General features: G+C 41.5%; 2 protein-coding genes across 3 annotated transcripts; one reads left to right on the top strand and one right to left on the bottom strand.

Moving 5' to 3' along the window:
- The first annotated feature begins 10,507 nt into the window (after nt 1-10,507).
- Nucleotides 10,508-51,245, top strand: LOC133126421 (acetylcholine receptor subunit delta-like). 2 transcript variants are annotated; one of them, XM_061238628.1, is made up of 12 exons: nt 10,508-10,706; nt 23,453-23,598; nt 24,407-24,451; nt 28,362-28,471; nt 28,939-29,094; nt 29,593-29,708; nt 29,876-30,076; nt 30,333-30,444; nt 31,057-31,171; nt 36,307-36,520; nt 38,305-38,423; nt 51,110-51,245. In XM_061238628.1, exons 1-12 carry the CDS (start codon nt 10,649-10,651, stop codon nt 51,149-51,151), a joined length of 1,434 nt encoding a protein of 477 aa, XP_061094612.1. In that variant the 5' UTR covers nt 10,508-10,648; the 3' UTR covers nt 51,152-51,245. The 2 variants fall into 2 exon arrangements, with proteins under 2 accessions (XP_061094612.1, XP_061094610.1); XM_061238626.1 differs by lacking the exon at nt 51,110-51,245 and adding an exon at nt 39,119-41,127 and having other exon boundaries at nt 10,509-10,706.
- lipib (lipase, member Ib) lies at nt 47,493-60,438 on the bottom strand. Its single transcript, XM_061240886.1, has 10 exons — nt 60,395-60,438; nt 56,732-57,108; nt 56,117-56,225; nt 55,242-55,343; nt 54,183-54,272; nt 51,368-51,535; nt 51,105-51,194; nt 48,814-48,922; nt 47,948-48,121; nt 47,493-47,620 (listed from the first exon to the last, which is right to left on the bottom strand). Exons 2-10 carry the CDS (start codon nt 57,059-57,061, stop codon nt 47,533-47,535), a joined length of 1,260 nt encoding a protein of 419 aa, XP_061096870.1. The 5' UTR covers nt 57,062-57,108; nt 60,395-60,438; the 3' UTR covers nt 47,493-47,532.
- Between the last annotated feature and the right edge of the window lie 510 nt (nt 60,439-60,948).

Genomic DNA, 60,948 nt, shown 5'->3' on the forward strand with positions numbered 1-60,948 from the left:
TGGTGCAGAATGCTGCAGCCCGCCTGATCACCAGTCAGCCCAGGTCGGCTCATGTCACCCCGCTTCTCATTGGCCTCCACTGGCTTCCTATTGCCGCACGCATCCATTTCAAGGCCCTAGTGTTGATATTTCAGGCTGCTAAGGGGACTGCCCCACCTTACATACAATCCCTGATCACTCCCTACTCCCCAGCTAGACCACTCCGGTCTGCCAGCTCTGGTCGCCTTATGGAATGACTTGCCTACCACTGTCAGAACAGCAGAATCCCTCCCCCTATTTCGACGCAGACTCAAAACCCACCTTTTCAAACTCTACCTTAGTCCTCCCTCCTGATTTCCCCTGCCCCTCCTTTCTGATATCCCTATCCTTTTCTAACCCCCCCCCCCCCCAAAAAAAAAAAAAAAAAAAAAAAAAAAAAAGCACTTATGATCACAACTATGTTTAGAACAGCATTTCATGTGTATTTTGCTAGTTCTGGATGTGATGCTTTGACTTATGGTACAACCTATGCACTTGTAAGTCGTTTGGATTGAAAGCGTCTGCCAAATGGCAAAAATGTAAATGTAAAATGTAACGTAAAGTTACAAAAAACACTAGAGTCAAATGTAATGTAATTTAAAAAATCTAACAACATTGAACGGTCTAAAACTGGTGATGAAAAAACCGGTTCAGGGATCTCATAGGCCTCTCGACTGGAGGTACTTTCTTTAGTTTTTATCTGTGTTCGGCTTCCAGTTAGAAATATTAAATTAATGACAAAAACCTAGTGTTGCCACTACTATTTTTCAGCATCAGTTGACAATGGGAAGGCTAATGGCCTTTCTTCAATGAATATTTATGTGGTATGCGGTCCTGCCAGGTAAGTAGGCTTTTCACACCTGGCCTGACCCCTCCCTACCTCTAAAGCCCAATTTATACCTCCTTGGCTCACGGCTCACAGGCATGAGCCGTGGCTCACAGACGTCGTTTGGAACGTCTCAAATGACGTCTGTGAGCCAAAAAGTCTTGTGACCCCATTCGGTAGCTGATTCGCGGACATGCGAAAATACTTAAAATGATGCTCTGGATCCATTTCTCGCATGTCGCGGACCAGGTTAAACTCTCCCTGCTCATCTCTTCTGCTGTTTACGGGGCGGACATTCCACCTTCTCTCACGCCTTCCTTCTTCCAATAAAAGGAGATTGAGGATGACCTCCTCTTCCTCCAACAGCAGAACATCTATTTCATCACCGGGCATTGCCATCTTGCTTGGGTAAAAAGGTAAACAAACCAGTATGACGCGTCTACTGTTGCTATAGAGACTATTTGCGCGTCAGTGAGCCGGTGTATTGAGTATAAATGCCTGGAGCTCATGGCTGTGAGCCGTGAGCCAACGGCTCATGCCTGTGAGCCGTGAGCCAAGGAGGTATAAATTGGGCTTAAGACAAAGCAATACTCCGTGAGCCATTTAGAAGACAGAACAAATAAAAATTTTTGATTTTGTAATTTATTGAAATCACCACACAAACTAAATACACAATCAAGATGTCATTTCATCTGTGCCATTTTTCGTAATGAAACATGTTCCAAAACATTTACCTCAAAAGATGCAAATAGCCTTTGCTTTTGTGTGTAATTTTATGGTGGTTTACAGTTGGCGTTCTCACACATGGCATCGCCCCTCCCCTGCCAGAGACTAATTATCACCTCGTTACAATTTGAATGAAATGGGCTGGAATTCTCATGGAGTGAAACTCACATATTAATGACACCGCCAACCCCAGAGGGTTAAAATCTCTCAAACATTTGAATGTCAGTAAAATCAACCTTGTGCTGAACATCCAGACCTACCAACCTTTGTAAATGTTCAGCCTCTCTCTCAGCCTCACACACAGTAAATGCAGAATTGAAAATATGGTCTAAGCATATAGCAAAACAGAGATTGTTACCCTGACTGTAGCTAACAATTAAATGCCATAATTTTTGGCGAATAATTTCACTCAAGACACGTTGACAATTCGGCAGGCTCCCACGCCACCATTCGGGTTTTTAATAATGTGCACCACCAGAACCAATGCGTCAGCCAAGATATCAAAATTGCTCTGAACCACGTTTTCGTCCATGCTCAAAAAAACGTCCAAATCAAGGTCCTCATTACATTACATTATTGGCATTTGGCAGACGCTCTTATCCAGAGTGACGTACAACAAAGTGCATACCCATAACCAGGGATAAGTTCGCTGACAGACCCTAGAGGGAAGAACAATTTCAATTTTTTTTTTTTTTTTTTTGAACAAAAAAACAAACAAACAGAGCAAAAGTGACCAAAGTTAATTATCCAAACACTGCTTACCTAGCCAACTAAAAATACCGATACACAAAGCAAGTCACAGAGACAACAATTAAGGTTCACAGGGAGGTAGGGAGGGATGGGGAGAGGTGCTGCTTGAAGAAGCCACAAACCAGTTAATTGTACAACTACATCCTCAGACAGGGAATCCCCCCGCAACTCTCACTGTACAACGTCACTGCTGTTTCGCAGTTCATGAACTCTATTCATCAGCCGTTCTAGGGTGTTTAAAATGTGAACATAAAACTCTTAATAAAAATGTTTACATCACTAAGCACCCCACCATTTTGGGCAACACCATCATCACCATCCGTAAGAACATGTCATTGTTGACAACATTAGTTGTTATCTCAGGTTCTACATAACTAACATTTGCATGGTTTACAGCATTCAAAGCTCATAGAAGACCTCCAAACACATCGTCATCATCCTCTGCCGCATGCTCCACAGATTCTGCCTCAGCATGCGTGTTGGTGGGTCCTTGATTAATGACGTTAATAAGATATAGCAGATGAGGATTAACTGGGGGTTGTTGCATGTTTGAACCGCTAGTTTTGGGGATTGTATCATGGTTAGTATCTGGGGTTGTCGCCAACAAACTATTTTCAACATTTTTGGGCGTAGGCCTTTTGCTTCTCAGACTCCGAGCGTGTACCCCTCGGCCTTTTCAGAGCCATTTAAAATTAAATAAATAAAAACCCCTTCAGAAATAAGATAGACCCGATAAAATTAGTCTTACCGCACTTTCTCTTCTGTGTTAAAACAGCCCCAGAACCAAAAAAGTGTTTGTGGCTTCTGTGAGCACTTCTTATTGACTTTTCAAATAAAATTCTGAAAAAGTTCCATACTCAGCAGTGTAATTTGTCATCCTCTGAAGTGTGAACCTGAGCAGCTAAAAAAAGAAGAAAAAATGTCATGAAAAGTTTCATATTCAGTAATATGTAATATGGTTTTTGTTGTCCTCTGAAGCGTGAACCTGTGCAGCTATTAATATTGTAGGACGTTCCAAAACAGCAGCAACGATATGCATAGATGCTGTTTGGCTATCTACGTCTCTTTGGCTATCTAATAAATAAATGGATAATAAAAAAATACATATATAAATAACTAATAAAAAAGCTTTTAAAATACACACGCATACACACAAATGCACACACACAGACCAAAGAGAGATAATCCTATTGCCCAAACTTACCCGGTTGTAAAGCCTGGTTTTCAATGTCTGTTTCGTCAAAAATATATGGAGGGCTTCTCGACGACCTCTAGCTGTGGCAAAAACTCTTCCAAAACAATCTGATTTAAAGATTGTTAACCTATGAACACTATATTCAATATATGCTAGCCATACATACCAGATACGTGAGCAGTTGGTTTTCTGTGTCAGTCCGAGTTCCTATGCCAGTAGAATCAACTAAAATACTATAAAGATGATCTTTGCAGGGCTCATTTTATACCCTAAAAAAGGGGTGTGTTGAGTGACCTTTGACTTCAGGGGTGAAAAAGTCCCGTTTCCCTTTAACTGTATAGACCACCCTAAATTTACCACCTTAAATTAAACTGCAATTGCAATTTATTTGGATGCATTTTAAACTCTGACTATGTTTGATATTAATATGAGAATACGATTTATTAATTTTATTATTTAAACAAGTTTAAACATAGCCCATTAATTTAAAAGTTCCATTTGCATGCATTTATAAGGATTAATAGGAAGTGTTGCCCCTTAATTATACATCGAACATTTAAACAATGTCCATGTCCATACTGGTTGTTTTCAGTTGTTTTAAAGATCCAGCACACTTATTTTCTTTTTAAGACATTAAACAGTTTCTGCTACCAAGAGACCTTATGCAAACTGGTGCAGAGGGGTAAATGTCTGTGGTTCAGAATGGGGAGTGGAGTTTCATGCTTCGGATACAATTGTGTGAGAGGTATTGCTGACCTGAAAAAGTTATGAGTTATAGAAATGGTGAATAACACGTGTATTTTCCACAACTACTTCCACAATATCCCTACTATACTGCAGTTAGATAGCTGCTTATTATTATTTAAGTTTCAAACATAAGCCATTACTTTAAAAGGGAAGTTTGCCTGCAAGTATAAGGATTAATATGTAGTGTTGCCCCATAATTATAAACAGAACATTTAAACAATGTCCATGTCCAAACTGATTGTTTACGGTAGTTTTGTCTTGAATGCCTGATAACCAGATTGCCTTAGTATCTTTAAAGACAGGATATGCAGCTTACACTAATGCTCCTGATGACACTGATTGCACATATCTTGGCCTTAGGGATGCTAACGTATGCCTTTGTATCTTTAAAGACAGGATACGCAGCTTTCCCTAGACTTTAACATTTTTTTTGTTGTTTTTTTTAACCTGAATTATCTAGATGTTATATGTAAATAATATTATGGTTATTTAGATAATGTTACAGATACATAGGCCAAACGTAGTGCAATTATATAGGTGCTCTAACATTGTAGTCTTAGAAGTGTCTACTAAATGTCTCCTACAATGTTCATAGAAACGTATGGCCTAGAATAATAACACATAGCTACATAGTACACTGTAATGTATTTAATTTATAAACATTTGTTACCCTGTATGAAATTTTTATTATTTATACAACTTTAATTATAATCTTCACCAGTGATGCTTTGTTAAACTTCAAATCCATTGGAATGCATGTGCGGAATAATACATTTTAAATTAATTACTAATTTTCTTCAGTAGCTGTAACACAAAACAACAGGAATTATCTAGATGTTATATGTAGATAATAATATGGTTATTTTAGATAATGCTACAAATACATAGGCCTAACGTCCTGCATTTAGACAGACGCTTTAGCGTAAACTTATTACAACACACTGCACCCTGCCTATTTCACACATTACCGATGTGAGTCCGGACAAGAACAAGCTTTTGCACTGCGACAGAGAAAGAGGAAAAAAAGTATTTCTGTCTATAAACTATATCTGTAAAAAAAATCATAGAATTGAATAACTTGCACTTTTCAAGCTTTATATTTATATTATACAAACGTTAATAGTGCTCTAGATGTTTCAGCTAATTTAAACTGTTTTTACATTTTAAGTTTGTCACTTTGTTACTTTTAATACCCATGCTTGTAATGATGTCTACGACACTAAAATAATTTGCAATAGTTTTAAACAAGTAACACACATATGCTTTGCTTAAAAACTAACAAAAACATAATATATATATATATATATATATATATATATATATATATATATATATATATCTTATTTTCTTGTTCATTTATGTACTAGGGGTCTGGTTGACGATGCTGCTAAACAATTATCCTTATAATAAATAAAACTCTAAATTCTAAACGCTAAAAGCACAAGCACTTTTACACAAAAATCACCTTTTTTTCAAACACGTTTAAAAAAACACAAAGATCTTCACTGGCCCCTCACAGAGACCATTACTCTGAAAAAAAAAAAATATATATATTTAAAATGACTTTCCAAATTAAAAAAATCATAAAGGGGCGGGACTATGACATCATTAAGCAATCAATCATCCATCAAACTGCTTTTGACGTTTTCCATATCCACTCTCTCTCTGGGGTATGACAGCCTTTTCTGGTTGTAGTATGTTTTTGTTGGATTCCATCTTAAAAAATGCACTTTTATTGTCAAAATATCTTATTTTATTATAAGAACTTTCAAAATAAATCATATAGACACTTTTTTGGAACATTGGCATTTTTGGCACAGTTGGTTTGAGATATTGCTACAAAATTGGGAGTGGTAGTCTGCATATTCAGGAATAGAAAAATAATATATATATATTTTTTACATTTTCTGTGCATAATTTGCTGTAAATACGCTGTCAGAAGCATGTAGGTCTTAGCTTCAATAAAAGTCCCGAAACATATTTGTAGCCTGTGTAGTTTTTGAGATATAGAGCATAATTGTTTTATTTTAGTTATTTTATTTATTCCCTTTTTCTCCCAATTTGGTAGCCAATTGTACCCTGTCTAATCCAATTAGTGTTAGCTAATGATCCCTCTGGAGCAGCGAGCTAATTATGCCACTCCACGCGAGCCGGCCAAACTTGCCTTGTGGCAAATAGAGCATTATTTGACACGAGTGAAAAAGTGTCAAAATTGGCATATTTTTCCCCCTCTAGGAAGAGGTTAAATGATAAAGTAAAAAGCCATGTGTAAAAGGAAAGAGCAGGAAGAAATAAAATAGCAAAGCAGTTTGTAAAGTACTATCAAACACTAGTTGTGAAAGGAGGGTGGCAGATGCAGAGTCAGTGGGGAGTTTGGAGAAGGATTCGAGAGGGGGGAGTGAGGCGGTGACAGTGGTGGCAAAGGAAGAGGGTGAGAGGGAGTGGAGGTCACGGCGGGCTGATTAAGTGTGGGTGGGAGGAGGGGGAGGAGGAACAGAACAATGTAATATGAAACAACATAAATCGTGACATAACAGGTTTGCAAAATGTGACATGAATAAACTACACAACGTGACATGACAAGACTAACAATTAAATCGTAACAAGAACTAAACATGAAACATAACATGACATAAAACATAAAAACATGGCGAGACTAGATTAACATAATACGTGACATGACAATAATATAACTAAGACAATAACTAAACATGAAACATGACATGACAAGCATAAAAAGTGACACTGCTTCTTCAACCTCCCTGTGCCAGCATCGCAAAGTCCTGGACAAGGTCTGCCATTATTTCCTATCTATTTTTTATTCTTTTTTTGGACAAGGTTATGATTCAAATTATGAAAAATGTTAATCGAAATGATGTTCAAGTGGCACGGATGGTGCAGTGGGTAGCACTGCCGCCTCACAGCAAGGAGGTCCTGGGTTCGAATCCCCGTCAGCCGGGGCCTCTCTGTGCAGAGTTTGCATGTTCTCCCCGTGTCTGCGTGGGTTTCCTCCAGGTACTCCGGTTTCCTCCCACAGTCCAAAGACATGCAGGTTAGGCTGATTGGAGAGTCTGAATTGCCCATAGGTATGAGTGTGTGAGTGAATGATGTGTTTGCCCTGCGATGGACTAGCGACCTGTCCAGGGAGTATTCCTGCCTTTCGCCCAATGTATGCTGGGATAGGCTCCAGCCCCCTGCGACTCTGTTCAGGATAAGTGGGATAGGATAATGAATGAATGACTGAATTTTAGTCATTCGGCAGACGCTTTTAATCCAAAGTGACTTACAACTGCAAAGGTTCTTCGACAAGTTAAAGCAACACATCCAAAACTAGTAAAATACACATGAAGTGCTGTTCTAAACATACAGTCATCATAAGTGCAATTTCTATTTTTTATTTTTTTGGGTTAGGCAAGAGGGATAGGGATATCGGAAAAGGGGGGGGGGGGGATCAGGAGGTAGGACTAAAGTACAGTTTGAAAAGGTCTGTTTTTAGTCTGCGTCGTAATAGGGGGAGTGGAGTGGTCTAGCTGGGGAGTAGGGAGTGATTAAGGATTGTATGTAAGGTGGGGCAGTCCCCTTAGCAGCCTGAAATGCCAACACTAGGGCCTTGAATTGGATGCGTGCGGCAATAGGAAGCCAGTGGAGGCCAATGAGGAGTGGGGTGACATGAGCCGACCTGGGCTGACTGGTGATCAGGCGGGCTGCAGCATTCTGGACCAGCTGGAGGGGCTTGATGGCACAAGCTGGGAGACCGGCTAGGAGGGAGTTGCAGTAATCTAGGTGGGAAATGACGAGCGGCTGGACTAGGAGCTGGGTGGCCTTCTCCGTCAGGAGATGACGGATGCGGTGTATATTGTAGAGGAAGTGGAGGATACTTGTGGAGCCAGGGTGAGGCTGTTATCAAGAGTCACCCCAAGATTCTTTGCCGTATGGGAGGAGGAAACTACAAAGTCCTCAACAGTCAGTGAGAGTTTGATTGTCAGAGAGGACTTAGCAGGGATGTAGAGAAGCTCAGTCTTGGCCAGGTTAAGCTTCAGGTGGTGGGAAGTCATCCACGCAGAGATATCAGCCAAGCAGGCAGAGATCTGTGTGGTGACCTGGGTATTGGGGGGGTAGGAAAGAAAGAGTTGGGTGTCATTGGCGTAGGAATGGTAAGAAAAGTCATGGGAAGAGATAACAGAGCCAAAAGACATGGTGTATAGAGAGAAGAGGAGAGGACCAAGAGCTGAGCCCTGAGGGACTCCGGTTTGTAGGGGGTGAGTGTCAGAGACTGAGCCCCTCCAAGTCACCTGGTAGGAACGACCAGAGAGGTAGGAGGAAAACCATGCCAGTGCAGATCCTGTGACACCCATCCCAGTCAGCGACGAGAGCAGAATCTCATGGTTGACTGTATCAAAGGCGGCCAACAGGTCGAGGAAGATGTGGACAGAGGAGAGGGATTTGGCTTCAGCAGAGTGGAGTGCCTCAGTGACCGCGAGCAGGGCGGTCTCAGTGGAGTGGCCACTCTTGAAGCCGGACTGGTTGGGATCGTGGAGATTGTTGTGGAGAAGATAAGTGGACAGTTGGGAGCAGACCGCCCTTACTAGAGTTTTAGCGAGAAAGGGAAGAAGAGAGACAGGCCAGTAGTTGTTCAGAGCAGAGGGGTTTTTTGAGCAGGGGAGTGACTCTGGCCTCAGGGAAGAGGGCATGGTGCCAGAAGAGAGGGAGGTGTTGATTAGAGAGGAAAGAAAAGGGAGAATGTCATTAGAGATAGATTGTAGAAGGGGAGAGGGGATGGGGTCAAGAGGACAGGTGGTCGCGCGGTGGGATGTAAGGAGTTGTAACAGCATCGTCGGGAGACAGTCGAGAGAAAGACTTCGCAGATGGTAGGGAGGAGAGGATTGTAGATGAGAGGGTGGAGGTAGACAAGTGGCGTAGGTTCCGCCGACAGGTGACAGTGGATGGTGGGAGAGATGGATGGGTGTTAGAGGAGAGTGGAAGAGAAAAAGACATATTACCCCACCATATTACCCCAACACTGTCCAGCTCAAAGAAAAATTACCCTAACACTGCCCAGCTTGGACACATAACCCCAACACTGCCAAGCTTGGACACATAACCTCAACACTGCCTAGTTTGGACACATAACCTCAACACTGCTTAGCTTGGACACATAACCCCAACACTGCCCAACTCCAGACACATAATCCCAACACTGCATAGCTCGGACAAATTACCCCAACACTGCCCAGCTCACATACACATAACCCAAACACTGTCCAACTCACAGACACATAACTCCAAAAAAGCCCACCTCACAGACACATAACTCCAACAAAGCCCAGCAATTACTGGGCATCTCCCCAGAATCCACCATCATTTTAACAAATCCACCACCATGAAAAACCAATAAAGATCATTCTGGACCAGACTTATACAGTATGTCATTCACAGAAAGACTACAGTCCCTCTAAACAAACAAACATTTGTATCAGTAGTCTCAATTCCCTCCTATAGTCATTTTCACAGAACAGGCCCACATGACATCCTTTGGCCCAGAGCAGCTGTTCACTCTGACTCTCCCCACCCCTTCAAACCTTCTCACTCTCCTCTACCAGCACCCTCCAACATAGATAATGGACAGTGGCAAGTGTGTGTAGGGTGTGATACACAGATGTCCATGAATTCCCATAGCCGGTAATGCCAATGACAGCCAACAGCAGGCAGGTGGCTTGAGAGCAGAATCTTTTTCTCAACTTTCTTTTGTCCTGTACAATGTTTTACTTTCTGTAAGAATAGATAAGCAAACATACCAAAGCTGTTCGGGTTAGTCAGTTAGCAGCTCCTGTAAGCACTGCCTCCCCATTCATCACGCATTCTCACCCCACACACTACGCATTGCCTGAACACAAAGGACCACAATATTTGTTTTAACTTTCAGAAAAAACATTTAGAAAAATCGGTGTGTCTTTACTGAACAAATCTGTTCATGTTTTAATTTGAACTTCCTATGTTGGAAGGCGTTTGTGCGTTCGCTTTATGAGGTGCAAAGCCTTTGTGTGTGTGTGTGTGTGCTTGTGTGTGCAAGTGATTTTGTTCAAATGCGTATGCACGTGAGTATTTTGATGCAGATGAGAGAGATGTGTGTCTCTGAGGGGAGAGGAAGTAAAGAAAACAAAGTTAGCATTTCATTTGCACATGCATCTCTCTCGGAAGTCTCCCCCCCCCCTTTCCTGTCTGTCACACGAGGAGGTCACAGATCCAGAGTCTATTTTCTCCTCTTTCTCTCCCCACCTGCCCCTGTCTATCAGGGAGGCTTTATGTGTGTCAACCTGTTTTGCTGTATTCTAGATAATTGTGGATGAGTGAACGTGTGTGTGTCTACTGGAGGGACAGGACAGAACATGGAGCTCATTAAAATTGGTCTCTCTCTTCTGTTTCTACTGGGTCTGTCTGCAACAGGTAAGCCCAAGGAGACGACTTCTGAGTTTCAGCACAAAACCTTTGAAACAGATTTTTTCTTTCTCTTGTTAGTGTGAAAACGCTCTGTGGAAGACACCGCATGAATGACAGTTTGGTCAATCAGCTGACGGTCAGATTAATGTTACCAAAAACTGTTGTCAACCTTACAGACAGCTTTCCAAAGCATACGTATTTGTGATTAATTTCTACTGTGTTTTAAGATTTGTGGTAAATCATTCACTTACAAGAGTGTGTATTGTGTATTCAACTACCACAAATTCCTTCTGACTCAAACATTCCATTCACATTGTAATCATTTCCTAAAATATACTGTACAGGGAGCCAAAACCAATTGTAACAAAACCGCTTTCCATAAATTGGCAGTTGTTACATTCAAAATAAATCTTCATTGTTATTGAATAAGAAATTTAAGAGTATTTGAATAGTTACACAATTTTTGTTATTTTGGCTCTGTACTCCAGCACATTAGATTTGAAATTAAACACTTGAGTATGAGGTTAAAATGCAGACTGTTTGAGGGTACATACATTGGTATCAAGTGAAGCATGTTGGAATTATATAACCTTTTAATACATGGCCCCCACATTTTAAGGGAAATGTTTCTTGGCCGTAAAGAGATAAATATACCAGTATAGCTCATGATCTAAAGCATAGCACCTCATCTGTGAAGCATGGTGGAGGTAGTGTTATGGCTTGGGCATGTATGGCTGCCACTTGAACTGGCTCACTTGTGTTCACTGATGATGTCGCTGCTACTAGCCACCACTAGCTGGGGGTATTGTGTTCTTATCTCTCACTGACTTTCTTATCTCCTGTGGTGTTTTTGGTATACCAATGCTGGTGGGGCACCAATCAGCTTGACAAGCCTAGCAGTGACGTTTGTGAGCCACAACCTTGCTTGTTTGACACAGTGATGATACCCTCACAAAGAAATACTTACAGACATCATTATATATACACACATCCGCTGAGCTGTCTCTGTGTGACTTCCTGGGCTTGTATGGAAGGTGATATATTGTTGACATAAGTATAATAATAGAACAGGTAAGGAGCAGCCAGAATTACAGTACATAGGCAGCAAGTTAAACTGAGCATAGTGCCTACTTATTATCCATAAAAATAACATTACCTGCAAAGTATAGTTTATTTATTCAGCATTGATCTAAATCATAAAAAAAAATATATATATATATATATATTTATATATTTTGCTACAAATGAGTTGTGTTGACTTTTTGAATTTTATGGGAGGATTACAGTCCGTATGTATTTAGACAGTGGTACAATTTCTGTTCTTTTGGCTCTGTACTCGAGCACATGAGGAATAAAAATGACTATTATGAGTTTCAGGTGCAGACTGTCACCTTTAATTTGAAGGTATTTACATACATATTGGGTGATTTGTCTAGGAATAACATCCCTTTTTATACAGTCCCCCCATTATAGGGGACCAAATGTAATTGGACAGTTTGTCAGTTGTTTCAGATTAGTCAGGTGTATTCAATTGCTTCCTTAGTGAAGGTAATGAAAGCTTTCATTATCATATCTAACAGGCAGGACAAATCTCGTCATCTGATTGGTTAATAGCAGTGATAAAATAACTATATACCACTTCTAATGCTTGTTTACAGTTCTATTTCTATTATTTCAAGAAGTCAGGGCTACAGGGGGTTGCGAACAATGCCCCTTAGCTGTGATAAAATGTCTATATACTGTACCACTGCCTGTTGTTATTGCTTATATATATATATATGTATGTAAACAATATATTATTATTATTAAAGCTCTGTACTCTTGCAATCATCTACTAGGTGCCCTATCTTGCAATCTGCTAGATGCGCACTTTTAGCTACATACATGCAGTAAATCAATTGGATGTCACACTTTTTTTTTTATCATTCATTTTTTATTTGTAGGCAAAACACACATATACATGACAAACATTACCATATGATTACCATACAAATTATTATTATGAAGATTTATAACCCCACCTATCCCGTAAACCACCCCACGCTCCCCTCCCTCCTCCCCATTCCCTACCACCAATCCGGATATTGCAACTGACCAAGAAATAAAACAAAAACAAAAACAAAAACAGGTAGAGATCAAATAAAAATAATCACCTAATCAGAAGATCTTTCAACTTCAATATTAAATCTGTCCATACTAAAATCGTGTTTGGTTTTGCGTTGTTAATTCTTGCTGAAGATAGTTCCAGGTATGAAATGTCCAAAAAGCTCCGAAGCCAATGAGTATATGAGATATCGTGCGGAGGATTCCAACGTTGAGCAACAATCTTCTTGGCGGCTGTTAGACCTGCCAGCCAGATATTACGTGATTTCCCGGGAAGGGTGATATGTGAGTTATCACTCAACAAATGTATTGCCGGGTCCATAGGGAGTTGCAACTCCAGCAGATCCGACAGCGTATTGATTACCTTCCCCCAAAACTCCAACACCCCTGGACACTCCCATACAACGTGCATAAAAGAGCCAATGGTTCCCAGGTGGCAGAACGAACAAAACGGGTCAGTTACCAATCCCATTCTATGTCTAATTCTCGGTGTTAGATACGCTCTATGACAACTTTAAGATGTATATATTGGTGGTTTGGATTCTTCGAAGCACCAGTAACATTATCCTAAATTGCATCCCAGTTTAACTCTTGTCCTAGTTCTCTAGCCCATGCCTGCATACCACAAGTATGTGTATATTTATGTGAATTAAAATGATCATATATATAAGACACTATACTTTTTGGAGTGATTCTTACCCAGTCTAGAATAGGATGTTCTTTCAACTCTGACCTCCAGGGAACCCGATAGGCTCTACAGGCTGACCTTATTCTGAAGTAAAAGAAAAGAGAGTGCTTATCGATACCGTAGCTGGAGACTAGATCTTGGAAGTCCCGAATATTGTCTACCCCGTTGATATCCTGAAGAGACACAATACCTTTATCCTCCCATGATTTGTTACTAAAAGGTTTCCCCCCCGTTAACAGATGACAGATGACACTTGTTGCATATAAGTAAAGATTGGGCCATAAAGCAAACTACATTTTTTATTAGATATACCTATAAGGGGGAAATCTTTCAATCGTATTGGTGATATTAGTTCTTGCTCCACGCTTCTCCAAGATGATATTCTATCTTCATCCAACCAGTAACTGAGGCTCCTCAATACGAATGCCCAGTCGTATAATTTAAAATTTGGACATACCCATTCCCCAAATGACTTCTTGACCTGGAGAGCTGACCACTTTATACTGGGACGTTTACCATTCCAGACATAACCTCGTAGCATGGAGTTTCTGCCAGTAACCTGTCGGAGGAGCCAGTGGAAGCATCGAGCTGATGAAATTAATACGGGGTAAAATGTTAATTTTAATAACTGATACACAAGATGGGACTGACGCTGGTAGATGTTTCCATCTCGCAATATCCTCTTCTACTTTTTTAAATACTAAAGAATAATTGGTTTTAGCTATAGAGGACAATGAAGTACTGATTTTAATACCCAGGTAAAGGACCTCTTTGGTAATACTAATCTGGGGGGGGAGAGCCACCCTACTTTGGTCTGTATTAACCAACATCAATGCAGATTTTGCCAGATTGACCTTGTAACCGGACAGGTGTCCAAAGTGTTCCAGTATTTCTAATACCCTGGGAAGAGTCTGTTGAACGTCTGCCATGTAAACCAACGTGTCGTCCGCATATAGCGAAATTGAGTGGGATGTTGCACCTATTGTAATAGGGGAAATCTGAGGGCATTTTTTAATTAATTGAGCAAGTGGTTCGATAGATAAATTAAAGATCAACGGCGAGAGAGGATCCCCCTGCCGCGTGCCGCGTTTGATGTCAAATAGTTGAGAGAGGCCTCCTCCCACACACACCCGAGCTATTGGGTTGGCATACAATGTTTGAATCATATTGATAAATTTGTCTCCAAAGTTGAATTCTCTCAAAACCCTCCACAAATATGGCCATTCAAGGCGATCGAACGCTTTTTCAGCATCCACAAATAGCAGGCCACATTCAAGTGGGATCTTATGTGTTGCGCTCAGTATATGTAGGAGTCGGCGGACGTTATCAGAGGCCAGGCGTCCCTTAATAAAGTCTGTTTGATCAGGACTCACAATTTTCTTAACCACTGTTTCAAGTCTACCGGTTAAGACTTTGGGAAATATCTTGAGATCAGCATTTATCAGTGATATTGGGCGGTGATTCCAAGGGGTCCTTCCCGGGTTTAGGTATGACAGTAATCAAGGCTGTGTTTAGATCTCTATGGAAACTGCCCTTTTTGATAGCATAATCTAGTGTTTCCAACCATACTGGTCCAAGGACATCCCACAATGAAAGATAAAGCTCCACTGGTATACCATCTATACCTGGTGTACGGCCCTTATTAGTAGCTTTGACTGCTTTAAATAGCTCATCCAGTGTGATCGGAGAGTCCAGGGCTTTCGTCTCTTCCTCTGACAATTTAGAGAGGCCCAGTCCATCAAAAAAGTTAGAAAAGTCATCCTCAGTGGGAGCCGGGCCATTCGTATACAGCTGCCCAAAGTAATTCCTGAATGTCTGGTTTATTTCCTCTATTGAGGTTACTACCCCACGGTTAGCACATCTGATCGCTGGTATGGACCTTTTAGCTTCCTGCCATTTAAGAGTAAGTGCCAGAAGATGACTCAGTCTGCTACCCTCTGCATAGTACATTCATGTGGTTATGTGGATCATATATTCTGCTCTGGGTCTTAACAACTCATTCAGTTCTGCTTGTTTGGTTTTGAGCTCGTTTTCTTTTGCCAAGGTGTATGTCCCTTTAAGATCATCTTCCAAAGTCTTGCATTGTTCTTCTAACGTGGAAATTTGCTGGAGCCGATTTTTATGTAGGTGAGAGCTGAACCAGATGGCATTATTTCTTATAAAGCCTTTGATGGCGGCCCACCCTATTGTCACATCTGCAACACTGTCTTTATTTATAGCTATAAATTCAGTCAACTTGGTTTTTAATTGTGCCAAAAATTCGTCGTTGCTTAACAAGGTGACGTTAAACCTCCATCTGGAGGCCCTGTTTTTGATACTGCCATAATTAAAGGTGGATATAATAGGGTTATGGTCAAATAAGTGTCTGGACAGAAACTCTATTGAATTTACCGAAGGCAGCAAACTAGAAGATACCAGGACATAGTCCATTCGAGAGAACATCTTATGTCTTGAGGAGAAGAAGGTATAGTCTTTAACAGATGGATTATGTATCCTCCATACATCAGTTAGATTCAAGTCCGCTATCAAGCAATTAAGTGCTTTAGAAGCTGCTTCTTGAGAGCCCGCTAACACTGAGGATGACTTATCAAGGTTATTGTCTACAACCGCATTCATGTCTGAACCAATATATAATTGGTAATCATTGAGCTTCAGTAATTGTGCAGTAATCGAGGGGGGAAATTCTGTGTCGTGAATGGTTGGGGCATATATGCTGACGAATGCAACCTTTTTCCCCTGAATAGACACACAGCAAAATGCTATACATCCCGCCGCGTCAGAGCCAATTTCTTCATTTGATGCATTAATATTTCGTCTCATTAATATCATAACTCCTTTTGTACCAGTACCATCAGCCGATGCCACAACTGGCTTATAGATTCGGTTCTGAACCCTGGAAACATCATTAGGTCTTAGGTGTGTCTCTTGCAGTAGAGCAATGTCTATCTTCTTCCTGCGTAGGAAATCTAATACCTTGGAACGCTTATATGGGGAGTTTAGTCCCCTAACGTTAAATGAAACAATATTGAAATGTTCTGGTCTACCTGTATTGCAAATATTCCCTTGGATTTGTAGTCGTGAGTTGGTGGAGTTCTGAGTTACCCCCCTCCCACAACCACCCCCCCTCCCTCTCACCCCTTTACCTTGTAACATCTGTGAGCGTCACTCAGCAATGTCTAACACTGAGCACTAACTGCCCCCCCCTAGCACCAAAAGAGAAATTAAATTGGTTCTCACAAATACGAGTGAAAGCAAACCAAACAAATAATATCAGGTCTCGCCCATCAAATTGTAAAACTGCAACTGGAATCATCCCTGTCTCAGAAGCACCACAGCACAGCCTCCTTGAGCCATATTATTCCCAAGACAACAACGACCCCCAGTGGTGCAAGAAATTATAAAGTTATCCAAAACGAATAAACGTTCTCCAATCTCCCACCCCACCCGCAATATAGAGTAACGTCTGGGTGTGTTGAGCAATATCTTAAAATAAAATATATAACAGTAACTCTCAAGAAGAAAAACAAATTCACACCTTATTCAACCAGAGGTGCATCCAGTCAGTTAAAATATGCAAGAAAACAAAATATTCAACGTCACCCATACGATGTACCATGTCCGTGTCTGCGTGCGGGTGCAGGCTAGCCAAAACAAATCAAGTCCGCCTCCTCTCACTCAATGTCCCCGGATTCCACTCCCTGTCCTCCCGCACCGAGCAGATCCGCCAGGGCTTCCTCCGCCTCTCCTGCCGAGTCAAACAACATCCTCTTGCCCTTATAATTCACTTTCAGGATCGCCGGGTATATCAGGAACGAGTCGATCCCTCTCCCCCGAAGCGTAGCACAGATCTCCCTGTATGCCTGCCGTTCCTTCGTCGTCCCGGTGCTGTAGTCGGCGTAGAATTGCAGCCGGATGCCGTCCTGCGTGGGTCCGGCCTTTCATGCCCCGTCAAGGATAGTGTCGTGAGCCACGGACCCCTTGCCGAGCTCAGACCTCACGTTCCCACGAGCAGTACCTCACAATGAGGTGTCTCGGGGACGAACTCAAGTACTCCGAACGTCCTGGAGCCCTGGTAAGTTCTACTGAACTTCCAGCCCAGTCTCGAAGTGAAGGGTGTGATGCAAATCTGGTAATCGATGTCCTGTATTCAATGTATTCCTCTAAAGACTCTTTATCACATATGATTATAGTAAGATATACTTTATTATAATCAATCAAAAGAATAGAGTTATACAGATTACAGTGTACATATCATCTTTTGCAGTTTGCTAATCACATGCAAGTTACATATACCCCTCTTAGCTCTTTCTAAATTACCTTTCCACCACGATGTTTAAAAATCAAGGTACACCCTTCCTATATCCATCCTCTTTGGCCTTAGCCTTATCCTATAGCTCCCCCTTCTTGACGTTTAAAAAGAAACTATTCCTATAATATTATATTTATCTAAATATGATAACTTCTCTACATTTTTCTACTTTATATAGTACCCTAATGAGAAATAAAAGATATATAAAAGTAAACTTATAATATGTTACTTTTCCTACTTCTACAAGTAATATAGATTATAATTACCACTCCAGCTTGTTCTGTGTGGCTCTTTCTTCACCAGCTCGTAGATATCTTCTGAAGCCAAATTCTGGGATCCTGCTCTAAGGTCTAAAAACTTATCCCTTATATATCTTTTTTGCATACAAAAGTGTACCTTTTTTGATAAGAAATGCCCCCATTATGTCAAGCGGGAAGACATTTATCTTTTATATAACCTGTTTTTTAATGATCATATTAATTATTTCTGTTTTTCCAATTGTCATTTTCTCATACCTCAAAAGAACTGTCCCCAATATTTTATTTCATGGGCCCCTCTGGTTTGGGAATTTCCACCATCTTAATATACGAGTGGAAAAACACTAGCCCTTATGTTGTTTTTAATGAACCTATTCATCACTGGTGTCTGTGTCAGTTTCATAATCTCTCCTTGACTTCCTCCAAACTTTGATCTCATGCAAGCCAGACGTTAAAGCCTGCCACCATCTCAACACCCTCTTCAGGTGCCCCTTTTTGTGGCGCCTTAAGGGATCTACAAAGGACATCCAGCCAATAGCTGAGTGTAAATCATCCGCCATTAATCATTAATTTTCTTTCGGTATTGACATCCCTTCCGTTTTCCTTATTTTTGTTTTTCTTTAGCCAGGCATTGTGCCCCTCCCCTGTAGGGTTGGGGTATTCTCAGTCAGAACTTTAACCTTGCTCTTTAAAACCCTAAATCTAAGTCCCCCGACTTCAGACTCCTCTACTGACAAGTATGGCTGCTCATTCTCTGAACCACATATTTTTCTTCTTACGGGCGTTCTTACTACCACCTCAATGGCGTGTGCGAGGGGTTAACAATGCATTCCTTTCTAACCCATCCCCCGTCAATCTCTCATCAGGGGGGCCTAGGGCCGGGTCCTCGGCAATAGCCTGTCGATCGGTGTAACGCAGGAGCCTGAAGATCGTGGTTCGTGGTCTCGAAGGGTTGTTGGAGAAAATCCGGTGTGCTCTATCGATCTCCAATGGGGTGCCTTGGTTATTCTTGAGCGTAGGGATCCACTTAGGCAGCATTTTCTGGAGATATCCACCTGGATCGTCACCTTCATCACCCATCGGTAAATTAACAAGCCGCACATTATTCCTCCTGGATCTATCCTCTAAGTCATTGAGCTTTCTTTGTAACTTAGTCAGCTCCGACATGCAGGAGGTTGTATTCTTCTCGTTCTTACGCACGTTAGCCTGGAGGCCGTCCATCTTGTCAAAGACTGTGCCGAATTTTTTATCATGTATATCCAACTGTTCTTTTAACACACGGAGGATATTACCATTCTCTGTCATTTGCTTCACTATGGGGTCAAGGGCCTTTTTGAGCGAGCCCTCCAGCATGACGGCTACTGTTTCAGCCATTGTTTCACGTAGCGAGCCCAGCTCCTTAGCTATCGTTTCTTGAATAAGCTTAGCCATTTCTCCGGCTGCATGGGGTGGAGAATCTGGCGGTTCATCACGGCGGCGGCCGCCCATTCCTCCCCTAGTCTGATTTTTCTTGTCAGCCATGGCTTTGGACAACTTTTCTCCTAAGTCTAACTCAATTCAGTTTACTCTGTGAGCCCCAACAAACATGAAAGAAGAGGGTTTTAGACAGCGCTCAGTGTTGTGTCGCCATTTTGCCTCGCGCCTCACCGGAAGTGTGTTTTGGATGACACACTTGATTACCGCATCAACAAAAGTAAATAGGGATCATTATGGAACAAATATACCTGTCGAGAAGTTGTTGATCGTGTAGAATCATGCTTCAAAATGATGGGGAAAAAAAAGTATTCCTTTGAATAAGTTTCATATTGTTAGGCTTGCATTCCTGAGTTTTCAGTTTGCATTGGTTGGCAGGATGCCAATATATAATAATTCAGCCAAGTTCATAAATAGGCTTATATTTGTATGAATCAACATACAATACATAGCCTCCAAAAATGCAGCACAAACTATATAAAACAGGTGAACATTAAAACAAATTTAATGACTGGTAAAAGTAGCTTTTTTTCAACCCTGTGCATCCCGTTGACGGATTATGATTCATTCTAGTGGAACCACTGTACATGCCAAAACATGCCAACACCCATACCACTCTGTTTCACAGATAAGGAGGTGTACTTTGGTTCTTAGAAAATTCATTTTAGTCTCCATACTTTGCTCTTGCCATTACTTTTACACAATTCAAACTTGGTCTCATCTGTCCACAAGACTCTTTTCCAGAACTCAGGAAGTGCAGACTCTTTTGGGTACTAGTTAGCAAACCCGAACCTGGTCATTCTGTTTCACAGCTAACTAGTGGTGTGCATCTTGCAGTACACCAGTGAGCTCAGTAATTGCAAAGGGGCTGATCATTCCAAGGAAGACCGTGACAGTTTATTACTAAGAAATTCTCACCATAATAATAAAAACCTGTCCAACAGATCAGAAACCCTCTTCAGGAAGCAGGCATGGATGTCCATGACTATTCTCTGCAGAAGGCTTCAAAAACAGATCAAGAGAGCACTCTTTGATGTATATTGGGTGCTAATTGCAACATAAAACACTTTTCATGAAATGGCAGGTGTAAATGTTAAATATACTTTCACAAAATTATATATCAGCTAAATCTTTATTTATTTTTTGTATTTTTGTATGATTTTGCTTAATGTATAACCATTTGGCTAAAAGTATAAAACATATAGCTAAATATATGAATCATTTAGGTAAATATTTAGCTAAATGAATAAACAATAAATTGATAAAAATAGAGAGAGGAGCGCTTCTGCAGTAAATAGTAAAATCAAGGTGCTGAATCAGGGCTGCAATGGCCAGCCTGTCTGTAATGTTTAGCCATAGGGTATTTATCATCATGCGTCCTAATGGCATACACATTTTCAGACAACCTGTCCCTTAATCTACGTTTGGTGTGTCCAACATATAAACAACCACATTCACATTCCAACCTGTACACAACAAAAATGGTATTACAGCTGACGAATTATTGTATTTTATATGTACTGGCTCCATGAGTGTCCTTGTGTTAGATTTCACAATGTGGTGACACTGATTACAGTTCCCACAGGGGTGGTTACCTATGGGTGGTTTTGGGGGCCAACAAGGCTTAGCTAAGGGAGACAGGTCATTGTGCACCAACTTATCCTTAAGAGTGGGGGCCTGTCTGTAAGAGAAGGCTTGGGGATTCATTGAAAGCTATGGCCATTGAAGAGGTCCGCACTTCTTGGAGGGGAGGAGACCATCTGAAACATGTTCTAAGACGGGAAACCTTTTGGATTTTTCAGCTGAAAGCTACAGTATTTCCAGGGCTTAATGAGGAAATAGATTATTCCCCTTTTCTGTAATTTGAGTTGTTTTCTTTTTCTTTTTGGGGGGACATGAGATTTTGTATTTGATTGGTAAATGGTAATAGTAAATGGTTGGCATTTATATAGCACCTTTATCCAAAGCGCTGTACAATTGATGCTTCTCATTCATCCATTCATACACACCAGTGGAGGCTGGTGACTTCCAGAATTGAGGAGGCCATTTTTTTCCGCTTGCTCACTTCACTCGCGATGGAATGTTCCCTGTTCTCTTATCTGTCTTTGTGCTGGCCAAAGGCATACTATTTGGAGTGTAAGCTACAGTCAGAAAGTTCTGGCTGATGAAATTCATTGTGCAGAGCTTAGCCTTGTGCCTTCCTGAAGAAATGACATTGCTGTAAGTCTATGAGCCTGCCTGATAATTAAGCTGAGAAATGACATTTGGATGTAATATAAATGCCAAGTGAACATGTGTAAAAGGCAGGAATTTTAATTATGTAGTTAAAAACAATTTTGTTTAGCTTACATTTTTCATTCTTCTACAGCTTCAACATGTAATCACCAATTTAATCAAGTTTAGCATATAAAAAAGATAAGATAACACTTTCTTTATCATATGTAGTTTTATTCAATATATTTAATATAAAATATGTAAAAATATGGTTCCAGTTGGCTTTATCTAATGTTAACGTTATCCACTAGAGGGCAGCACTCTTCGTATTTAGAGTGAATTTCCTCACAGAGCAACAATTCAGTAATTTGATATGGAAGATTATTAAATTGACTTGTAATAAAATGAAATGGACTACATTAAAAATAAAACTGTTCAATAAATCCCAAATGGTGTCTAACATGACCTATTGAATGTCATTCTCACTCCCTAGTATCTGGAATCTGCATATCTCCAGCCCAAGATCTCAAATAGCGCCAGAATCTCGCCGACTTCCGAGGTAGTTTTAAGCAAAAGTGTTTGGCCAAATGAGCTATAAACTCCAGGGATGATAGCCAGGGGTGTTGTCTAAATTTCCTGAAAAGCACAAGTTGATGGGACACTCGTAGCCACTATGGCGAGTGTTTGTTTGACTGAAGTGACTAGCGAATTCTCAAAATGGCTTCTGTGTTGAATAGGAAAGGAAAGGACAGTTGATTCCAAATGAACCAGTAGCATGTGATTGGACGAACAAAATGTCAATCTTTCAGCCCTGGACACAATGCATGGTGAGGCCAGGCCTCCGTTGCCCACCCATTTTCAGTGATCTGGCCAATCACATATTGGCATGAAAAAAAATGCATTACATTGACTTCTATGAAAAGCGAATTTCCTAGGGGAGGCCAGGCCTCCCTTAATACAAACTGATAGGGAAATCTGGCCTGTTGCTTTACAATTGCAATATTGGGTTTTAGCCATGGGAAAATTTAGATTTATGAACAAAACTAAAATAATATGAATATAAAAAAAAAAAAATATGTTTTTTGTTAAAATAAATAAAATAAATATATTTATTGTTTTTTTTAAATCTCTCTCTTCTCTCAAATTATTGGGGAGGCCAGGCCTCCTCCACCTCTATGGAGGAGCCTCCACTGATACACACACTGACACACCAACGGCGATTGGCTGCCATGCAAGGCACCGACCAGCTCGTCAGGAGCATTTGGGGGTTAGGTGTCTTGCTCAGGGACACTTCGACACAGCCCGGGCAGGGGATCGAACCGGCAACCCCAGACAACTGCTCTTACTGCCTGAGCCATGTCGCTACACTTGTAATTTAATAAAGGCTTTTTAACGCATCCAAATCAAGAGTGGTCGCCATCCTTTTCTGATCAAACAATAATTGAAGACAATAAATGACAACTGAATCTTTAAAGGGACATCACAGAAGCAGAGTTCGGTAATCTTAGGACACAGGCGCCAAGGCCACTAGGGGGCTTGCACTAAGGCATTCATTAGTAATTGGCATGTCATTATAGGCTATGTGGGTTTTGCCATAATCTTAGACCATTCGTCACTTGCGAGAGGCTCTTCTTGTCATCACTCTGCCAGTAAATCAGGTCCAGAATGTTCAGAAGTGTGGACCTCTGTTCCTCTGTCCTAATTGTAGGATGCTGGGGCAGGAACCAGGAGGAACGGCTCATTCATCACTTGTTTAAGGAACGTGCCTACAACAAGGAGCTTCGGCCTGTGGAAAAAAAAGAGGACACCGTGATAGTCTATTTGGCCCTCACTCTTTCCAATCTGATTTCACTGGTAAAATAACACTGCATATCCACACTCAGTCTTTCACTTCACTGGTGAGATTACACTGTGTGCCTACACCCACTCTCTCCAATTTACCTGCAGACTGGACTGTATAGAAAATGAAAACACTGATGCTCTGTGCCATTTTGCTGGCTTTACCATTGCATACATTATAATTTGAACATGTGTGGCAGCCAAGCGACCGCAAAACTTGATGTTGAGAGCGATATGGTCTCTCTTTATTAAATAAGATTTGCGTTCCTTAAATACTGTAAGTGTTGGCCCATGTGTGCCTTCTAAGATGTAAAATCAGGAACTATCGATTCATTTATTGTGTTGTGAAGTGAAATGAAACTACACCAAATTTTTGACATTTAAAGAATGCAAATACTTCAATTTTTTTCTAATCCTGTTGCTGGTTTAGTCATATGTATATGCTTTATAAAAATGTCCCACCATCAGGGTAGGATAGCCCTATTACACATGATCCCATGTCTCTCTCAGCAGTTGCATTCAAATGAGTGCAACATAATTTGAAGCAAAGTTGCTGTATGACACTTTTTTGCTGTGGCTTTTACAAATATTGATATTAAATGTAAAAATGAGGGCCATTTCTGCCATTTTGGTGCCATAGGCCATTTACCAATGGTTAATTATTGTGGATATTTTTGGGGCTGTTTTAATTCCAGAGGTCCAGGGTTAAGATCAATGGTATAAAGGATTCCACCAAGTATCAGACAATTTTGGCTAATGATGGTTGCAAACATGTTTGCGTTTTTTAAAACATTTTTCTTTGTTCTCCTCTTCCCTCCTACAGAAAGAGGTGGATGAAACACTGCTCAGCAATGTATGGATGGAACATGTAAGAGGAAATGCTGCTATATTCCCTTTCCCTCTCCAAACCTTTAAATACTTGTGTTAAAACTCAGAATGTGTTGGAGAGTTACGTAGAGCATAAAGTAAGAGACTATAACCACCAATGTTCTTTACCCCCAGTACTTCATAATCCTTGAATTGTTTTTATAGAGATTTGTACCATGAGCTTTATAGTGGCACAGTCGTGCAGTGGATAATACTCTTTGCATTCTTCTGTTTTTCAGCAATTCATTTAAATATTAATCCCTGTACCAGTCTCCCTCCTTCTCCAATACAAATTACTTGAGGGTGGTATATTTTTTGATGAGTTGAGGAGGGAGGTGGGGTGCTGAGGCAATCTAGTCCATGCCCATACAATCCTGTTTTATTATTTATTTATTTTATGTCTAATTTGTGTTATTATAGTTATTTACACTACTTTGATATACAGTACTGTGCAGAAGTCTTGTATAACGCCTGTATAACATTCTGTACAGATATGATTCTTTAAAAAATAATTCAATGAAAGGTCCTAAATAAACTTACTATAATTTTACATTACATTTTAGTCATTTGGCAGAATAGTTAAAAACTGAATCAAATCAATATTGTTTCGGCGTTAAAACTGCATCCCTTCTCTGAGATAGCCAACGCTGCCCTGCAGTTCTGTAAGACAATCAGCAGGGAAGTTGTTCCTAGCAGTTCTTCTGCACAACTGTTCTTCTGTTCTTCTGCAAGAACTGTTGCCACAGTTCTTCTGCAGACTTTGGTTGGCCCCTTGCTTCTGATCTCAGACAGCCTTGATCAAGTTTTTATGTAAAAAGTAGTCAATTGCTTACAGTAATATGTTACTTTTTAAAATTAAATATAATTTGTCTCCCCACGTTTCCAATTCGGGCTGTGCCCGGCCGGGCCCCATGTGATAAGGCCCGGGCCCCCAGACACTCGCCGACAAGCTCCCCTCCTGGGTCTGGTTCCAGAAGGGGGCCCCGGTTTCCCTTTTCTGGGCGAGGTAGCTTGGTATTTGTGTGGCCGTATCATGGAGTCTTTGAATCGCTCTTAGTCTGGCCCCTCCCCCGGGACCAATTTGACTTGGGAGACCCTACCGGGGGCTAATGCTAATGCCCCCGACAACATAGCTCCCAGGATCACCAGGACACACAAACCCCTCCACCACGTTAAGGTGGCGATTCCTTGGAGTGGGGTCGCCGCCCGGCTACTCACAAGCCACCGGCTGAGTGCCACTGTGTTGGAGTTCCGCCTGGGTAACGAGAGGGTCGCCTCTTTGCGACTACATGTCGCTGGGGGGAAAGCTCTGACTGTTGTTTGTGCTTATGCACCAAATGGCAGTTCAGAGTATTCGGCCTTCTTGGAGTCACTCCATAGCTCTGCTTGGCGACTTCAACGCTCACGCGGGCAACGACGGAGAAACCTGGAAGGGGGTGATTGGGAGGAATGGCCTGCCTGATTTTAACCCGAGCGGTGTCTTGTTATTGGACTTCTGTGCTGGTCATGGATTGTCCATAACGAACACCATGTTCGAGCATAGGGTAGCTCATAAGTGTACTTGGTACCAGAGCACCTTAGGCCAAAGAACGATGATCAACTTTGTGGTCGTATCATCAGACCTGCAGCCATATATCTCTTGGACACTCGGGTGAAGAGAGGAGCAGAGCTGTCAACTGATCGCCACCTGGTGGTGAGTTGGATCAAGTGGCCAGGGAGGCTGCCGGACAGACCCGGTAAACCCAAACATGTAGTGAGGGTGAACTGGAAACGTCTGGCGGAGGCCCCTGTCCGCGAGGTCTTCAACTCCCACCTCCGGAGGAACTTCTCGTGCATCCTGAGGGAGGCTGGGGACAAGTGGGCCATGTTAAAAGCCTCCATTGCAGAGGCGGCAAGCAGGAGCTGTGGCCAGAAGGTCATCAGTGCCTGTCGGCAACCCAAGAACCCGCTGGTGGACACCAGCGGTGAGGGAGCCTGTCAAACTGAAGAAGGCCCGGGGGTCCCATGAAGCAGCAGACAGGTACCAGGTGGCCAGAAGGGCTGCGGCTTTCGGTTGGCCTCAAGGACATTCTGGCAAACCATCCGACAACTCAGAAAGGGAAAGCAGGGCTCGTCTCAGGCTGTTTTCAGCAGGGGAGGAGAACATCCCCAGACTGGGGATGTTGTTGGGCGGTGGAAAGAGCACTTCGAGGAGCTCCTGAACCCAAACAACACGTCCTTTGTGAAAGAGGCAGAGCCCGAAGACTTGGGGGAATCTGCACCTATATCCCTGGTGGTCCCCATTTTCAAGAAGGGGGACTGGAGGGTGTGCTCCAATTATCAGGGTATCACACTCCCTGGGAAAGTTTACTCTAGGGTGCTGGAGGCCGACGGTCGAACCTCGGATTCAGGAGGAGCAATGTGGCATCCGTCCTGCTCGTGGAACAGTGGACCAGGTCTTTACCTCAGCGGGGTTGCTGGCAGGGTCATGGTTGTTTGCCCATCCAGTCCACATGTGCTTTGCGGACTTGGAGAAGGCTTTTATCCGTGTCCCCCGGGGAACCCTGTGGGGGGTATTGCGGGAGTATGGGGTACCGGGGCCGTTGTTACGAGCCATCCGGTCCCTGTATAACCAAAGTGAGAGCTGGGTCCGCATCCTCGGTCAAGCATGTTTCCTGTGGGACTCTGCCAAGGTTGCCCCTTGTCACTGGTCCTGTTTGTGATATTCATGGACAGGATCTCAAGGTGCAGTCGAGGTGAGGAGAGTGTCCAGTTTGGTGACCTCACAATTGTGACTCAGCTTTTTGCGGACGACGTGGTTCTGCTGGCTTCATTGGACCGTGACCTTCAGCATGGACTGGAGCGGTTTGCAGCCGAGTGTGAAGCAGCCGGGATGAGAGTCAGCACCTCCAAGTCCGAGGCCATGGTTCTCTGCCGGAAAACGGTGGATTGCTCCCTCCGGGTTGGGAACGAGCCATTGCCCCAAGTGAAGGAGTTCAAGTATCTCAGGGTCTTGTTCACGAGTGAGGGTAGAAGGGAGCGTGAGATCGACAGGCGGATCGGTGCAGCATTAGCAGTAATGCAGGTGTTGTGGTGAAGACACCTGACCGATTTACCGGTCAATCTATATCCCAACCCTCACCTATGGTCACAAGCTTTGGGTAATGACTGAAAGAACGAGAACGCGGATACAAGCGGCCGAAATGAGCTTCCCCCGTAGGGTGGCTGGGCTCAGCCTTAGAGATAGGGTAAGGAGCTCGGACATCCGGAGGGAGCTCGGAGTAGAGCCGCTGCTCTTTCGCGTCGAAAGGAGCCAATTGAGGTGGTTCGGGCATCTGATCAGGATGCCACCCGGGCGCCTCCCTTTGGAGGTTTTCCGGGCTCGTCCAACTGGGCGGAGACCCCGAGGTAGACCCAGAACCCGCTGGAGAGATTATATATCTCTCCTGGCCTGGGAACACCTCGGGATCCCCCAGGAGGAGCTGGAATGTATTGCTGGGGAGAGGGATGCCTGGAATACCCAGTGTAGCCTACTGCCACCGTGACCCGACTCCGGATAAGCGGGTGAAAATGGATGGATGGATGGACAATTTGTCTCTGTAAAATTAAATGAATGAATGAAAATGAATATTTGGAAATCTCAAATGGGCTCTTTTATACTAACACAATATATATATATATATATATATATATATATATATATATACTGTATATATATATATATATATATATATATATATATATATATAATGTCTAGGGTGCCTCAGACTTCTGCACAGTACTGTATATATTTGTATATATATATTTGGTGGAAGTGTAGTGGATACATTCCTCTGTGATATATAGTTATTTCAACTATTTCCAGCTGCTTTCCAGTCACTTTAAGTTATAGCAAAGGAGTGACTCACTTTCTCTCTCTCATACACACACAGGGCTGGTATGACAACAGGCTTTCCTGGAACATCACTGAATTTGATGGCATTGAGGTCCTGCGTCTTCCATCACAAATGGTGTGGCTGCCTGAGATTGTTCTGGAAAACAAGTAAGGGATGCAAGGGCAGATTCAGCGTTGTGGGCTAGTTCATTTATTCTTGCTTGTTCTGATGTGGTTATGTCTGATTGTCTGATGTACTGTAGGTTATGTGTCAAAGGATCATGAATATGGTGAGGAGGTATGGGAAGCTATATGGTGATCTGTCCATCTGCCATCTGTCTTATTTGTCCCAAATAAATTTGTACTGTCCGGAATGGCCCAAATTGTTTTTGTGTGGTAATCTTTTGGCATCTTGCAACCCATTACATACCAAAGACTGTTGTCAGCATTACAATGACAGCACCAGAAATAAAATCAACCCTTTACAGGATTACGTCTTGCTAGCTTGGCAAGAAAAGCCCCAAAAGACTAGCATGGTTCTAACACAGGTCTGGCTCTATGTAATGTGCCAACCAGGGATTCAGTATTTGTTGCTACTGCTCCTTTACTAAAGGAACCTTCCTCCTCCTCCATAGCAATGATGCCCAGTTCCAGGTGGCATATTACTGCAATGTGCTGGTGTACCCTGATGGGTATGTGTACTGGCTACCCCCTGCCATCTTCCGAAGTTCCTGCGCCATCAACGTCAACTACTTCCCATTCGACTGGCAGAACTGCACCCTGAAGTTCAGGTGAAAGGGGAAAAACATGCATTTCTATTTAGTCAATTAGGAGATGTTTTTACCGAGACTGAATGGGTTAGCAGAGCAGGGCTAGGTAAAGATTATTAAGTCAATGAACATGAGTCCATTTTAGAGACAAGCCACAACAGGAAGTTATATTATCTTTTATTTTTTACAAGGGCGGCCTGTAGTGTAATGGTTAAGGTACATGACTGGGACCCACAAGGTTGGCGGTTCGATCCCCGGTGTAGCCACAGTAAGATCCGCACAGCCGTTGGGCACTTGAGCAAGGCACTGAACCCTGCATTGCTCCAGGGTAGGATTGTCTCCTGCTTAGTCTAATCACCTGTACGTCGCTCTGGATAAGAGCGTCTGCCAAATGCCATTAATGTAATGTAATGTATTTGAACCAATAAAGCAAGAGTGAAAGGCTTTTGACAACAACAATGTAATGAGATTAAAGCAATTTTATGAGATGGTTTTTTCCTTTCTCTTCCCTCTGAAAAGCTCCCTGACCTACAACGCCAAAGAGATCAGCATGAATCTGAAAGCTGAAACCGATGATAAGACGAATAAGACCTACAAAGTGGAGTGGATCATCATCGATCCTGAGGGCTTCACAGGTAAGGTCTTTGTTTGAGGTTCCTTTCTTACCTTTCTTTGCTGAATTTTGAGCTTGATGTGTTAGAGTAGGTCACCCCTGACTTGGAGTTCAGCTCAGGATGGAGTTTAAAATGTCTCCCTTACTTTTTAAATTTTGATATGAAGCCTTTCTCTTGCTGTGTCGCAGAGAATGGGGAGTGGGAGATCATTCACAAGCCGGCACGGAAAAACACATACAAGGACATCCCATTGGACAGTAACAAGCATCAGGACATCACCTTCTACCTCATCATCAAGCGCAAGCCCCTCTTCTATGTCGTCAACATCATTGTCCCCTGTGTGCTCATCTCCTTCATGGCCTCTCTTGTGTACTACCTCCCAGCTGACAGTGAGTCCAGGCAGGGCACCCCCTAGGAAGCACTGTGGGCAGTGGGCAGTCAGTCTCCACGTGTCTGCTCTTGTGTACACCTGTTTGCTGCAGTGCAGTATTGCAAAGTTTGTGGAGTAGGACACATCCAGTCAACTCAGGCACACATAAACATATACACATACTTATACATAAAAATTATTGTGTGTCTAGGGCAGGGGGTTGAAAGAGAGAGAGATTACATGTGAGAATGTGTGTGTGTGTGTGTGCACTGCAGGTGGGGAAAAGATGACCCTCTCCATCTCTGTACTCCTGGCTCAGTCTGTCTTCCTGCTGTTGATCTCACAGCGTCTGCCTGAAACCTCCATGGCCCTTCCTCTCATTGTCAAGTATGTGATCTCCATTCAAATGCATGAATTAGTCTGTTCTGACCAATGTGGAAGACTGTGCTCTCCTGGTCCACTTATCAGGCTAATATAGTAATATGAAATTATGTTGTCATGAAGTTTTCATACGTTCTTGTCTGAGTTTGAAATCATAACACTTTTAAACAGGATATACACAATCTACTAGATAATAGTTTATCACGATTTACAGTCATTTGTTTTGTATCACAAATATTTGATAACATACTCTACATTACAAGCAATACATGTCAGTTAAAATTGTGGGCAAATGATGCACACTATACACATCACATAAGCCATGCCTTAATGATTGACTTAACTGATCAGTGTCTATTCAATGACTTGAACTTGTTCTTTTCCAAGCTAATATTCATTTATTAAATATGTTTCATGATTTCAAGCTGAGGAAGTTAAATTGTGCAGAGGTCTGAATGCTTTTGCAAGCTACTGCACTTATCACATAAGAAAAAGAAACAAGGTAGACATGATTCAGGATTACATCAAGTACACATGAAGAGCAGGTGTGATATGCAGATGTATGCTGCATGCAAGATATGTGCAGTTCATTTAGTCTGGCTTTTGTTCTTGACACAGATATCTCATGTTCATTATGGTTCTGGTCACGATCGTGGTCCTCAACTGTGTTATTGTGCTCAATCTTCACTTCCGAACGCCCAGCACCCACCTGATGTCAGAATGGACCAAAGAGGTATTCACAACTTAGAGCTGACTTTCAGAATTCCTTTCAAGTCAAGTCACCCTGCAGTTATAATAGGAAATTGCTAGCAGACATAAGACATTGTATTCTTCTTGTGACAAACTGCTTAAACTGCAGGGCTTGGCTTGGTTAGTTATAATGATGGAGTCTCTGGGCTATACAAGTAGCAAATACCAAATGCTGAATCTTGGTCTTATCCAGTCATACCACCCACAGTTGAAGTTCTAAAGCTGAACTTTGTGTTATGGCTATACCAAAAATCTTTTGGGCCACACAGATCACAGGTAGGTTTGGCATTACAGCATTGATAAAATAAAATGGTTTTCTTATATAGGCTAAGGGGGAAATGTGTCACGGCATATTACAGGCACACTGAGAAAAGCGATATGTGCAAAACAAGACAAAACACAACATGGAAAAAGTAGCCAAAGAAATGCAGAATTCGGAATATTTTTTATTCTTATTATTATCATTATTAATTTTCTTCAGTCATGACACATTCTCTCTGCTCTTGTGCTCAACTTTTATATACTGCACGTCTCTCTCCTTCAATTCCAGAGAATGCACATCTGTTAAGCCTTTTGCAACAACTTTCAGTGGCACATAGTACGCATTCTGCCCAGGAATCATGCATCAAATGTATCAAACTGGCGTACGGGGCTAGAACCGCAGTATGCTTGTGATCTCCTCCAGTCATAGCAAGATGGGCAGAGATAGTATAAGTGTGGCTAATTATGTATTCCGTTGAATTTACTAAAGTTCACACACTTAACGAGGGTCAAACTATGCGCAAAATTTCTCTGCCAATATAGAGCAGGTGTAAACCGAGGTGCGAGACAGAAACACAGATCTAGGCTTCGAAGATGCACTGAAATAATCTTTTCAACAAGAATCACACAACTTCAACCCCCAGTGCAACAAATATTTAATCAGATTAATAATTAATTAATGATTGCAGCCATAATTAGCAATAATTAAGGCAGCTTGTTTGTCGCAGAAAACATTTACAAAATGATTTATTAAATTAAGCAATATTTCATGCAAAGCGGTGGAAGTGACTGAAATAACGAGCTCAACTGTAGTGACAGTATCTGAAGTTAAAATAAATCAGTGTTTTGCCGCAAGTAAAAAATATGAGTTGGCTAAATGCAATAATATGCTGCTCTGAATTGCTTTTGTCCATCGCGGAAAGAGCGTGCGTTTGTTTTGATTCGTTTTCCTCCAAAATAATTAAAGGGACTACCAAAAAATAGAAAATCCCATGTGCATTTAATTCAAACAAAATAGCCGCCACAGCTGGAATGTGTACAAATGTTGTCCTGCACTGGATAAGCTTTTGCGTGGCAGCCGACACATGCAATGCACTGCGCTTTTTAAGATTTGTCCCTTTCGCAAAATGTGGATTGTAGGCAGTCCCGATCTTAGGGGCGTCACCAAGGTTTCAATACATTTGGGCCAAAAATGCACGACTCAGACAACAAAGACGTGGATGAAGTCCCGTCAGGGCTTTATCAAGGGATTGTCCAATCAGCGTAGTCAAAAATAAGTAAAGTTCATACACATTAGATCCAGCAAAAACCAAAGTACAGCACCGAGGGAGAAGGCAGTCTCGAAATTGGTACACCATGCAAAAAGTCCAGAAACCAGGAAAGCTGTTAGCGGGGCAGTAGTGCAGATGGATGGTAGGCAGGCTCAGAGTCAAAGATGGTGCAAGAGTCAAGACTGAAGTCTGCTTCATGGGGCAAAAGTACAAAGACAGCAGGCAAGAGTTTGTGGTACAGGCAGGTAGTGGTCAACAAAACAGAAGTCAATAATCTTTTTCAATAAGATTTGGATCTTAACGGCTAGACAATGGCTTGGAAAAACCGCTCAAAAGTGCACTGAAAAACAGGAGGCAACAATTTTGCAAAGACATGACATGAACACTGAGCTTTATGCAGGTATCAACAGGTGCAGGCAATTAGCTTGAGAGCAGCATGCAAATGGAAATCAGGTGGGGAGGATTGACAAGTTAACAAGATAATTAGTAATCGTTAGCAAACCTATCCTGCCCTAGCATTAGTAAATTAGTAAATGACATGCACAAGAAACGTAAGGTAAACATGAACACATGGTTAGAATGTTAGTATTACCCAATCCTGATCTAAAGTTAATAGATTAGCAAGTAAACACAGGAAAATGAAACAATTAGGGAAGTGACAGCAAAGGAGAGAGAAAGCATGAACACAAGGTTTGCAGAAAGACACAAAAAAGTGTATGCTAATCAATGAACAGAACAACATAACATGAAACAAACATAAATCGTGACATAACAAGTTTGCAAAACTATGACATGAATAAACTATATAACGTGACATGACAAGACTAGAAAATACATTGTAACAAGACAAAACATGAAACGTAACATGACATGAAAATGAAACGTAACAAGAAATAAAACATAAAACGTGGCAAGACTAGGCTAACATAATATGTGAGATGACAATAAAGTAACCAAGACAATAACTAAACATGTAACATGACGTGACAAGCATGAAACGTAACATACCTAACGTTAACATTAGTTACATAGCAAAGTAAAATGCTGTAAAGTTAGCAGCTAACGTTAGCCAGCTGGAACAGACAACGGTAACCATACCCTAGGTTTGCCTCATTCTGTCTTTGTAACATATTGTTAACTTAGTTCCTCACAATTGACACTTACTTTTATTAACTGTCTTATCATATATGTTTTTTAAACATACCTTTGGCCTATACAACCTTATATACAACAGTGTAATGAAGCACATGCTATGGCTAATGCTGCGAATGCTTGGCAAATCCATCAAGCCTGACTTCACTAGAAGCAGTTGCCTGACATCACAACAATGGCAGCACCCAGGCACACATTGTAAATAGGAAACCATCAACTAAAAGAAAAAAGCAAAGTATTTCCTACACTGTCATATAGTAAAGCCTACGTACGAACTAATGTGAAACAATGTTGCCAATGTTATTAGTTAGCTGGTTAGGGCAAATTATCTCTGAAAGTTATCTTCTCTGCACAAACGTTATTTAGGAAAATGTAAAAACATACCAAAAACCCCCCAAAAAAAACATGGAAATATACCATTTACTGACTTTTGCAGATTATCTACCAATGTAGCTAGACCGAAGCACAGTTAATGAGTGGTCTAATGTCTGCTGTTGGGTCAGTGCAGAATGCAGAGAGTTCATGTGGTTATATACTTAACACCACACAAACACCACCAGTTCACGGTCACCAATGTTTTTCGTTAATGTTTGGCGTTGTGTACCTGGAAATTGGAAACATAAACTTGGAAATTCCCATCTCCAATGGAAAATGGAACACAGCATAACTTCTGGAATTGAGTCTGCTTGAATCAAAGGGAAACCATAGGGAGAAACATTACAAGGCTGGAGAAGTCTTAGACAGCCCGCCGACAGTTACACTCTCATTGGCTGTCCGCAATGTCAATCACAGGAGTGTGGACAAAATAGGTGGTTATGTCAGTCGGGAAATTAGCAAACAACTCTGCACACAGCGAGAACACTCAAAAAGATTTGGAGCTAGTCAAAAAAGATTCCCGGCTGAAGCCCCGGAAGCCCGATGCTGGTGACGCCACTGCCCAATCCTACAAACCACATTCATCCCATTATCTCCACGGAGTTAGCCTATAAATCGCTAATTTCTATAACTACAACAGCCACATTTACTCTGATTACAATTAATTAATCTTTAATCATATGCAAAATTAGTTGTGAAGGTGCTTGAATGAGCTATTTGCATCAAAGCGTCAGTCATGAGTGTAGGTAGTGACCTATTTACACCTGGCTACCAACCTGCTTTCTTATTGGCTGTCAAACAGTCTGTATTTCTTTACTGAGTTTCATTTCAAAAACGCAATTGTTTTAGCCCAAACATTTAGGAATGGAAGGAGGAGTGCATTTACAGTGCATCTGGCCTTTTGCATCTGGTGTTAAGGTAATACAATCATGAACTCCAGCAAATACCAATACATTTTCCCTCAGCAAGTAAGCTCAAGCTAGGCTGCAATTTGGTCTTTCAGCTAGACAAAGATCCCAAGCATTTCTAACAATTATCCAGAAATTGTTAATTGACCACACTTACTATCCTGCAAAGGGCATTTCAGTCTCCAAACTGGAACCTGATAAAAAAATTAGTGGTTGGATTTGAACAGTCCACAAGAACAGGCCAAATGATCTGAAGGATGTTCACTCATCTCATACATTTAAAGATTTAGATGATACGATATGTGGTTTGATATGTGGTGTGGTTTGGCTTAATCACAAGATACTCAAACAACCCCATCTGGCACCAATAATCATTCCATGGTGAAAGTCACTTAAATCATATGTCTGCATGCTTTATGTATGGAGTTGCTGCCATGTAATTGGCTGATTAGATATTTGTATTAAGAAGCTGGTGTACAGTTGCATACTTTCTTGTTTTTTTCTAATATATAGTGCAGTCCAAAAGTATTTGGATAGGTGTACAATGTACATATTGGATTTTAAATGAAAAGTGAATATGAGGTTAAAGTGTTGACACTATGAACACAAATCTGTGACATAGTCCCCCCATTTTATGGGACCAAAAGTAATTTGACAGTTGGCTTCTCAGCAGTTTCTGATTAGTCTGATAGACATTGGCCTTTGTCTCTGGCTGTATTTTTATTATTTCTCAGCCTCATAATGGCTTCCTTGACTTTCATTGGCACAACTCTGGTCCTCATGTCCACAAATGCCAATAATAGACTCAAATGGCAATCAAAAGGCTAGAATGAAGACTAGACACTGAAAGCTTTCTCATACATTCACCAAAGAAGTGATTCAACCTGACTAATTGGAAACAGTTGAGGGACAGTATATTAAAAGGGATGTAATTCCTACATGGATCATCCAATGTGGATGTAAATCAAATGAAAGCTGCTAGTCTGCACTTTGTTTAAATTCAAATCTAATCTGCTGGAGTAGAGAGCTGAAATTACAGAAATTGTACCACTGTCTAAATATTTATGGACTGGATTGCACATTTAGCACAATAATGTAAATGAAGAAAATATATGCAAAATATATTTACATAAATAAATGGCTGGTTACAGTTCTTCCTGGAGAGGCTGCCCCGCCTCCTGCACATGTCCCGTCCAATGGAAAGTGAGCCCACCTGGGAGGGGATGGCCCTCCCCCGTCGCTCTAGCTCCTTGGGTTACATCGCCAAGGCAGAGGAGTACTACACCATCAAGGCCCGCAGTGAGCTGATGTTTGAGAAGCAGTCTGAGAGGCATGGGCTTGCCACCCGGACCACACCCGCTGCAGGCCAGTACAAAGAGAGCGCACACACACAAACCCCTCCCCCTGCATGTAAGTCTTACACTCTCAAAAACACTCTCCTATCCCCACTGCAGGCTCCCAGCATGCTGAACCTGGGCTAACAACTGAATTTGTATTCACCCATTCCACTGATGATGCAACATCTGCTGATTCATTAGCTTCATCAGGGGCTGTGTTGACCTTTGGTCACCACACATTGCTCCAGGGCCTTCTGTGTTACTGGTTATGCTAACATTAGCTGACCTTAACTGACCTTAACTCCACTTGTGCAGCTTGCTTGGCCATTGTCCTTCTGACCTCAGCAGTATCAGCTGTTTTTTTCCCACTTTTCCGACCTGCTCTCATATTTCCTCCATGCCTATACATAATAATGCAATTATATTATTTTACATAAATGAACAATTACTGTATACCTGAAACCTGAAATTCAGGTTGACAGCCCAGTCACATGCTGGAATGTTCCTCCTGGTCCCGGTTACATAACATATTGTACAGCATAATATGCTGCACCTATGAGATACAATTCTCTACACTGCAAAGACGAGGATGATATGGTTAACTTCTTCAGTCAGGGTGGTGAACAGTCTGCAGTTGATTGATCGGCAGGATGTAGTATCTGTTCTTTGGACACGGAAATGTTTGCACGCTGCCAAGCTGATCTCAGCAGCATCCCACAACTTATTCATTATGAAAGCTATTCTTCTGTGCTGTTCTGTTCTGTAGGGTCCTTGCACGGGCCGCCAAATAGCATTGGGATTTTACTCTCTATGAAACCGGGGTGCCAATTAATGTTATGTAGCAGTATAACTGCAAAAAGTAATCATTCTCATAAAATTACTGTTATCAGAAATATCTAACTACAAATTTAGCATTTTAATTATTAACTAAAATAACCAATATTAATGATTAAACATACTAATAACCTCAAGGTTGGAAGTTCTTTGAAAGACTGATTTGACTCGGCTCTCATGTCTATTTGACACCAAAACAGAAACCGGGTTTGATCAAATATATTTATTAAACAAACATACAAACACATAACAGATATGGGTTGAACTAACGGGAAGTTAGTAGGATAAGGTATGTTAGGAATGCTAGCATATGTGTTAATGTTAATGTTAGCGTAAGCGTGTGTGTTCCTTGAACAAAGGAAAGGTAAGAGTTGCTAGCTTAGGTGGCTAGCTTGGGCAGTGTGGGTGAATGATGTCCTGGAGAGGTATACAAAGCTGGGGTGTTCCCGTGTACTGCGCATTGTCATATGGTCCATTTGGTTGCTGAAAAGATGTCCGCTGGTCCTTTTTTTGGGTGGAAAAGTTTGTTGCTCTAGTCTGTAGAGGTAAGCTGATGTCACGGTCCGCGTACACCAGTTTCCACTCGCTATAGGCCATTAAGTTACCGCAAGGTCCATAAGGCCTGGTGGTGTGCTGTAGAGGCCTCTTTCTGAGTCTCGAGAGCAGAGCGTTGACACAGTTGTAGAAGCTGGAGGCCAGATAAGGTGAAGGAAAGGGCCAAAGAGCAAAGAGCAAAGAGGGTCGAAAGAGAAAGTCCAGAGAGGGTGCCTTGCTCTTATACTGGGAAAGTGCATTGCTCTCGCCATTATGGTATTGGCTGAACCGTAACTAGATGTCATGCCAGGGTGGGTGTTGTGTAATTGTCCTGTGGGACTGTGGGAAATGTAGTTTTGTGGTTCCTACACATGCTTCCATAGAAGCCAAGCTGGGCCAAGTTCAATCTGTGCCGACTTTTTTTGTCTTTTTGTTTTATTCCAGTGAAAGCAGCCAGTAGTGATGGTGAGGCCAGTGAGCAGCTGTATGCTGAAATGAAGCCTGCTGTGGAAGGGGCAAATTACATTGTGAAGCACATGCGTGATAAAAACGACTACAGCGAGGTAAGAGACTTGGCCAGTGGAGAGCCAACACCCTTCCCTTCACTGTTGGTTCATGACAGTAGGGCTACTGTACCACTTACTCACAAAGGTGAAACTACACAATCCCTTTATGGAGACAAGTCTCCCCAAATCCACATTCTTTAATACAGACCTAGGTGTAAGCCATTACGGTAGGCCTACTCAACTACACATTCACTAGTACAGGTTACTCAAACCCAGTCACTAAGGCAAAGCTACTGGGACATGCTTAAGATGGCAAATGCATGAATAAAGAAATACAAATAAAAGAGGACTGTTGAATAATTTCAAGTGTTTGGCAGTAACCTTGCAGAAACATCAACCCATTGAGGACCCTGCAGACACTGTAACCCTCCTGGACCAGAGTTTAGTAACCCTGAGGTTTTCTACATTATGCTACATGTCACCAAAAGCCCAAGGTCATACCAGCAAATAGTGTAGTTTCCCATTACATTGATTCATTCAATGTGTAGCAGTTAAAATGCAATAATAGGAAGTAGAAATTGATGTATGGAATTTATGGTATTTTAAACACTTTGCTTGTCATATTATCTCTGGACACATCTCTGGATTCCATGTAACCAGGAAACTGGCCATTTGGCAAATCACAGAGGATGTTTTACGTACAAATTCTTCCGCTTAAATTAAGCATCCTCCCCCTCAAAACCCTGTCATAGGAGAAGGACAACTGGAGTGGCATCGCCAGGACAGTTGACCGCCTCTGCCTCTTCCTTGTAACGCCAGTCATGACAGTGGGCACCATTGTCATATTCCTAATGGGCGTATATAATCATCCACCTCCACTGCCCTTTGAAGGAGATCCCTACAACTACCTGGAGGAGAATCAACGCTTCATTGACTGATCTGTCAGTTGGGTGGTGATGGTTGAATGTGTGTTGAGTATGGAAAATAGATTTTTTTAAATATGATTTTCAAAGTCATGGTTCCTGGGGTCCAAGCCAGGAACAAACCAGTGTGTCAGTGTGTCATCATATTCATTCAAGTTAAATATAAGTATTAATAAATATTAATCAGCATTTTGTGAATGTGTCATGGTGAGGTACTCCTAAGGTGTCCACCAGAGGGCTGGTACTCATTGGCTTCACCTGGTTGTCATTATTGGCAGAGGAGTTTTCCCCCTCCTAAAGAGTATTTAAGGCCAGTGCTGGCAGTCTACCAATGCTTTTGTGTTCACTGTGCGCTCTGACACAAAGCCAGTAAATGCACTTGGTAGACTCTGTGAGAGTTAAGAGTCCGGTACTGTGCTGGTGTGTGTTTCGCTATTAAGAAACAAAAAGATTAAAAGGTAAGGAAGGCGTTCAGCTGTGTTGTGTTCGCTTGCGCCTAGTCTTATTTGAATTGGTATAGATTTCAAATCATACCAACTTTGCAGGATGCTTGGGATTGTCTTCTGAATTCCTAAATATAGGCAACAAACATGCACCCTGGCCTGGAAAACAGTTAAAGTTAAGGGTAGGACTACTGTTCCTTAATTCTGATCTGATGAATCTGTTCAGACAGAGAGATATAGCCTAGATTAAATTTAGAAAAACTAGGAACTCATTTGGGGAGTTTGCAGACAATTAAGAAACACAAGCAAAACTCAAGAAATGGACAAGCTACTTATATCCTGACAGTCTTTCCAAACATTTGAAAAACCCAAGACAGTTCTGGAGAAAAGCAAATCATCTTCTTAAAAAATACGGCAAACAATCAATTAATCAGGTAATGTTCAATGACCACTTTATAGAAGAACCTTCTGATATCGCTGATGCCTTCAATGAACATTTCATTTCTATCAGCTAAATTCCTTGGAAGATAACAATCATACTTGTAATTATATTCAACCTTTAGCTTCAGGAAACTCAAACCAACTGAAGGGCAATTCTTCACAAAACTGTAAAAGTCCTGCTTTTGATGGACTTGATACTAAATGTATCAAATGGTCTGCCCATATAATTATGTGACCCCTAACTGTCTTAACCTTTCTTTGTCCACTGGTGAGAGACCCCATGTTTTCGAAAAACATGCAAGTGTGACGTAAAGGTTTACATAAAGGTGGAAATTATTTTCACCTTAACAACACATATCCATTATCTGTACAATTTCAAAAGTTTTTGAAAAGAAATATATACTCAGTTATTAAATTATCTTACAGAATGTGATATATTATCATCTTTCCAATCTGGTTTCAGACCCAATCATTCCACTGCTACATTACTTTTGAAAATAACTACTTACATAACCTCTGACCAAGGCAAATTAACAGGTGCAATACCTGACTTAGTGAATTGTAATGTTCATGCTTCACAATGTTAATTATGTTATGTTTCATATACTATAATTTGATAGTTTTATTCCGTCCAGGAGGGGGCGCTCTATTGTTCACTGTGTTGGTGTGAAACGTTCTTAGTGCATGATTGAAAAAGGAAAGGACTGAAAACTGCTGGAGGAAGGCAAGATATTATCTACGCTAGCAAGTGTGCATTGTTCATTTGAGTGTTTCATTGTGTCGTCATTTTTGAAACTTTACATGAATGATGGTGTATTACTACAAAAATCGAAAAACTTTAGACTTGCTCAGAAATCTATGATATTTAATGCATATCTTAGTGGTAGGAAGAAGTCTGTATTTATTGAAGAGGACCAGTCTGATGATCTTGATCTGAATAAAGCTGTTCCACAAGGTTTTATTTTGGGACCCCTACCATTTTAATTTTGTATTATTATGCAAAACCTGAAATATCAATTTAAACTCAGTGAGCACTTTATTAGGCATTTATTAGATTTATATTGCTGTAGCCTATCCACTAACAGTTATGATGTGTTGTGTATTCAGAGATACTATTCTGCACACCACTGTTGTAATGTGTTGTTATTTGAATTACCGGCACCTTCCTGTCAGCTTTGACCAGTCTGGCCATTCTCCTCTGACACCTCTCATTAACAAGGCATTTCTGTCTGCAGAACTGCTGCTCACTGGATTTTGTGTTTGTTTTTTTGCACCATTCTTTGCTAAATCTAGAGACTAGTGTGCATGAAAATCCCAGGAGATCATCACTTTCTGAGATACTCAGACCACCCAGTCTGCCACCAACAATCATTCCACAGTCAAAGTCACTTGATTGCATTTTTCCCCATTCTGATGGTTGATGTGAACATTAACTGAAGCTCCTGACCTGTATCTACATGATTGTATGCATTGCACTGCTGCCACACAATTGGCTGATTAGATAATAGCATGAATAAGTAGGTGTAAAGATAAAATGTTCCCTACTAAAGTGCTTGGTGAGTGTATATGCACATACAGGGGCATCTTAAATTTTAATATCGTGGAAAAGTTTTTCCATAATTTCATTCAAAAAGTGAAACTTTCATATATTCTAGATTCATTACACAAAGTGAAATATTTCAGGCCTTTTTTTTGTTTTAAACTTGATTTATTACGGTTTACAGCTCATGAAAAACAAAATTCCAGTATCTCATAATATTAGAATATTACATAATATTAATAAAAAAGATTTAAAATACAGAAATGTCAGCTTTCTGAAATGAAATGTATGTTCATTTATGCACTCAATACTTGGTTGGGCAATCATGGGGAAGACTGCTGACTTGACAGTCCAGAAGACACTCATTGACACCTTCCACAAGGAGGTTAAGCCACAGAAGGTCACTGCTGAAAGGGCTGGCTGTTCGCAGAGTGCTGTATCAAAGCATATTCATGGTAAGTTGACTGGAAGGGAAAAGTGTGGTAGGAAACGGTGCACAAGCAACAGGGATGTCAAGAAAAGCCAATTCAAAAACTTGGGGGAGCTTCACAAGGAGTGGACTGAGGCTGGAGTGCATCAAGAGCCACCATGCACAGACCTGTCCAGGAAATGGGCTACAGTGTTGCATTCCTTGTGTCAAGCCACTCTTGAACCAGAGACATCAGAAGCATCTTACCTGGGCTAAGGAGAAAAATAACTGGACTATTGCTCAGTGGTCAAAGTCCTCTTTTCAGATGAAAGTAAATTTTGCATTTAATATGGAAATCAAGGTCCCAGAATCTGGAGAGGCACAGAATCCAAGTTGCCTGAAGTCCAGTGTGAAGTTTCCAATCAGTGATGATTTGGGGTGCCATGTCATCTGCTGGTGTTGGTCCACTGTATCAAGTCCAGAGTCAACACAGCCATCTGCCAGGAGATTTTAGAGTACTTCATGCTTCCATCTGCTGACAGAAGCTTTATGGAGATGCTGATTTCCTTTTCCAGCAGGACTTGGCACCTGCCCCCAATGCCAAAACTACTAGTAACTGGTTTGCTGACTATGGTATTACTGTGCTTGATTGGCCAGCCAACTCACCTGACCTGAACCCCATAGAGAATTCAGCACCGAGGGAGACGGCAGTCTCGTAATCAGTACACCATGCAATAATTCCAATAACCATGGAAAGCTGTCAGCAGGGCAGTAGTGTAGACGGACGGTAGGCAGGCTCTGGGTCAAAGTCCGCTCCGCAACTTTGGTCGATAAACAGGCTTGGCTCTTAACATGTAGACAATCGCTTGACAAACCACTCAACAGTGCACTGAAGAACAGGAGGAAACAATTAGCAGTGTACATGATGCTTCTCATTCACCCATTCATACACACACTCACACACCAACAGCAATTGGCTGCCATGCAAGGCACCAACCTACTTGCCAGGAGGGGGTTAGGTGTCTTGCTCAGGTAAAATACGGGGTGGACTCGAACTGGCAACCATCCAACTGCCAGACGACTGCGCTTACCACCTGAGCCAATGTCGCCCCAATGTTATAGTTAAGTCTTTATCACTGCCAAAGTCGATTGAGTTCAACAGCCTAACTAGCTACAAAGACTTATTGCAGTGAAAGTGTTAATGGCAGCTAGTTTAATAGCTAGGTTTTAAAAGTAGTTTGCCAGTATAGGTAAATGCTAATATTAACTTACCTAGTCTTGTCTGCATCAATCCATATATGTTCTTCTCTTCTTTAAGTTAAAACTCCACCAATCAGGGCACCGTGGTGGCTCGCGGTTAAGGCATCGGACCTTGACCAGGGTTCGCACACAGGTTCCGGCCAAAAGGACCAAGGAGCGGTATAATTTGAGGGGGGGGGGGCTCAGTGGGGAGGATCGGCACATAAAAAAGCGCCCTGGTCACATCGGAATCACAGTCCGGGGCTCGAGACATTGTGCCTTGTCAATCTCTTTCTGGCCACAGAGGGATAGGGTTGTAGTGCTGTTTCCTCAACTAACATGGGCAAATGAAATAAACTTGGTACAATTGCCAACCAAATTTGGAGAAAAAGGAAAAACTTTTGGCTGTCTTGCCCTGAGCCAGGGTTGAAGGTATTTCATGAAACTAGAGTAAAGAGTTGGCTGCTGTATAGTTTGTCACAGTATTTCAATCTGAGACATGGTTGAAGGTGAATTTCCCAGAAAGACAATGACTCCAAACATCAAAATCAACACAGAAATGGTAACGTGAAAACAACATACATGTTCTGCAATGGCCATCTCAGTCTCCAGACTTAAATCCCATTCAAACCTGTGGTCTGACCTGAAGACAGCAGTCCATGGGTGCAAACCAAAGGATATCGATGATCTTGAAAAATTCTGCATGGAGGAATGGTCAAAAAACTCCCTGTCTTCATCTGACCTTATCACTGTCATCTTTGCCAATATTTTCTGGCTGCACAAAGCATTAAACCAGGGGTGCCAATAAATGTGAAACCTTTTTTTGGGGGAAATATTTCTTTTTAGCTTTTTTAGATTTCATTGAGTCATTAGACTACTGCACACATGTTGGAAAGAAGTTGATGTTAATTACTGTATGGCTTTTAGTTTACAGTATTTCCTGCCAATATTTCTGGACCTGACTGAATTGTGAAAGCGGTTGTTTTAGCTAAGAGCCAGTGCATTACAAACGGTTCCCCACCAGGTGGCGACTTTATATTACTGTATAAGAATGAACTGATCAGACGTTGGTAATGCCAGTTATGTACCATAGCATTTCAGCAGTTAATTCCAGTCCCCTAGAGCCACAAGGCCTGCTAGTATTATTTTTTTCTCAGTATTTGAATTTGCTATTTTGCCAAATAAAGTAAGGCTAAGGAAACGGCAATTGAGGGAACGAATAAGGAATAATAATATTCCTTATCAGAGGATATCAAAAGAACTTGTGTCTAATAGCTTTTCTTGTATGATGAAAATATACTCAGGAGGCTATATACTCTTAACAGTCCAGACTCCACCCTTTGGTATTTTACCAGTAGGCCTGGAGCATAAAATGTCTCCTTGAATTATTCCAGACGCCAGTTCTTTGCTCAGTATCTCATCTAAACACAACATGATCACCAGCTTTTAAAAAAATGACCACATTTGCAACAATACATAATTCTTTCATTTTTATGCTACCATCAGGAATTTATTAACATATTAACCCCTTAAGTCACACCGGCTCAGCTTTTTTTGCATTAATTCCTTTTTTTTCACAGTGCAATTTTCAATCACTGTGGTAACAGGATATACAGTTTGAAAGTGTTGAAACTCTATTGTAAGATGCCATTGCTTTAGCGACAACAGTTCCTTATTTTGGAACATGCGGGTGGTAAAACAAGTGTGTGGGGACCTCACCTTCTCTGAATTTTGCCAGTATTGTTTTCACAACAACGGTCCATCGAACCAAAGGCATAATAGTTTCTCATTCTAAAAAGGTGCCAACTCAGAGAAACATTGGTAGAATCTCCATTGTTTACTTCAAATTTCTCTGGAGGAATTATCACTGTTGTCCGTTTTTGCCGTTGTATACTTATAGAAAAGTACTTGCTCATAGGAATGGTATTACGTTATGTATAGGCTTTCTAGAATACGATGACCCTAAGTATGAGTGTCCCTGACCAGTATCGGTAATTGGTAGTTGCAGATAAAATGCATTACCCCTATCTGTGTGTTAGAAAATTTAGCTCATCACAGAACCGACTACAGACACATTATTGACGTTACGACTAAAAAGCACCGTTGACTCCACTATGGAGGAGTCTAAATACAGTGAGCGTCTAAATACATTCTCAAAATATTGTATTATTCAGTATGCTTATAAACAAGGAACCAACCTGCTTTCGAATAATAAATAGCATGTGAAATTGTGGAATGTGTTTGACTTGTTGATGTCAATGGACATCAATTAATATATTAGTATACAAGTTAGTATTATTGTGATTATTGTACTTATTTTTCTAATCTTCTCAACCTGTTGCTGTCTGAGGAGAACTGCAAGGAGAGGGAGGTTGAGACAGACTGGTAGGGGGAGGGTGACACTTGTGGGGGGAAGTGCAAACACTTTTTTTAAAAGTGTTATATAGTTTAGTAAGAAATATGCAGTATTTTACACCTCATAAGACCCATAATATCATTTAGTGTCCCTTGGGAGTCTCCAAATTTGGAAAACTGTTTCGACATAGCTTAGAACAAACAATGCAGAATGCTCATTTTGGTAATATTGTCCTCAAATTTGAAATGGGATTTGTCCAGTGTTGTGACTCCATTGTCTTCATAAGTGCACCAGCTACAGGTACAATAATCTGTATCCAGTCAAAAACAGAAAAATATTTTCAGTGAGAAAAAACACTTCCACTTTCACTGTTTGAGCTTCTGCAATTTCAGTCATATTTAGAGTAAATGGTTGGCATTTATATAGCGCCTTTATCTAAAGCGCTGTACAATTGATGCTTCTCATTCACCCATTCATATGCACACTCACTCACCAACAGTGATTGGCTGCTATGAAAGGCACCAACCAGCTCGTCAGGAGTATTTGGGGGTTAGGTGTTTTGCTCAGGGACACTTCAACACACCCAGGACGGGATCGAACCAGCAACCCTGCCAGACGACAGCTCTTACCGCCTGAGCTAATGTCGCCCTTGTAATTCTGCAATTGTAATTCTGACTATTGTTTGTAAAACAAACCCAAAGGGTCTGAGAGGTACTCAGAAGAGAGCAGGATTATGCCTGTTGTCAAAAGGGTTCAACAATAGTAACCATTTTATTTTGGGTATGTCACTTTTAAGCATGTCTCAAGAAAAGGGGTTAACACAAACAATGTTACAATGCACTGCCAAATAGTACATAGTTTTATAAAGTGTATGCTACTAACAGCAAAATAACAGGCTTGTATGTACTGTATGCAAGCACTTGCACACAGGGATATTTAGTAGGGTTTCCCTACTCAAAACACAATAGATCTATTTCCTCTTACCCCAGATGAGCTAACCCTGCTGAAAGTATTTTCACTGACCCCAGATCAGTTGTACCTGAGCAAAGCCAGATGTGTTTCCAGCCCCCAGGCAAATTTCTGATACACCTGTAATGCCTGAAGTTCACTCAGGACAATCATGTTACCTCATATGATGCTTCCAGGTTCACATATACAGTAGTCACACATATTCAGTTTCTGCTGTGGTCAAGCTCTGCACATTATTATCTGCTGTTCCACAGGTCCAAACATAGTCAGCATCTATTGAGCTATGTATCCATACAGCATCATTCACCATTCATTGTTTTTGCTGTGAACTTTTCTGAACACAATTTTGGCTGCACACAGCTAAAATGACATACCGTGCTGATGAGTGGAGAACAATGCTGAGTTCCTTCAGAAAAGGATTCTGGGTGATGTAGTCTCCCTGCCAGTTTGTGAACAGTGTGATAAATAAAGGGTAGGAACAGGCAGAAACCCATCTATTAAGGCACGCACTGGAGAGGATTGCAACACAGGCAAATGTTTTTCCCTCAGGGTGTATGGTCGAGAGAGTGTTGGCAGTCCTATGAGATCGTCATCCTGATCACCATCACTATCATTATCGTGATATTGTGAATGATGTAGAGGAAAGCTGCATTCCTCCCCTTGGTGTGCCAATATGATAAACAATGAGAAAAAAGAATAACGTAGGAAAACACCATCCCTGAGGGCACTTTGTGAGAGACAGGTCAAAAGAGCAGGGGCACACACCCCCTCTAGAGGATGCCCAGTTTTTTCCATCAGAATTGAGGCTGTTTGCAGAGATGAAATAGAGCTCCTCACAGTGCTGGGTCAGTTACGAGACCCATCACAGGCGATGGGTCTGAAGGACACCTCCATGTTCTCCTCCAGTATCATGTCATAGCGACACAGCTGTGGCCTGGGAGGAAGAGGAAGGGATGAATGAGTGTAATGAGAAATAAATAATAGAGAAAATAGAATACAGGTGAGCAGACAGTCGACACTGATAGGTTTATCACAGGAGTCAGTACAGGTGAATGGACACTGATATCTTTATCACAGGTGAGGGTACAAGGGAATGGACACAGATTGGTGTATCACAGGCGAGAGTATAGGTGCGGGAATAGTAACGAATAAAAAAGGAATCGGTTTCCATGTCAAAGTACAGATGAAGTGACCATGATAAAGGACTAAAAACTGGTGAGCTTACAGGTGAAGGGATCATGACAGGTGAAGAGACACTAACCTATTAGGCCGCTCCAGGGGTGTAAGTCGAATGCGCAGTAGCCGCATTTTGTAGCGAGGCCCAATCATGTTCCCTGTGAGGAAGCAAAGTGTAATCTTCTGGACCGGATTTAGGTCTTCGTCAAACTGGGCCAGTAAACGCGTCGCTGTATATTGCTCAAATTTGGACAGTTTACTGTGAAGGAGAGTGAGAAGGAGTGTGAGGACTGAAGTCACTGTGAGAGATCTGTAGATTAAATTGATTGTGACGCACTGGGATAATTATATTTACTTTGAACTTAAAATGAGCCACTTACAGACTAAATGCCAATCCAGACAAATATCTATAACGATAACGATGTGAGCATGCACACTACTGAACGATAGCCTCCTGTAAATAGTCTTTCAGCTATGTCATCTACCATTTTGCACATGACGCCCTGTACACTCGGGTTGTATTTTGATTTGATTTGTCAGTGTTTCATCGTTCATGCAGCTGGGAAAAAAAAATCACTCTGAAAGTGATTGTTTGTCACCGCTGTTGTAGTTATAATTGTGGTGTGGACTCCATTCACTTAAGTTAGAACGATGCTTAAAACAAGATATTTATAGTTATTGTTATAGTTATCATTCTTGGTGGGGATGGGTCTTGACTGTAGTCAAAGCCTTTTTTGTCTGTATCAAGCCTCACTGAATCACTCACAGCACATGGTATCTGTCAATATCTAGTTTCATGCACCCTCACTCTTCTGTCACCAGCAACAGGCACTGCTGACAGTGCTCAAGCCAAAGATGTTTATCTCCAGGTATAACAGTGCTACATTGGCATGTTGGATCTCGCATTGAATCACACTATGGATTGAAGAAGGCAAGGGGCAGGGGACTCACTGATCGATCCTAGCCTCCACCACCTTTCTGCCACTGTGTAGCTTAATGACGACGATGCCCCAGCGTGTGTACTGGTTCCACGTCACAATGTCCACCTTGTAGTTCATCTCTGTCATCCAGACAAAAGGGTACATGCCTAAGTCAGAAACTTTTTCAATAATTCTACAGCCTGTACTTTTGAACAGGGTCCTGTTAAAAAAAATCCATATAATCCAGCATCTTCTGGGTGGGGATGGATTAGCTAGATTAACATTAAAATGAGATTCTAATTTTAATAATTTCAATAATTTATTGGAATGGTTGATAACATTGCTCTGTCCTTGTTAACCCTTTCTACTTTGCCCCCCTAGAGGGCAATTTCCACCTATTTTGTAATAGTCCTATAATAGTACTATGTACTGCACACACATGGTTTAAGACTTGAATTAAATAAGAGGCTTGTACCATTCATTGAACAAATGAGACAGAACAAATTATGTCAGAGCATGTACATACATTGTGTGTACAGTGTATACAAAAGAAACATTAACATACAAAAAAATAACAAAATGCCATATTTTTTTAGAGTTTAGCACTGAATATCTCAATTTCTAAGTCAAGGACAAATGTTATATTTGTAGTAAATCAGCCATTTTACCACCAGTAAGCACTTACTACTTTCAATAGCTGTAGCTGTATGATCATTTGCGGAATGTTCAGTTTCTAGAGTGGTGACAGTTGGAATTTAAGATTTTTGACATTTTTTTAACTGCAATTACTCTCGAACACTACATACATATATTACATATCAAAATGTTCAGCGTTTCATACTGACTCTCACAATCTGTAGGTAGTATTTATATCTTTTCAAATAACACTGCTCAAAAAAATTCACTTAAGGGACGCATCAGATCTTGACGTAGTGTGTATGGCCCCCGCACGCCTGTACGCACTCCCGACAACGTCTGGGCATGCTCCTGATGAGTCAGGGGATGGTGTCCTGGGGGATCTCCTCCTAGACCTGAATCAGGGCATCAGTGAGCTCCTGGACAGTCTGTGGCGGTACTTGGTGGCGTCCGTTGTACCGATACATAACGTCCCATAGGTGCTCAATTGGATTTAGGTCAGGGGAACGTGAGGGCCAGTCAATGGCATCAATGCCTTCCTCATCCAGGAACTGCCTACACACTTTGGCCACAATCTGACAATCGTTCTGAGGATTTCATCCCTGTACCTTGCAGCAGTCAGGGTACTGTTGGCTATGACATGGAGGTCTGTGCGACCCTCAAAGGATATGCCTCCCCAGACTGACCCACCGCCAAACTGGTCATGCTGGATGATGTTACAGGCAACATAACGTTCACCACGGTGTCTCCAGACTCTTTCACGCCTGTCACATGTGCTCAGTGTGAACCTGTTCTCATCTGTGAAGAGATGAGACAGCTGAGAGGATTTCACAATCATCCCGGTACCTAACAGCAGTCAGGGTACTGTTGGCTATGACATGGAGGTCTGTGTGACCCTCCAAGGATATGCCTCCCCAGACGGCCTGTAGCGTAGTGGTTAAGGTAGATGACTGGGACACACAAGGTCTGTGGTTCGATCTCCAAAGTAGCGCCAATAAGATCCGCACAACCGCTGGGCCCTTGAGCAAGGCCCTTAACCCTGCATTGCTCCAGGAGAGGATTGTCTCCTGCTTAGTCTAATCAACTGTGCGTCACTCTGGATAAGAGCGTCTGCCAAATGCCATTAATGTAATGTAGAAAGAGACCAGGGCAGCAATGGCGGACCTGCCAATTGCCACAGATGGTTAAGTCTTCCCTTAATTTTTTTGAGCAGTGTATTAGCATTTGTTTGAGAACAGCTTTCTTCTCACTCTAGTCTCACTCTAACAGACATTCTGCAGTTCAACCAATCCACATTATTTATGAAAATGAGCTGTGTGTTCATCAAAGCCTGTGATGTCACAATAACCGTTTCCCTCTAACAGAGTACATATTATTAGGTACACCTGCACACCAGCATGTAAATGCAAGTATTGAAACACCATAATATTAGCAGTAGTAGCAATAGTCCACGATTTGCTGCAATCACATTTTCTTTAGGAAATGAAAATCTCTTGTTGTTTCTTATTACTTATTTCTGTTTAATGCTCCTTTTGTCATCAGGAATAATATATGGAATCATGTATTTTACTTCAGGGTTTTTACTCTGTTCAGGTGACTGAATAGTCACTAACTGTGAGATTTGTACCTTTGAGATTCTGCTGTAGTACTGTATGTGATAAGCTTTATCTGTCTCTGTGCACTCACTGCAGTATGGAGACGTGGCAGTGGTGGAGAAGTACGCCTTCGTCTGACCCAGATGGAGAAGAGAATCCTTCCATTCACTGGCATGGTAACCTGGTCGAAGGGGAGGGTGATGATAACACGTCACAAGATGGACATGAACAAATTGCGGTCTCACAATAAAACTGCAATTCCCTGGGATTTTGGCTTTGTACATTGAGTGCTCAGTCGATCAAGCACGGATTCCTAACCAGTGACTGTGCCCAAGAGACTAGAGTCTTGCTCACCTAAGATTGGGCAAGAGGCCGGCTTGAAGGATTCGCACTGCAGGCAATGCCCATCTAGGAAGTCATGGTAGGAGGAACAGGGGTAGGCAGTGATGTTGCAGGTCTTGTTGAGGGAGCAGAGGTACAGGAACACTGACCGCTGGTGGTCACACACAAAGTATGACTTCCCTGTGTAGGTAAAAACAGCAGTGACCAGAGAAGGCATGTCATGGCCTGAGGGGCAGTTAGTCAGACAGGAACACTATTGGCATCTATATTATCTACCTAGGTGATATAAGTGAGAATAGCACACATAGCAATCGTAATTAATCCACTTCCTTTACAATCATGTTTGATTGCTACATTTCATTGGTGCCATTCTATTAAAACTAGACCTTCTCCACGCGGCAACTATTTTTTAGAGTGCTTTCTGGCTGTTACAGCTGATACAGTTTTTTTTTTTTTTTTTTTTTTTTTTTTTACAGGTACAGACTTACAAAAAAGAAAATACAACCAACTGATACACAGAACACACAGACACACACAAAAAAAATAAAGTAGTAATAATATTATTCATAATAATAACAAATACATAAAAAACCCATTATTACCCAAGCATTTATCTTAATATTTTTTCCATATAGTCTACCCATGTAGTCCATTTTTCCTTTAGTAGTTGTACCTGGCTTTTTATTCTTAAAGAGATTATTTCTGCTACATATATTTTTTGTAGTTTCCGTCCATTCTTTAGTTGTTGGTATCTTAGTTGTTAACCAATTTCTGGTTATTTGTTTTAGGATTGCAATTCTAATAGTTCTAAACAAATATACACCTTTTGTATTCACACCCCCTTCTTGATTTCCTAATAAGAAAACAATGGGGTTTTTCCTTATTTTAACCTTAAATATTTCTTGGATAGTTTTCTCCCAATATTCCTTAATTACTGTGCATGACCAAAATATATGTGTATAATTTGCTGATTTGTTGAAGAAGATCCACCTCTTCTTCAACATGTGCCTGAGATAGATTTCTTTATATCTTATTTGTATTTGTGGAGTAATAACGTATTGCAAAACTGTTTTCCAAGCAATATATAGAGTTGGTAGTGTTGTGTATACTTTGACATATATTTTCGCATTCCTGATTTGTAATATGTATTTGTAATTCCTCTTCCCATTTAAATCTTGTTTTTTATTTTGATATTTTCTAGGGACAAACAGAAGGCAACAACATGTCAAAATGTCAAACTCGTTTTGGCGATTTTTCCAGAAAACATTTAACATAATGAAGAAAAACCTCCAAACACCTCTTCAGAAGGTAGGCGTAGATGTGTCAGTGGCTACTCAGAAGACTTCACAAACAGATTTACAGAGGCTACACTGCAAGACGCAAACCACTAGTTGCAAGTTTCAAAAGCCGGAAGGCCAGCTTACACCTTGCTAAGAAGTACCTAAAATAGGCTGCAGAGTTCTGGAAAAAGGTTGTGTGGACCGCTAAGACCAAGATCAACCAACTTGTATCAGAGTGATGGCAAGAGCAGAGTGTTGAGGTTAAAAGTAACTGCCCAAAAACCAAAGCAAAATCCTCTCATCTGTGCCAACCCCCACCCTCTGTGAAACATGTTATGGAGGTGTATGTATGACCGCCACAGATGTGGATTCACTTGATATTATAACTGCTGACAGCAGCGGAATGAATTGTGAAATCTACAGAAGCATCAAGTCCAATCAATTGCCTCCAAACTCATTGCTTCATCCCACAGCAAGGCAATGATCCCAAACATACACCAGTGCTCTGTTTCTTCTTAATGATGTTCTAAACAGTTTATTTTGGAAAGCCTATTGTTTAGCCTATTTCTCTGACTATTTTTTCTTAATTGTCATTGGCACAACTCATGTTCACAAGCACACAAACAGACTAGAATCTAGAATCAATCAAAAGCCTGCAATAAGGAAGCAATTGAATACACCCTGCTATTTAGAATCAGCTGGAAAGCCAACTATCCAATTTTTGGTCCTATAAAATGGGGGAGACGATTCTATAAAAAGTGATGAGAGTTTCCGACACGCATCACCAGATAGGGATGTAAATACGCTCATATTAAAGGGGACCTTCTTCACTTTAACCTCACATTTAATTTCAAACCCAATGTGTTGGACTACAGAGCTAAAAGAACAGAAATTGTACCAACTGTCCAAATACATATGGAATGAACTGTATATAAAGGATAACTGATTGATTGATTGTTGATTTAATATGATATTCTTGTTTTTTTCTTGTATTTCTATACTTTTACTTAGTATTTTAATAATTCATTATTATACATTCATTTTAAAGTTAACTTTTTGCTTCGTTTTGAAACTGCGTTACTTTTCCTTTTTTAAGTATAGAACACGGGTTCCAATTTGGGAGGGCTGCAGTTCCATTGGTTTTTGGTGCATTTAAGCACTTAAGTACTTCGTCACTGATTGGCAGACACCTTGTTTCCAGGGCCTTACTTGCTGCTGATTGAAATGAAACCGGAAAAAGCATCAGAAACTGCAACCCTCCAAGACTTGAGTTTGACATCCCTGCTATAAATGATGGGCTTTGGTTGATATGCTGTGGACAGTTTTTCTGCCTGATTGCTGTTGATTTGATTTTGGTGGAAAGATGATTGTTTCCATTGGCAATGGAATGGTCCTTCCAAAATACTGTCAGGCTTTTGACATTTAGTGAGTGTACCTCACTAGTCTGAGCCAAGCTCTGATTTATGGGTTTGAGTTTAGCCATAGGGCTTATGTAGATTTGCTGAAGAATCTCATGTTTAAGTTGAGAGAGGAAATTTAAGACTGACCTGAGAAGATGGTTTTGGGGCAGCCAGGCTGGTCAGCCCCACCATTGGCATAGAAGTCAATGTGACCGAGGGGTCCTCTGTAACCAAGTGCTGCAAAAGCACAAAAAATGCACAAACACAAATCATTATATTAGATATATTATGAATATGTTCCTTCAACCCTGATGAATCACTAGACACACTTTAATCTCAGAAATATAAAGATAAAACAGCACTTATACAGTAACATGATTAATTAGGCACAAGTTAACAGTCTGATGCAGATAGAGACGAGTGAAACATAGATACACCAGTGACATGTAGTAGTGCTATCCTCCTTGTTCACTGCTGACTGTATATAATTTGTTTTGGACAGTATGCAATTTATAGTTAGACCACATCTGAATGAGAAGAACAGGCTGTTATTTTAGTTTCCTAGGCACAATTGTGCAATGATTAACAAACCGCAGTTTTAAAATGAACCATTAACCATATTGCTCACATAAGAAAACAAACATTTACGATAATATGTCTGTCACAACCACCGGTATATGTACAGTTTATGAAAACAGTCTGTTCAGACTTGAAAGAACGTCTCAACCCACACAGTTCAGCTGTAGGTGTGTGGTGAATTGGCCATGGTTGTAGGAAACACAAAAACTTGCAGGAAGGCCTTTAAACAAAGGAAAACAGCGCTATGGTTATTATTAACTGCAATATAAGGAAAACTGCTCTGTGTATTTTTACTCATTTCCCATTGTGGTTATTCTTACTGCAGCTGTGGATGGGCGTTTTTATTACAGTAAATGCTGTGTATGCTTCAGGGTGGAGTCACTGCAGTCATTGTGCACTAAATGACACATAGCCTCCTCTCTCTGTCGAGTTGTGTTAGGTTGTGGTTTACAGCCCACCATCAAAGTTATAGCACCGATAGAATAGTTGCAGGAGTCTACTGGCAGGTGTATTGGTAAGATTAGGTGGTTATAATTGTGGTTTATGGGATTGGTTATTGCGGTGACCTGGGGCTGCTCAGATATTTATTGTTCATGTGGAGCCTATTCTGATTCATCTATGGCCTACCATTGGTGTCAGTATGTAGGACATCCACAAACTGGGCATCAGTGGGATCCAGACGCTCCTCTGGTGGTGTCCCAGAGAAAAGAGGTCCAGCAGGGTCCAGTGCTATGGGTTTGGAAAGGGGAACAGAGGCAAAGCAATGGGCACATGATTGCGCTGTAAACAGACAGCCAGGCTAGGGCTCTCTATGCTCCATATCATGCTTTCTCTTTTTCACTTTCTTTGTCTCTCTTACTCCAGCTGTCAGGTTTGGGGGACAGAGGAACCAAGTGCAGACTCTGGGGTACAAGAAAATAACAGGGGGCAAATGCAAAACGTAATCCAGGGAAAGGCGATCCAGGCAGAAAGATACAAGCGGGGCAGGCAGCGTTCAATAACCAAGGAGACAGACCAACCAACAAAAGTACAAAACAAGAGTCAAAAACACAGAAAGTCCAAAGCCAGTCCAACATGAATGGAGAAAAGCAGGAAGTAAGAAAAGTGAGACTAAGAAGGAATCATTCTGAAAACACCCAAATAGTGATTCACACAGGCAGTGTGAATCACTCGGGTTTGACTCGGGCTCAGAACAACATAAAGACACAGACATCACAGTGGAAGACGAGTGCAATGAGTAATGAATGTAAACAGAAAACCAGACATGAATATGAAAAATAATAAATTAACAAAAACACAGAATAAGCTAACAGACAGAATCCAGGATCATAACACTAGCTGTGTCTCTCGCTCTTTCTCCCCATTCACCTTCTATCTCAACCTTCATTCGCATCTCAATAGTTCTAGATTGCTTTCTCTCTTACCCCCTACCTCTCGCCGTTTCCTTCTCCCTTACTCACTATCCCTTTATTTCTCTCTCTCCCCCACTCTTTCAGTCTCACCTGTGATCCTCCCAATCTTCCCCTTCAGCATGGCCCCCACAAACCCGGCAACATGAGCCCCCAGGCTGACCCCAATCAGGTGGACAGAGCTGAGTATCGCACCATTCTCCTGGAGAAACCAGACCACAAATCAGCCAGACAGTCACAATATCTTACAGTTACAGTGCACCGTTGAGTGAAGACAAAACTGATTTGATGCACGACTTTCCCAGATGTAGAACAAGATTGCAAATCACCTGATTGGCATGTGTTCATCATAATTGCATTGTGCACATTAGTTCTTCTACAGTAGGTTAAATCCCCAATTTATTTATTTGCAACTGCAGATAAATGGAGATGGAGATAAATTACTTGTATTACTCACTTTTTCTACTTCTAAATAGCTTGCCAGGTGGAAAGGGCCCTTTGTCACATGGCGAGTAGATGTTGACTATGAGGCTGTGTGGTCTTACAGGGGTGGAGCAACACAGATACACCACCTCAACCTCCTAAAAGCTCTTGTTACCATGGCAACTCCACCACCTCCCGACATGGCATTTGCCATCCCCAAAAAATGAACCTTCCCTCCATCACCTCCATCGCGGCCCTCCAAAAGTAATAGTATTTACCCCTCACCTGCATGTTCTGGATGAATGCTGTGATGTTTTCGGCTGCTTTACGTGTGTTTGCAACAGCAGTGTAGTAGTTGAGGTTGGCAGCCCCACGGTTCCAGTCCACTACTAGGATGTTCATGTCCTCCTGTGCTGCCAGCAGATGCACAATGTGACCCACCCACACCGGTGGCGCACCCGTGGGTCGGTACCCATGGATAACGAAGGCAGTGGGGCGGGTCAGCTGGAACAAAGACTGCTCTGTCAGACTCAGATGCGAGAGCTCCCGTCCACAATCCAGGTTGTCCCTCGTGAACAGCAGCAGCTTCACGTTCAGGTTTGTCCCCATGAACATCTCACGGATGTCGAGGTCGGTGAAGCCATCGCACTTGCTCACCTGGCCTGGGAACAGTCAGGAATAACGTTTTCCTTTTTTCCTTGATAGAAATAAAGCTATTTATAAAAGCAATTTCAACAAGCTTATATAGATAAAAGATTTGTTCTCATTTCTTATAATTGCGTTAACATGTACTGTAAACCTTGGATGGTGAGAGTTAATGGTTTCCTTTCCATGGTGGACCAAACTTACAATACGTTTGTTCCTGAGTTCCTGGGTCCAATGTGCTGGGCTGGACTTAAACAGATCATACCCAGGAAATGAAACCCAGCTACAAGCCCTCTCCAATGGCCAGGGCCACAGCTGTAAGCTCTACTGCTTCCACATCATTATACACTGCACTAGGCTATTGCATAATCATTATTACAAACTCAAAATGATACACTGCAATAGGCTATTAAATAATCATTATCGCACTGCAATCGTATGTTTATTTAATCTAAATTTAACTAATGGTTTTAAATCTTTAGTGTTAGGCATACTATTAGGCATATCTTCCCATGCTGCGGTAGCTTCAGCTTTACCACTTCCCCAGTCATGGACTGCCTTACTTTGACAAGATGTTTTTTTTAAAATCCAATCTCATATCAAAACAAATATATATATATATTTTTTTTTGGTAGGGACCTCAAGTGACACTGCATTAAGATGCATTTTTTTACATTCCTTGGCAAACTTTACAAAATAAACAAATCAGGGTGTTCAGATCCAGGACAGGCCCCCATTTGTTATGGCCCACGAATCATAGGGGAAACACGATGGCCTATAACATAAATAGAAAATCACCAAACCAAAATCCTAATCAAAAATACACAAACCACATTCAAAAGAAAAGAAAACAGGAAAGGTAAATTACCATGATTAAGTTGGCAGGATGGTCCAGGCACAAAACATAGGCCAGCGGGGTGTACTACGAAGCGAGATTACAGGGTAAGTGAGCTAACCTAAGTGCTAATCCTGGCTTTTCTGTACTACAAATCTCAGTTACTTTAAATCGGGGGACGGCTAACCTGGTCCGGGGCAGGTTATGTTCAGGCTATCGTCTTGAAACTTATAAAACCACCAACCTTTGACTAATCAACTCTTTGGAAAGAGGCTTCTCTCCAGGATGTTCCCATAGAATTCAGGGGTGTTTTCACTGGGCGGAGACTGAATTAATCATCTGGCTTTCTCCATGGTTACACTATGCATTTATGCTAGATTATCAATGGAGAGAATACAGTAGCTGACGTAATACAAGCTTCTTGAAACCTGCGTGTCAATATCTACTTCCCTTAGTTATGAAATGCGCTTTACTTTTTTAGTTTAAGAATAAATTTTGGTGTGAGTGTAATAAACGTTTTGGCTTCTGACATTTTAAATAGCATATATTGTATCAAGTTTACATTTTAGGTGGTCTCGAACGTGTGGCATAATTTCTGAGGCAGAAAGGACAATTTGTCAAGAGTGGTACGATAGCCTAAATAAGGTTTTAATTAACATATTTATACTAGCCGATTAACAATTTTTTGCAACCCTTGCCCTGGCCTTGTTGGTGGAATCGGGGTTATTTGTGCAACATAAAGCACTAAGGTTCTGAGACTCCAGAACAGAACCAGAGCCAGAACCAGAACCGCATCTGTCTGAAAGCAACAATAGGGGACCGTAACAACCAGGTCCATTAATTCCACTATTGATGCTGTTAAAATTATGAGACTGAAATGTCTCTGAAAGCAGGACTCTAATCTCTGAACTTGGATGCCATTTTTAAGAACGATACTTCAGGACAAATTGGGCCGGATGCCTAGAATTATATGACATTTTTGGGGTGTCAAATAGGCTAATTCATGAACACACGTTCATTTATGAAGTGGCATTCATCAAATTTACACAGGTCATTTACAACAGTTTTCTGAAGTTAGGAGCATTTGTTAAATCTCACGTTGCACACCTCATGAAAGAATTAGAAAAAAGTTAAGATAAGAATGCCAATTGTGTACATGTTCACATTCCAACTAAGGGTAAGGTTTTGGATTGAGATGCAGGCTAAGATTGTTGATAGGATTTGCTTTCTGACCTTTAAAAGGTATTTTAATCTCTGACCTTTGGTCTCTCCTATTATAGCATTCTCTTGACTATGTGTGTCACTTATTCCGTATTTACTGAATTCAGAGAGTGCTTTTTGTTATAGACATAAACATTGAATTCTAGTGAGTGTCCTTATGTGCCTGCCGACAAACAAAATTGTGACTAACAGCACTATCAATAGGCTAAAACACTGAAGACTGACCAGCCCCTTCACAACTGTATGCTGTAAAATCCAGCACACTCTTGAAGGCCAGAGCAACTTTAGCTTGTAATTTAAGATGGAAATTGGAAAAGAAGGTAATTACTCATAACTGCCTTGAGCAGGAGCAACAGAGGAGGGCAGTGGAGTTGGAGTTCATCACAGATTCACTGATCACACCTACCAAGCAGGGAAAGTAGTTATACCCTTCTGTGAGGTCACAGCCCTGTGTGAAAATATCACTGAACCTGTTATGGCATTTTTCTTGCAGGGCATCCCCCTTTATTTCACCTCTGAAGCTTTCTTTGATGTCATTGCTGCACCCTCAGTAATGTCATTACTGCACCCTCTGTGATGGTACTGACCATTCTCTGAATGGTATACCACAATGTCCTGCCAGCCTTGTTCATAACGAGAATCTTGGGACAGTAATCCCAGGTTTCAGACCCAGTTTCCTGCTAGCACAGTCAATACTTGCAAACTTTTCCTGCTTAGAACTCCTGGCAACCCTGAGGACCATCTCCTCAATACCGATACTCACCATCCCCCACCAACCATGACAGTACAGACAAGGATGAGTTTGTGTCTCACTCAGCAATGTGCCTTGGAAGTGATCTACGGTACAGTCTGTAATTAGCTGCTGTGTTCTCTGCCCAATTGGATCATACTCTTATATAAAGCACTTCAACCTGCTCCCCCACCCCCTGGGTGGGATTAAAGCCTGTAACAGACTCAAGAGTGGTGTCTATGAGCTGGTGACCCCAATCCCCTCCCCCATACAGACTCCTCTGACTGGGGCTCTGACCTCTTTGCATTGCTCTCCCAGGGTTAATCCAGTAGTCCAGAGCTCCAACGAGACCCACAGCACATGAGGACAGCACACACTGCTATGACAACATCCTCTCAGGAACCTCCCACACCTGCTTTCAGAGCCTGGGACTGACTGCAGACTGACTGCAAGTCCCCCAACACACCATCCTACCCCACAGCCTGGATGACCATGACAACAAGACGGCAAGGCTTACCTCTGCAGTGCACGATGGAGCCCGCCAGACTCAGGAACCACCACAGCCACATGATTCTGCCCTGCACAGCTGAATGAGAGAACAGGGAAGAGGCTATTCTGAGGAATAGATAGAAAGGGGAGGAGGAAAAGGAGAGAGGAGAATTAGAAGAGGTAGGGAGGGAAAGGGCATCATACACTGTCAAAGAGAGAAAGGAAAAAAAACATCAGGAGAAGACAGCAAGAGAGAGCAAGACATAGAGAGAAAGAAGAGATTAAGAGAGGTAGAGGAAGGAGAAAGCTATAGCACAAAATAGACACATAAATAGAGGAGCATTGTAAAAGCACTAGCACCAAGGAAAGTTTACATGCAACTATGAAACCTGTGCTCAATCCAATCCATTGCAGCACACAAACCACTAGCAGTGACCCAAACTCAGAAACAGACTCTGGGTACATGTGTGTCAGTGTGTGCCTGTGCTTGTGTGTGAGTGTTGTGTGCATATGTGTGTGTGTGTGTGTTTGTGTGCATGTACATGTGGGTGAATGTGTGTGTGTGTGTGTGTGTGTGTGTGT

This window comes from Conger conger, chromosome 4 (assembly GCF_963514075.1).
Source record: "Conger conger chromosome 4, fConCon1.1, whole genome shotgun sequence".
In the NCBI taxonomy this organism is placed as follows: domain Eukaryota; kingdom Metazoa; phylum Chordata; class Actinopteri; order Anguilliformes; family Congridae; genus Conger; species Conger conger.

Coding starts and splice junctions, on each gene's coding strand:
- LOC133126421 (XM_061238626.1), top strand. CDS start 10,649: ATGGAGCTCATTAAAATTGGTCTCTCTCTTCTGTTTCTACTGGGTCTG. Junction 28,472..28,938: donor GAGATTGTTCTGGAAAACAA/GTAAGGGATGCA, acceptor CCTCCTCCATAG/CAATGATGCCCAGTTCCAGG. Junction 30,445..31,056: donor GCCCTTCCTCTCATTGTCAA/GTATGTGATCTC, acceptor TTCTTGACACAG/ATATCTCATGTTCATTATGG.
- lipib (XM_061240886.1), bottom strand. CDS start 57,061: ATGTTCATGGGGACAAACCTGAACGTGAAGCTGCTGCTGTTCACGAGG. Junction 51,536..54,182: donor CCCCAAAACCATCTTCTCAG/GTCAGTCTTAAA, acceptor TTACCTACACAG/GGAAGTCATACTTTGTGTGT. Junction 47,621..47,947: donor CCCCTGGAGCGGCCTAATAG/GTTAGTGTCTCT, acceptor TCTTCCTCCCAG/GCCACAGCTGTGTCGCTATG.